The sequence below is a fragment of the Nicotiana tabacum genome, chromosome 7, assembly GCF_000715075.1.
Source record: "Nicotiana tabacum cultivar K326 chromosome 7, ASM71507v2, whole genome shotgun sequence".
Taxonomy (NCBI): Eukaryota; Viridiplantae; Streptophyta; class Magnoliopsida; order Solanales; family Solanaceae; genus Nicotiana; species Nicotiana tabacum.
Window position 1 is genome coordinate 94,301,987 of NC_134086.1, and position 72,089 is coordinate 94,374,075.

General features: G+C 38.6%; 2 protein-coding genes across 2 annotated transcripts; one reads left to right on the top strand and one right to left on the bottom strand.

The window, feature by feature from the left end:
• The first annotated feature begins 2,110 nt into the window (after positions 1-2,110).
• LOC142162180 (serine/threonine-protein phosphatase 7 long form homolog) lies at positions 2,111-2,521 on the top strand. Its single transcript, XM_075218503.1, has one exon. The coding sequence runs from the start codon at positions 2,111-2,113 to the stop codon at positions 2,519-2,521; it is 411 nt and encodes a 136-aa protein (XP_075074604.1).
• Positions 2,522-35,034: 32,513 nt separating this feature from the next.
• On the bottom strand, positions 35,035-40,070 carry LOC107766430 (uncharacterized). Its single transcript, XM_016585211.2, has 3 exons — positions 38,522-40,070; positions 36,562-36,823; positions 35,035-35,613 (listed from the first exon to the last, which is right to left on the bottom strand). The coding sequence occupies exons 1-3, from the start codon at positions 39,649-39,651 to the stop codon at positions 35,434-35,436; spliced, it is 1,572 nt and encodes a 523-aa protein (XP_016440697.1). The 5' UTR covers positions 39,652-40,070; the 3' UTR covers positions 35,035-35,433.
• Between the last annotated feature and the right edge of the window lie 32,019 nt (positions 40,071-72,089).

Consider the following 72,089-nt stretch of genomic DNA (forward strand, 5'->3'; position numbering starts at 1 on the left):
TATTTTTACTTATCAATTTTAGCAAATTAAGAGAAAGACAAATTTTTTTTCTTGTTTTACCCTTACCATTAATTATTTATTCCCCAGATAATCATTTGCCAGTACTTTATAAAATATTATAATTATTATGGATAAACTTGTAAAATATATACTTCATTTATTTTTTCTTAAAGAAAATGCAAAATTAAAAATGGACAACTAAAAGTGAACGGAAGAAGTATAAAGAGTTAACTTCCGCTTTAGTTATGACTTATGAGCAGAGGCGGAGCCACATTATCGGCTACGGGTTCGGCCGGACCCAGTAGCTTTGGTTCAACTCATGTATTCGTCTTATAATTTTTATTAAATATGTAAAAGTTATTAATTTAGAACCTAGTAATTTAAAGATTAGGATCCCGATCATAAGCTTGTAAACATGACTCCGCCTCTGCTTATGAGTAGGTGTAAGTAGCCTCAAAGGAATAAATCTATCACTATATACAAAACCAACATGGCGAATTTAAATTTAAAAGTCAGTGACATTTAAAAAATATTGACACAACCCTAAATAGCCATTGGGCCGGGCTTAGTCCGGGCTGACCCTCACTAGTAGTATGTTATACAACACATTTTGCGTCATGTGTCTCTCTGTCCGGAACCAAAATATGGTTCATTTTAACTCAAGTGACCGAAATGTGTGGAAAAAAAATTAGTTACCCAAATATGTAAAAAGACGCTATATTTGAATTAAAAAAAGCGGGAAAGCTATATATAAAAATATAGTCGTCCCCTTCCCTTCCCCCAAAACAGAACGCCCCCCCCCCAATTAAAAAAACGATCTGACACCCCTCCCCTCTATTTTTAAACACTAAAAGCTTGAGTGGAGCCCACCCATCCCACATAAAGTAAAGATTCTCGGTGCCACATGCTAGCTAAGGAGTTCTCTCGGACGTTGTTGGTTGTTTCAGCTCAAAATTACAAATTCTTCGTCTTTCCTATTAAACTGAGGTATTCCAATTTAGTTTTTGATAAAATTTGTATAAAAATGCATATTAGTTATTCTTTATGTGCTCTATGTTATTTTGTGCTTGTTTTGCGATTTAACTAATTTGTTGTTTTTTATTCGGACTATAGTATTATTGTGCTAAAATAATTTTCAAAATACAGAAATTGTTATTAGTTCTTAAAAAAACGTTAAGTAGTTACTTTTTACGGTGGTATATGTAATTTCTTGATTATTTTGTGATTAAATTGATTTGTTATTTTTATCTAGTTTAGATTACTAATTTACTAAAAGACTAGTAAACTAGATAATTTTTTACTTTAGTACCCTATAATGGTATCTTGTGGCCTAATGTAGTGTTCATATTTGTAATGTAGTGACCTTTTAGGAGTACTCGACCTTTTAGTGTAGTAAAACTTAGTGCCCTTTAGCGTAGTATCCTTGTAGTTATAGAAATGAATCATTTAAGTATCTCTTATTCCCAAAAATACGTCAAAAAGCTGATATTCAAACACAAATTATCTCCAATTATAGGCAACAAACGTAAGAGCATAAAAATTCAGGATAACATTGGTGCTACTGGGCCTCAAATATTGTGTCCGGGACCAAAATATAATTATTTAATAATTAAATCTTGTATAATTATGAAAATTAATTATTTAATTTTAGTATAGTAAAAAATAAGTAAATAACAAGCAAACATATTAAATAATAAAACTAAGATATACAATAATAAACTAACATATTAAATAATAAAACTAACATATAAAATAACAGACCTGTTGAGTGAAAAATCGAAAAAAAATTCTCATCATGAACATAAGAATTCAGGATACATTGATGCTACTGGGCCTCAAATATTATATCCAGAACCAAAATATGAATATTTAATAATTAAATCATGTGTAGTAAAAAATAAGTGAATAATTAAAGAACATATAAAATAATAAAACTAACATATTAAAGTAACGTATAAAAAATAAAAGTATAATATTGAAAATGTATCAACCTAATTAACAATAAAGTAAAAATATCGAATAAAATTTAATATTCAAAGTATTGCAATATATTTAAGCAGTGGAAAAGAAAAATAATATAATTAATTTTGTTCAATTTACAGTAGTCGTCATGGAGGTTCCGCCTTTGCATCCCGGACCTGCCTCCCTAGAGCTACTATTGCTACAGGCCGAGCATAAGTCTTCCTACATATGGGAGGGGGAGTTATTGGCCCAGACTTTACATTCTAGGAGGATAGACGATGTCTGGGACCTTTTTAATGAACATCAGCTCCATCCCCGTGTAATCAGACTCCTGCAGGATACATGCTTTTATAGGATCATTGAGATCGGTCGGCTGCAGCTGGATTGGTCGTTGCTCACTGCTTTGATAGAGCAGTGGCGACCAGAGACGCACACATTCCATTTGCCCATTGGTGAGGCCACTATCATGCTGCAGGGCGTGGAGGTCCTTTATGGGCTACTGGTTGATGGACTTGATGTTGCTTTGTCGCGAGGCATGAGAGATTATACGGGAGCTTAGTACCTGGAGACTTTACAGCGGCTCATTGGTTTCCGGCCAGAGGATGAGGGTGCATTGGTCGGGGCTAGTCGTATTTTGTTGACGCCCATCCGACAATATTTGGAGGCCATCCATGATGACATTGATCATGATACACCGGAGCTTCATATTAGGTGGTACACGATGTCGCTGTTGCTACTTATGTTTGGAGGCGTATTGTTCCCGAACACTTTGGGAAACCTAGTCAGCTTGAGATTTCTTCATCATCTTGAGCTGCTAGATGATTTACCTCAATACAGCTGGGTGCTGCTGTTCTTGGTTACTTGTGCCGGAAGATGTGCCGTGCATGCATGGGCACCTAGCGAGATGTTGCTGGGTTTATGCCGCTACTATAGGTTAAAACATAGACAAATACTCTCTTCATTATAACATATATCATAAAAATATACCTTAAATTTTACGTCCAAATTATATATTAGGTTTGGGCCTGGGAGCGGTTCCTACAGTTTCAGCCACCTCTACCACCCATCGCCTCAGGATGCACCACCTCCACCGTTTCTCCCTTTGGCTAGGAGGTGGGTTGAGAGGCGGGGATACAGACGCGAGTATGAGGCTCGACATAATCTCCGTATTGCAGAGATTTGTTAGATTTGCTGGAGGATGCGCAGGTAATTCTATACATAAGTTTACTTGGCCTGGATTTATATGTGTTACGTATACTCACGGTTCCTATTTTTAGGTGATAGTTCATTTGGACACCCTACAGCGACGCACTAATAGCTAGTTTTCCCGATTATTGCTCGATCGGGCGACTTATGTGGAGCTCTTCCATCCCATTGATATATCTCAATATTGTCGAGCATCATGCCACCAAGCGAGTCCTTCGCCATTTTGGTCGACCGCAGTATGTACCTCTACTGCCCGCTTAGGTTAGGACTCATTACCAGCGGGATGATCGTTCGAAGGTTGACCAGGCATATGAGGCATGGCTAGAGGCGCAGATCGAGAGTTGGGACCAGTGACATGACCTGATTCCACCACCCCCTCCAGCCCATCTTATGGATGATGAGCATGCATATATTGGCTGGTACCACAACATTACCCTACTTATTGTCGGGAATCCCGTTCATCGTGCTGGCAGTCGGTTCGTTCCATACGTTGGGAGGCATGAGGCGCTGGTATGTTATTTGATAACATTACCGTTTAATGAATACTTAGTAATAACGCTAATATTACCGTATTGCAATTAATATTTTACATGTTGTGTAGGTTATTGGACTACATATGTTCCACCAGTTGGGAGTAGATGCTGCAGCATACCAGCGAGGGAGCGGCCGCTTTGCACAACTATGGCCGGCAAGTTACAAATTTGGCTGCCCGGACATTGCAGCGAGCCCAGGATAGTGAGCGCTTAGCACACGAGACTGATTATATGGTCAGAGCAATACCATCGGGGGTCAGCAATGCAGCCTGAGTGTGGTCAATGTGACAGAGGTGTGCCACAAGGCGGGGGTGTGCCACGAGGTAGGGCTGTCCCACAAGGTAGGGGTGTCCCACGAGGTCGTGGTGGTCGGCGATGAGGTGGTCTCCAACAAGGGGGAGTTGAGGAACTTGTTGAGGATGTTGGAGTTGATCAGCCAGGTGACTACCCTAATCCTAGCAATATCCCGTCATTTAGCCTGGGGCTTACTCCAGGGACTTCATAGGTGACCCCGTTAGCTCCATTGTTGATCGCAGGCACGACCTTTACCTCACATGACCGGGATGCATATTTTCCTGACCATCTAGAGGCATCAACGGTTTCTAATGCTCGTCCGGTACAAGATGTGGATAGTGGGCGCTGACTTAGTTATGGCTCACCACCGAGGTATGCTGAGGATCTTCCACATGACTTGGTTAGTTTGTATTACTATTACTTAATTTTTGTATTTATCTCATTGATTAGTCATAAATATCTAAAGCATATTTTTTTAAGCCATCATCCTCGCCCGTTGCATAGGCCAGTAGGTGCTACACTCACATACCTGATACGGATGAATATATTCAGGAGCTCGCTGCGACCGTGGTAAGACATTTTAATTATTTTTATGCAATCAACCCTTACTTTACTATTATATATTTCATATACTAATATATGTCATTATTATGTAGGTTACTGTTGCACTGACGACCCCTTCTACCGATCCTGCCAGCCTTACTAACGATCATGTTGCAGATCATCCTCCTATAAAGAGGCATCGTGATGAGGATGATCCTGATAGTGTTTCCGGGCGGAATGGGATGCGCCTGAGGTTAGGGGCTTCTTTAAAGCATAAACGATGTAGGACACATTGATATTTTATTTTGATTTTATGTACATATGACAATCAATAAATTTTGATTGTTTACATTATATGTGCATTATGTTCTTATTTCTCTGGTTCTTCGTTGTTTTAATACTACAACACAAACATAGTGTCACAACCCGAATTTCCCGCCGTCGGGACCGTAATAGCACCTAACATCGCACTCGCTAGGAAAACCAACGTTAGAGTTCTATTCACCTTTTTCCTTTATATTTTATAATTAAAATTAACAAAGCTAAATCACACTGAAAAAATACATAAGTACATAATAAGCCGGTTATCCATATACTATTAACAATATCGAAGCTCTTACTGCCCAGAAACTAGTGTCACAATCCACGAACATACTAAGAACATCTACAAGTATTAATCTAAAAGAAAAGTACATCTGTCTCAAAAGAAGATAAAATAGGAATGTGAAACATAGGAGGGGACACTAGGGCCTATGGACGCCTGCAGGACTACCTTAGGTCTCCGAGATGAATGCCTATAACCAACCTCTCGATCAGCCATAACCAGCTCCAAAATCTACACAGAAAGTGCAGAGTGTAGTATCAGTACAACCTGCCCCATGTACTGGTAAGTGCCGAGCCTAACCTCGACGAGGTACTGACGAGGCTACAGCTGGGCATTTACAATATATAACGAGCATACAGTATATAATAAAGCAAAAGGAAGTACGGTATTTTATTGATGCCAATCCGGCAATATTTAGAGGCCATCCATGATGACATTGATCATGATACACCAGAGCTTCATATTAGGTGGTACACGAGGTCACTGCTACTGCTTATGTTTGGAGGCATATTGTTCCCGAACACTTCGGGAAACCTAGTCAGCTTGATATTTCTTCATCATAGCTGCTAGATGATTTACCTTAGTACAGCTGGGTGTTGCTGTTCTTGGTTACTTGTACCGGCAGATGTGCCGGGCATGCATGGGCACCCAACGAGATGTTGCAGAGTTTATGACGCTACTGCAGGTGAAAATATAGACAAATACTCTCTTCATTATAACATATATCATAAACATATACCTTAAATTTTACGTCCAAATTGTATATTAGGTTTGGGCCTGGAAGTGGTTCCTGCAGTTTCGGCCTCCTCTACCACCCATAGCTCAGGATGTACCACCTCCACCGTTTCTCCTTTTGGCTAGGAGGTGGGTTGAGAGGCGGGGATACAGACATGAGTATGAGGCTCGACATAATCTCCCGTATTGTAGAGATTTGTTAGATTTGCTGAAGGACGCACATGTAATTCTATACTTAAGTTTACTTGGCCTGGATTTATATGTGTTGCGTATACTCACGGTTCCTATTTTTACATGATAGTTCATTTGGACTCCCTACAGCAATGCACTTATAGCTAATTTGCCCGATTATTGCTCAACCGATGAGTTATGTGGAGATCTTTTGTCCCATTGGTATGTCTCCATATTGTCGAGCATCATGCCACCGAACGAGTTCTTTGCTAGTTTGGTCGACCACAACATGTACCTCCACTGCCTGCTTGGGTTAGGACTCATTACCAGCGGGATGATCGCTCGAAGGTTGACCAGGCATATGAGGCATGGCTAGATGCGCAGATCGAGAGTTGGGACCAACGGCATGAACTGATTACACCACCCCTTCCAGCCCATCTTATGGATGATGTGCATGCGTATATTGGTTGGTACCGCAGCATTACCCTACTTATCGTCGGGAATCTCGTTCATCGCACTGGCGGTCGGTTCGTTCCATACGCCGGGAGGCATGAGGCGCTGGTATGTTATTTGGTAACATTACTGTTTAATTAATATTTAGTAATAACGTTAACATTACCGTTTTGCAATCAATATTTTACATGTTGTGCAGGTTATTGGACTACATATGTTCGACTAGTTGGGATTGCAGATGCAGCAACATGCCGGCGAGGGAGTGGCCGCGTTGCACGACTATGGCCGACAGGTTACAAATTTGGTTGCCCGGACATTGCAGCGAGCCCGGGATAGTGAGCGCTGAGCATACATGACTGATTATATGGCCAGAGCAGTACCATCGAGAGCCAGTAGGGTAGCCTGAGCATAGTCGATGTGGTAGAGGTGTGCCACGAGGTCGTGGAGGTCGGCGATGAGGTGGGGGTCGGGGAGGAGGTAGTCCCTAGCAAGGGGGTGTTGAGGCACCTGTTGAGGATGTTGGAGTTGATCAGTCGGGTGACCACCCTGATCCTAGCAATATCCCACCATTTAGCCTGGGGCTTACTCCAGGGACTTCATAGGTGACTCCGTCAGCTCCATTGTTGATCGCGGGCACGACCTTTACCTCACATGACTGGGATGCGTATTTTCCTGACCTTCTAGAGGCATCTACAATTTCTAATGCTTGTCCGATACGAGATGTGTATAGTGTACGCTGACTTAGTTATGGCTCACCACTGAGGGATGCTGAGGATCTTCCACAGGACTTAGTTAGTTTGTATTACTATTACTTAATTTTTGTGTTTATATCATTGATTAGTCATAAATATCTAAAGCATTTTTTTTTGAAGCCATCATCCTCGCCCGTCGCAGAGGCTAATAAGTGCGACACTTACATACCTGAGATGGATGAGTATATTCAGGAGCCCGCTGCGGCCGTGATAAGACATTTTAAATTATTTTTATGCAATCAACCCTTACTTTACTATAATATATTTCATATACTAATATATATGTCATTATTCTGTAGGTTACTGCTGCACTGACGACCCTTTCTACCGAGCCTGCCAGCCTTACTGACGATCATGCTGTAGATCATCTTCCGATAAAGAGGCATCGTAATGAGGATGATCCTGATAGTGTTTCCGGGCGGGATGAGATGCGCGTGAGGCTAGGGGCTGCTTTAAAGCATAAAGGATGTGGGAAACATTGATTTTTTTTGATTTTATGTACATATGACAATCAATAAATAATGAAAACTATTTTTATTGTTTACATTATATATGCATTATGTTCTTATTTCTCTAGTTCTTCGTTGTTTTAATACTACAACACTAACATAGTGTCACAACCAACCTCTCGATCAGCCACAACTAGCTCCAAAATCTGCACAGAAAGTACAGAGTACAATATCAGTACAACCGACCCCATGTACTGGTAAGTGTCGAGCCTAACCTCGAAGAGGTACTAACGAGGCTACGACGGGGCATTTATAATATATAACCAACATACAGTTAATAATAAAGCAAAAGGAAGTACGGAACGAAATAGAACAGTAACTTGTGGTAAATAAATACGGAACTCAATTATCTTGCCAATACTCAGCTATTAACAATCTTTAAGATAGTTACAATGCTACAGAATAGAATCACATTAGAAGAAGAATACATAAACAACAAAATGATGCGGCACGCATCCCGATCCCACCATATAATCAGTAACAATGTGAACATCCACCCTTATTACTCCTATTGTGGTGTGCAACTCGATCCTACCAGTCCACCCTTATTGCTCCTCAATATATCACCCTTATTCCTCCTGTTACGGCGTGCAACCCGATCCCACATGTCCACCCTTATTACTCCTGTTGCGGCACGCAACCCGATCCCACCAGATAATCACCTTTCACCGTTATTCCTCCTCAATATACCACCCTTATTCCTCCTGTTGCGGCGTGCAACCTGATCCCACCATATTAGTACCAATCACACAATAAGAACAAGTACTTCACAATTTAGCTCAAAACCCTCCACAACATTTATGCCTCAAACCAAAGCAAACGGAAATCTTTACAATTATGAAACTTCATCAATTAATACTACACAGTGAGACCATCCAAAATGTACTATGAAATACCGATAAACCAACTTAAACCAATAATGTGATACAATGTACTACAGAACAATTAATACCTTCCATAAAGAAAACAACATCTAACAAGAAGCACCAATAAACATGTAGTAGTTAAGACAGGAAAATAATATATTAGGAATGGGGAAAGGAACATGTTAAACATATAATTTGGCAGCGCATAGGTACTCTTCACCTTACCGATATGCCACACACATGGATTTTCACATAGAAATTAAGTCAGGGATCCCTAATCCCTCAGGTCGAAGTTAGACACAACACTTACCTCAATCCAATGGCCAATTCAAAGCTCAATTACCGCTTTTCCTCTAGATTCCACCTCCAATCCACTCGTATCTAGTCATAACTAACTTAATAACATCAATTATCACTAAAGAAATCAATTCCAATGCATAATTATAGGTTTTCCAACATTTTCCCCAAAAGTCAAAAACCGACCCTGGACCCGCTGGGTCAAATCCAAAATTCGGACCAAAACCCGATTATCCATTCACCCTCGAGCCCGGATATACAATTGGTTTTGGAATCCGACCTCAATTTGAGGTCTAAATCCCTAAATTTCGAAATTCTTAAGTTCTATCCAAAAATCCCCAATTCCACCATGAAAAACCGTAGATTCTAGGATGAAATATTGTAAAAGATGTAAAAGATTGAAATAAATGAGTTAAGAATTATTTACCTATGATTTGGGGAAGAAATAGCCTTTGGAAAATCGCCTATTGAGGTTTAGGTTTTGAAAAATGGGAGAATGAATGAAAAATCCCGTCTAAGTCTAAACTTAGTACCTACAAATACCGCATTTGCGACCTAAGCTTCGCATTTGTGAAGCTCGCAAATGCGAACTCCTCGCATTTCTGCTGCCACCGCAAATGCAAAGTTCCAGTCGCAAATGGGAAACTGGACTTCCACAAATACGGCCTATTCTTCGCAAATGCGAACTACCCAGTACCCTCGCCTGCTTTGCAAATGCGAGGCTCGCATTTGCGAGCCATACCTCGCAATTGGAAGTCTGCATATCTGAAGCATACCAGCAATTTCTCTAAAGTCCAAATCACTTTGTAGCCTATCCAAAACTCACCCGATTCCTCGAGGCTCTAAACCAAACATGCAAACAAGTCTTAAAACATCATACGAACTTGCTCGTGCGATCACATCACCAAAATAACACCCAAAACTATGAATTTAACACCAAATTGCATGAATTTTTCAAGATAGTTTCAACACTTCTATTTTCTCAACCAAAGGTCCGAATCACGTCAAATCGGTTCTGTTTCTCATCAAATTTCACAGATAGTGTATAAATATCATATCAGACCTGTATCGGGCTCCAAAACCAAAATACGGACCCGATACCAATGAGATAAATATTAACCAAGTTCTTAAAACCTTTAAAATTCCAGTTTTACAGTTTTCATCAAAAATTCATTTCTCGGGTTAGGGATCTCAAAATTCGATTCCGGGCATACACCCAGGTCCCATATTTTACTACGGATCCACCGGGATCGTCAGAATACGGGTATTGGTCCTTTTACCTAAAACGTTGACCGACGTCAACAAAAATTAACTTTTTAGGCCAAAAATTATTATTTCATCAATTTTTCATATAAAAGCTTTCCGGAAGCATGCCCGGACTGCGCATGCAAATGTAGGAGAGATAAAATGAGGTTTTTAAGGTCTCAGAACACGAAATCGAGTTCTAAAATAGAAGATGGCCTTTTGGGTCATCACACATAGCAACTTAACATAATTTAAATTCAGTACAACAAATGAAAATACAAGACACGAAAAACATAAAGATAAAATACTACACTCAACACATACATGTCATTGATTAGTCACTACCGCCTAGTATTCTCTGCTCCAACCACTTAAATTTCTCTTTCAGTTTTTTTTTTCTTCTTCCGCCTCTTTTAGTTTCTCCTGCAATTTCGTAATTTTTTGTTTCATTTCAAACTCACGGTGTCGGTACTCACAGTTTATATTCCAAATATACTGCAAAGATTTTTTGTAGCATTCCTACTCAATGGGTTAATCATACCATTCCTTAAAATCGTAATAATTTCCGTCATTGCCTCCAAACCTGTTTACACACATCCAACATATGCACCCAACATGACCATTGGACCAACATGAGTTCATCATATAGCGTTTTCCACAATAGCATATTGGTTGGTCATTGCGTCCAGACATTTGTTAATGAAAAAAAACCTTGCTTTTATGAAAAGTGTTGCTATTTGTTTTGGTTAAGCGCAGATAATAACTAAAATGCGCTAGTTATTTATAGGCAAGGCAACACACATAACATGGTATGTAACCGTGCTATGCTCCGCGTGCTAATGATTCTTTACGGTACAATACATCTTTTCCAGGCGAGCAGCTTTTGTAGAATGACAACTTTATCAGGTTGACAAGATAATACACATAACGTGGTATGTAACCGCGCTATACTTCGCGTGCTAATAATTCTTTACGGTACAATATAGCTTTTCCATAAGATAGCTTTTCCAGAAGATAGCTTTGGCAGAACGACAGCTTTATCAGATCGAAAAAACAATACACATAACATGGTATATAACCGCGCTATGCTTCGCGTGCTAATCATTATTTCGGGTATAAGAAAGCTTCTTAAACTGAACCAAGTCATATGTATCTCAAAGACCTTTTGAATAAACATTACAACATCTATTACAAAAAGCCACTAACATTTAACAAGTGGTTCAAAAAGAGGCAAAAGGGTGAAGGTAGTTCAACAGATCCCCATGGTTCACGTCTTAACACTATCGATCCCCACCTTGAAAAAATATTCTACGTTGCTACATTGGCTTGAGTGATGACAAGTGGTATGGTGTTATATGTACCTTGGAAAATTAACTTATCAATATACACACTGATCTCAAAGTCGCAGGGCACATTATTGAGGGCGAAGCGCATTCTACAAAGACTGAAGGTATGCAAATTTGTGGAGAAAAACTACAATGGGTTCCTTTTACTCAAAATGATGTGATTACGAAGTACTGTGTCGTAGGCATGGGCTTGTTGTGCCACAAGCACTGTCTGTAGCCTTCCAAACAAACACACACAAAGATGAACCAGAAGCGATTAGGCATTTGATGAAGGAGATTCTAGAGATGGAAAATGCACTTGCTGTTCATCATGCAATGGATGATCTTAACTTCTTGAGAGGAACGGAGGATCAATACTGGGATATATTAGAAAATGGTAAATTTCATAGAGACAATGATTATCCTGTTTTCCCAACAGTTGTAGAGTGGGAGGGACTACCTAAGTTCCTACCACAGACGTTGGACGTAGGTGTCCCATATTGTTGTAGAAATCAGGCAAGTGATCTTCTTGATGATAGCGATGAAATGAGAGAAATGTGAGTCTACTGGAGCCTAAATTACGATGCCCTTAGTCCCGAAGGGTGCATACACAATGTTGATGAAGAAGTTAATGACATTGACAATGAAATAGTGCTAGACCGCAACGATAGTGGCGAATGACAATTTTTTTGGTTGTTTAAATGGATTTTTGTTAGATTGTTGTACTGAAGTATTAGTGTTAAATATCAAAAAGATATAACAACAATAGAAACATAATTTTCTTTCATACATTCTGCAAGATAAACAAGTACATATACTTATTATAGAACACATTATGAAAATAAAACACTACGTGTGTCATTGATAGTTGGGCATATTAGATGAACTTCCCCCAGGAGCTGGATTACCACAGCCACCCAAACCAGTTGAAGGACATTTATAATGGTCTTGTCCTATTTGCGAGCATATGCCATATTTACGCGCATAAACGATATCACCAACATCCATTTGGTTCTGTATACGCGTTCTTTTTTGCACTTGTAGCTTACACAAATAGTCCTTGTTACGCACCATTTTAAATGGTTTCGGCGACCAATAATGCTCAGCACCCACTGGTTGTAACTGCCCACTATATGTGTTTAAGTATGCAACAACAATGTATTGCTTATTACCATAGTTGGTTGGCCCTAAACCTGTATGTTGAAAGCACTTGATGGCATGTGAACACTGCATGTGGTAGATGGACCATTTCCTACAAGAACACAACCTGCTGGCGTCATTTATAGTGTGTATATTATTTCCTCAGTTTTGATGGATAGCGGTGCGAACTTCAAAAATATTTTGCTCATTGCGTTACTATAAAAATGAATGCCAATATGCTCGCCTCCTGTATTTCACAAATCTTTTCTTTGGTATTGACATAAATTTAATACCCTCTCCATTAATTCCAATGCACCTCTATGCCTTTCAACAAACCTCTCTGCCATCTATTTGAATGACATCCACACCATGGCAGTGACAAGCAATCCACGTACAGAATTCAATAACCCGTTGAAAGACTCCGACACATTTGTAGTCAGGGTTCCCCATCGTCTTCCACCATCCGCATGCAATGTCCACTTGTGAAGCTCACATCAACCAATGATAGGCTATTTTGTCTAACTGTCGGATCGATTCCATGCACTTCCTAAATTTGCACTACTAGTGATCAGTTGCAGCCATCCACATTAAATCATGTAAGTCCTTGTTGGGATATTTCTTCTGGAAATTGGCCTGCAGGTGCCTCACATAGTAACGGTGGTATGCATACGGTTCCTTCCATTCAGGAAAATGCTCTACAGAACTTAATATACCCCCATGCCAATCAGATATTAGATAAATACCTAAACATTGTTTGACAATGTGCTCCTTTAAGTAGTTCAAAAATAGCGTCCACGTCTCTTGGCTTTCATTGGCATAGATGGCAAAAGCTAGGAGAAATATTTGTCCATTGGCATCTACTACAATGGCGATCAACGGCTTAATATCATACTTTCCATAGACATGAGTATCGTCTATGGATATTATTAGGCGGCAATGCACAAAACCATCAATTGCTGGTTTAAATGCCCAGAACACGTATCTAAGTATATATTCTGGTATTCATGCACTCTACTCAAGCTTCCATTCAACAATAGTCCCGTGGTTATAGTGTTGCAATGCATCCATGTACCTAGGTAGAGATGCAAATGACTTATCCCAGTCACCATAAATAATTTCAAATGCACATTTGCGCCCGAGATATGCCTTTATTTTGGTAATAGTACACCCATATTCCTGGTGGATGGATGTAATATACTCTTTGATTTTGTAACTTATGGACACTTCAATGTGTGGAAATAGAAATCAAGTCAACATCCAAGTTGAAGTGATTCCTAGTGAATGTGTCCATTTCACAATTGTGGGTGCTAATGTGTTTACCCACTTTCCACATATTTGTTTTCTTCTATATCGCACGCAGTATCCAGTTACAACCCGTAAACCATCTACAACAAACAACCTTGTATATATCCAGAGATGACTCATATACAGTCATCTCACGACACTCTTTTATGCTGTACATTTTCACCGCCCTGCTTAGGTGCGCCTTATCAGGTAAAAGCATGCCCTTTGACAGCACCGCTAGTCTGGATTCATCCTACATTATTGTTCAAATTTTGTCAATATCCCTTGTAAGGGCATCTACATACGGCATACTTGGCAAATGATCAAGGTAGGGAATATGCCTTGAATGAAACGACACGTGGGACTCATACTCTCTTGGTCTAATGGGAGGTGGAGCATGCTCCCTCATCAAATCAGGTTCAACATTCTCTTCCTCCTCGTTTTCACCCTCATCACGGAAGGGTGTGTCATCTCCAGACTCATCGGCATTATTGTCATAATCACTATTATCTTCCTGACTCTGCGCATCTGCCAAATTTCGAGTAAATACATCGTCTACAGGCAATTGAGTGAGTACAGGACCATCAAGTTGCTCATTTTCAATACACAACCAAAGAAATAATGAGTTATTGAAATTGGTCCAAACAATACATATAACTTTATATATTCACTTACAAATCATAATGTGCTGATATCCCATGATGCACATTATCTTGTTGATCCTGACTCCAGGATGGACTACCATGATCCAACACACCAAAACTAGGCATATTCCAACTGGCCATTGGTTCATAACTTGAAAAATTCATATCTGGTCGGTACCCCTTGTGGTACATATGAGTGTTAATATAAATACAATACACAAAAATATACATCGTAACATAAAGAATAATTGAAGCTTATCACTCGGCTTGGCGATTATGTATACTAGGGGAGAAATTATTTCCTCGCTCCTCATTCACCCGTGGAGATAAGTTTAGATCCGATCAAACTCGTTCAGACGGAACCTGTTTGGCTAAAACAACTCCAAAATAACCACCCGATGATTAAGGGATTTCCCTACTTTACGCAACCTCATTATTGCGAACGTCTTCAACCTTGACGTACATTTCCAACAATTTTATCACAATAAATTCCCTGTATTCATCCGGAGTCCCCAAAAATCTCTCAGAGTTTCATCGTCTTCGATGTTAAACTCAGCATAACAAGCGACCCTTTGCGGTGTCATAGAATACAGATATCTCCAGGTTATTTTAAGATTCACCGAACATTTGCTCATACACATTTTATTACATAATAATGATACAATTATATCATACTCCATTTAAAGTGGCAACTAAACATGACACTGTTGAGATAAACTATAGCTTACTGAGTTATTCGCCACCACAACTGTGATGACCCAAAAGGTCATCACTTGTTTTAGAAATGAATTCTATGTTCTGAGGCCTTAAAAACCTCTTTCTATCCTACCTCGATTTGTGTACATAGTCCGAGCGCATAGCCGGAAAGTCATTATGTGAAAATCCGTGAAAATGAGGAATTTTGCCTTTTAAATGAGTTTAAGTTGACTTCGGTCAACATTTGGGTAAACAGATCCAGACCCATGATTTGACGGTCCCGTAGGGTACATAGGAAAATATAGGACTTAGACGTATGCCCGGAATCGAATTCCGAGGTCCCAAGCCCGAGAAATGAATTTTTGAAAGAAATTGTTTTGCGGAATTAATTTTGAGTTTTTGAAAGTGAAGTGTGTCTGAAACCATTGGTATCGGGACCATATTTTGGTTTTGGAGCCCAATACATGTCTTATAGATGATTGGGTCGAGCCTGTGAAAATTGGTAAGAAACGGATTTGAAATGATGTGAATCAGACCTTATTTGAGACATTGGGCAAATTTGAAGTTCTTAAGAAATTCCATGATTTTGATGCTAAATTCATAGTTGTTGATGTTATTTTGGTGATTTGAATGCACGAACGAGTCCGTATGATATTTTTAGGTTGGTGTGCATGTTTGTTTTGGATCCCCGAGGGCTCAGGTGAGTTTTGGATAGGCCACAGAGTGAAAATTTCACTTAGGAATTTGCTGGTATGTTGAAGGCCTGCAGGCTTCGCATTTGCTGGTATGTTGCTGGTATTTGCGAAGCCTGGCTCGCAAATGGGAGCATTGTATCGCAAATGCGAGAAGTGGCCTGAGCTGCCTTATTCGCAAATGCGAAGGAATGGTCGCAAATGCGACATCACAATTGCAAAGGCACAATCGCAAATGCGAAGAGGAATGGTTTTCCTCAGGGTTCGCAAATGCGAACCCATGTTCGCAAATGCGAAGTTAGCAGAAGTCTGAGTTCGCAATTGCGAACCCTGGTCGTAATTGCGACATCTGCAACTTGCAATTTTATAACTTAGACGAAAATCTTTCATTTTTCACACTTTTTTCAAAACCAAAACACTCTTGGGCGATTTTTCAAAGACAACTCTTCTTCCAAATCGATTGTTAGTCAATTTTAACTCATTTCCTTCAATCATTAACATCTTTTCACATGATTTCAACTCAAAATCAATGATTTTCATGGGGAAAATTGGGTGTTTTGGGTAGAACCTAGGTTTTTCAAAAATTGGGGATTTGGACCTCGATTTGAGGTCCAATTTCAAAACAAATTATATATTTGGGTTCGTGAGGGAATGGAATTGGGTTTTGGTTTGAACCTCGGGTTTTGACTATATGGGCCCGGGGCAATTTTTGATTTTTTGGGTAAAACTTTGGAAAACTCTTTTTCATGCATTAGAATTGATTCATTTAACGTTCACTGATGTAATTAAGTAACTTGTGACTAGATACAAGTGAATTGGTGGTGAAATCAAACAGTAAAGTGATAATAGAGGCTTGAATTGTGTTCGTGGAATCGAGGTAAGTGTTTGATCTAACTTTAGCTTGAGGGATTAGGAGTTGTGTCATATTTTCTACATGTTACTTGTTGAGTATGACATATAGGCATGGTGAAGAGTATCTATACGTTGGTGTCGAGCATGACCGTGAGCCTTAAAGTGAAATTGTTGTGTTCTTAATAAATACTACGAATGCCTAAGTTGTTGATTCATTGTGTTGAGTAAGGATTATGATTATGCTCGTGGAAATTACTTATGATTGAGTATTGGTGCTAGTTGAGGTAGTTAGATATTGGAACAAGTCTGGTTATAGCTGATTTTCCCTTGTCATGACGTATTTACTTGTACCGTTTATTCCCTTGCTGGGACTTTCCTTGTGATTGGTGTTAAACTGTATATGAAGATCGGGTTGCACGCCGCAACAATATTTTGTTTGGATCGGGTTGCACGCCGCAATAATATTATGTTTGGATCGGGTTGCACGCCGCAACAATATTATGTTTGGATCGGGTTGCACGCTGCAAGAATATTATGTTTGGATCGGTTTGCACGCCGCAATAATATTATGCTTGGATCGGGTTGCACGCCGCAACAGTGATAAATGATATGGATCGTGTTGCATGCCGCAACAGTGTTTTTATGATTTGGATCGGGTTGCACGCCGCAACAGTAGATAATGAAAGTGTTTATTGGTTGGTTACGATTTCCTTATTCTTTGCTATGAATTCTAAGTTGCCTTTATGTTTTTCTCTTGAATTACTATTGATAAATGATATTAACCCGCAACATGTCCCCCTCCCATATTTACTTGTTTATTCCTATTTTATTTTCCGCTGCCTATTATATAACTGCACAGGTTTATTTGGTAGTCTGGTCCTAGCCTCATCACTACTTCGCGGGGTTAAGCCAGGCACTTACCGGCACATGGGGTTGGTTGTGCTGATACTACACTCTGCACTATGTGTAGATCCCCGAGCGACAGCTTTTGGACCGTAGCATTGGGTGGCTGCCTTCAGTCCAGTTAGAGATCCCGAGGTAGTCCTGCAGGCGTTCGCAGGCCCGTCATTCTTATATGTATTCTATTTTCATTTGCTTCCGAGACAGATAGTAATTTCTTTTCAGACATTTGTATGTAGTATTCGTAGACAGTCTGTGATTTTGTGACACCGGATTCCGGGTAGAGATGTATGTTGGCATTGTCGTATTGTTTATGGTTAATTTATCAGATTAAGTCTTCCGCTTGTATTTATTTATCGTTAGTATTTCATTGTTAATCACATGATAGTTTAAATTGTTAAAAAGGGTTAGTAAATGATTTATTGATCCTATAATATGCGGCTTGGCTATCTTTCACGAGTGGATGCCATCACGACTCCCGAGGGTGGGAAATCCGGGCCGGGACAAGTTGGTATCAGAGCTTTAGGTTACATAGGTGTCACAATTCATGGACAAGCTTAGTAGAGTCTGAGGGATCGGTATAGAGACGTTTGTATTTATCCCCCAAAGGCTACATAGTTAGGAAAAACTTCACATTTATTCTTTCCTGTCGTGCGGTTTGGTTCCTCAATGCTAATTGAATTTTTACTCTGTTCTTTCGCAGATGGCGAGAACACGTGCTTCCTTATCCACCGATCAGCAACCCGAGCCCCCAACAGCAGCTCCCACGAGGGGCAGAGGGCAAGGCCGAGGCCGTGCTAGAGGCCGAGGTAGGGGCAGAGCTCAGCCCAGAGCAGCAGCACTAGCGGTGGAGCCTCATGTTGACTTTGATGATGAGGTTCCGGTCTAGACAGATCTGGTGGTCCCAGCTCAGGTCCTAGAGGGGTTTATTGCTACCCCAGTACTCCAGGATGCTCTGGTCCATTTAGTGGGACTTATGGAGAGTGTCACCTAGGTAGGCTTTCTTCCTGTAGTACCAGCCATATCTCAAGCTGGAGGAGGAGGCCAAACTCCTGATACTCGCACTCTGGAGCAAATGGCTCCCTTGTTTCAGACTCCAGCAGCTCAGCCAGTTGGAGCAGTTCAGCCGGGCGTGGTAGCTCAGACCGGTGATGGAGCAGCTATGTCTGCCGATGCTTTATGGAGATTGGACAGGTTCACCAAGCTCTTCCCTACTACTTTCAGCGGTGCATCTTCTAAGAATCCCCAGGATTTTCTAGATAGCTGTCATGAGGTTCTCAGGAACATGGGGATAGTGGAGACCAATGGGGTCGATTTTGCTACTTTTTGCTTATCTGGATCCGCCAAGATTTGGTGGAGAGATTATTGTTTGGCTAGACCAGCCGGATCGCCAGCTTTGACTTGGGAGCAGTTTACTCAGCTATTTCTAGAGAAGTTTCTCCCTATCACTTAGAGATGTGGTTCAGGGTAGTGGGGCCCAACCCCGATGTTATGCTCTACCAGCCAGGCCTGTGGCTGAGGCTTCCGATGCAGTTATTATAGGTACTATTCTTGTTTGTGGCAAAGATGCTTCAGTTTTATTTGATCCAGGGTCTACATACTCCTATGTGTCATCTTATTTTTCACTGTATCTGGTCATGCCTAGAGATTCCTTGAGTGTCCCTATATATGTGTCTACACCGGTGGGTGATTCTATTGCGGTAGATCGAGTCCATCGTTCGTGTATAGTTGTGATTAGGGGTCTTGAGACTCGTATAGATTTGTTACTTCTGGACATGGTTGATTTTGATGTCATACTGGGGATGTACTGGTTATCACCTTATCGTGCTATCTTGGATTGTCATGCCAATATTGTGACCTTAGCCTTGCTGGGTTTGCATCGTTTAGAGTGGAGAGGGACTCCTGATCATTCTACCCATAGTGTTATCTCTTATGTGAAGGCTCGGCGTATGGTCGAGAAGGGGTGTTTGGCCTATTTGGCATATGTTCGTGATTCTAGTGTCGAGGTTCCTTCTATTGATTCTATACCTGTTGTTCGTGAGTTCCATGAGGTATTTCCTTTAGACCTGCCGGGTATGCCACCCGACAGGGATATTGACTTTTGCATTGATTTGGCTCCGGGCACTCAGCCCATTTCTATCCTGCCGTATCGTATGGCCCCGCCTGAGTTGAAAGAGTTGAAGGAGCAGTTGCAAGACTTGCTTGAAAAAGGTTTCATTAGACCTAGTATTTCGCCTTGGGGTGCGCCGGTGTTGTTTGTTAAGAAGAAGGACGGATCGATGCAAATGTGTATTGATTATCGATAGTTGAACAAGGTTACAATCAAGAATAAGTATCCATTGCCGATGATTGATGATTTGTTTGACCAGCTTCAGGGTGCCAAGGTATTTTTGAAGATTGACTTGATCTAGCTACCATTAGTTGAGGATTAGGGCATCTGATGTCCCTAAGACCGCTTTCCGCACTTGGTACGGGCATTATGAGTTCTTGGTGATGTCATTCAGGTTGACAAATGCCCCAACATCTTTTATGAATTTGATGAACCAAGTGTTCAAGCTTTACTTGGATTCGTTTGTGATAGTCTTCATTGATGATATTTTGATTTATTCCCGCAGCCGGGAGGAGCACGAGCAACATCTTAGAGTGGTTCTTCAGACTCTGAGGGATAGTCAGTTGTATGCCAAGTTTTCGAAGTGTGAGTTCTGGTTGGGTTCAGTTGCATTCCTGTGTCATATTGTATCCTTAGAGGGTATTCAGGTTGATCCGAAGAAGATTGAGGCAGTCGAGAACTGTCCTAGACCAGCATCAGCTACAGAGATCCGAAGTTTCTTGGTTTTGGCAGGGTAATACCGTCGGTTTATGGAGGGGTTCTCATCTATTGCAGCCCCGATGACCTGGTTAACCTAGAAGGGTGCCCAGTTCAGGTGGTCGGATGAGTGCGAGGTGAGCTTTCAGAAGCTCAAGACAGCTTTGACTACGACACCGATGTTGGTTTTTCCCACAGGTTCAGGGCCATATACAGTTTATTGTGATGTATCTCTTATTGGACTTGGTGCGGTGTTGATGCAGGATGGCAAGGTCATTGCCTATGCTTCGCGACAATTGAAGATTCATGAGAAGAACTATCCGGTTCATGATTTGGAGTTGGCAGCCATTGTTCACGCGTTGAAGATTTGGAGACATTATCTGTATGGTGTGGCTTGTGAGGTGTTCACGGATCACAAGAGTCTGCAATACTTATTCAAGTAGAAGGAGTTGAATTTGAGGTAGAGAAGGTAGTTGGAGCTATTGAAAGACTACGATATCACCATCTTATACCATCCGGGAAAGGCCAATGTGGTGGCCGATGCTTTGAGTAGGAAGTCAGCCAGTATGGGCAGTCTTTCTTATATCCCGGTTGGTGAGAGGCCGCTTGCTTTGGATGTTCAGGCTTTGGACAATTATTTCGTGAGGTTGGATATTTTTGAGCCCAGCCGCGTGTTAGCTTGTACGGTCTCTCGTTCTTCTCTATCAGAGCGTATATGTGATCGGCAGTATGATGATCCCCATTTGTGTGTCCTCAGAGACACGGTGCAACGCGGAGGTGCCAAGCATGTTACCTTAGGTGACGATGGAGTTCTGAGATTGTAGGGTCGAGTTTGTGTGCCTAATGTGGATGGACTCCAAGTGTTGATTTTAGAGGAGGCCCATAGCTCCCAGTACTCTATTCATCCGGGCGCTGCTAAGATGTATTAGGATTTGCGGCAGCATTACTGGTGGAGGAGAATGAAAAAGGACATTGTTGCATATGTGGCTCGGTGTTTGAACTGTCAGCAGGTTAAGTACGAGCATCAGAGGCCTGGTGGTTTGTTTCAGAGGATTGAGCTTCCCGAGTGGAAGTGGGAGCGGATCACTATGGACTTCGTTGTTGGTCTCCTACGGACTCAGAGAAAGTTCGACGCAGTGTGAGTTATTGTTGATAGGCTGACCAAGTCAGCCCATTTCATTCATGTGGCAGTCTCCTATTTTTCCGAGATGTTAGCTGAGACCTATATGCGGGAGATTGTTCGTCTTCATGGTGTGCCCGTGTCTATCATTTCGGACTGAGGTACGCAGTTTACCTCATGTTTCTAGAGGGCTTCAGCGAGAGTTGGGCACATAGGTTGAGTTGAGCACAGCATTTCATTCTCAGACGGATGGGCAGTCCGAGCGGACTATTCAGATTTTGGAGGATATGCTCTGAGCTTATGTCATTAACTTTAGAGGGTCATGGGATCAGTTTTTGCCTTTTGCAGAGTTTGCCTACAACAACAGCTACCGGTCGAATATCTAGATGGCTCCTTATGAGGCTTTGTATGGTAGGCGGTGTTGATCGCTTGTTGGATGGTTTGAACCAGAGGAGGCTCGGTTGTTGGGTACAGATCTAGTTTAGGATGCCTTGGACAAGGTCAGGATTATTCAGGATAGGCTTCGTACAGCTCAGTCAAGGCAAAAGAGTTATGCCGACCGCAAGGTTTGTGATTTGGCATTCATGGTTGGTGAGCGGGTATTGCTTCGAGTGTTGCCTATGAAGGGTGTGATGAGATTTGGGAAGAAGGGAAAGCTTAGCCCTAGGTTTATTGGCCCGTTTGAGATTCTTGATCGAGTGGGAGAGGTGGCTTACAGACTTGCGTTGCCGCTGAGCTTATCAGCCATACATCCAGTGTTTCATGTGTCCATGCTTCGGAAGTATCACGACAATCCATCCCACGTGTTAGATTTTAGCACTGTCCAGTTGGACAAGGACTTGTCTTACGAGGAGGAGCCGGTAGCTATTCTACACCGGCAGGTTCGTCAGTTGAGATCGAAGAGTTTTCCTTCTGCCCGTGTTTAGTGGAGAGGTCATCCTGCTGAGGCATTGACCTGGGAGTCCGAGTTCGATATGCAGAGCCGTTATCCCCATCTTTTTCCCGATCAGGTACTTCCTTCTTATGTCCGTTCGAGGACGAACGATTGTTTTAGAGGTGGGGAATGTGATGACCCTTGGGTCATCACTTGTTTTAGAAATGAATTTTGTGTTTCGAGGCCTTAAAAACCTCTTTCTGTCCTACCTCAATTTACGTGCGCAGTCCGGGCGTGTAGCCGGAAAGCCATTATATGAAAATCTGTGAAAATGAGGAATTTTTCCTATGGGACTTGGGCGTATGCCCGGAATCGAATTTTGAGGTCCCAACCCCAAGAAATGAATTTTTGAAAGAAATTATTTTCCGGAATTAATTATGAGTTTTTGAAAGTGAAGTGTGTTTGAAACCATTGGTATCGGGCCCGCATTTTGGTTCCGAAGCTCGGTACATGTCTTATAGATGATTTGAGTCGAGCCTGTGAAAATTGATAAGAAACGGATTTGAAATAATGTGAATCGGACCTTATTTGAGAAATTGGGCAAATTTGAAGTTCTTAAGAAATTCCATGATTTTGATGCTAAATTCATAGTTGTTGATGTCATTTTGGTGATTTGAATGCACGAGCGAGTTCGTATGATGTTTTTAGGTTGGTGTGCATGTTTGGTTTGAAGCCCTGAGGGCTCGGGTGAGTTTTGGATAGGCCAGGGAGTGAAAATTTCATTTAGGAATTTGCTGGTATGTTGCAGGCCCGCAGGCTTCGCATTGGCTCGCAAATGCGAGAAGTGGCATAGGCTGCCTTATTCGCAAATGCGAATGAATGGTTGCAAATGTGACATCGCAATTGCGAAGGCACAATCGCAAATGCGAAGAGGCTTGGTTTTCCTCAGGGTTCGCAAATGCGAACCCATGTTCGCAAATGCGAACCCATGTTCGCAAATGCGACATCTGCAACCTGCAATTTTATATCTTCGCCGAAAATCTTTCATTTTTCACACTTTTTTCAAAACCAAAACACACTTGGGCAATTTTTCAAAGAACTCTTCTTCCAAATCAATTGTAAGTCAATTTTTACTCGTTTTCTTCAATCATTAACATCTTTTCACATGATTTCAACTCAAAATTAATGATTTTCATGGGAGAAATTGGGTGTTTTGAGTAGAACCTAGGTTTTTAAAGAATTGGGGATTTGGACCTCGATTTGAGGTCCGATTTCAAAATAAATTATATATTTGGGTTCGTGAGGGAATGGGTAATCGGGTTTTGGTTCGAACCTCGGGTTTTGATTATGTGGGCCCAGGGGCGATTTTTGACTTTTTGGGTAAAACTTTGGAAAACTCGTTTTCATGCATTAGAATTGATTCATTTAGCATTTATTGATATAATTAAGTAACTTGTGGCTAGATACGAGCGAATTGGTGGTGGAATCAAGAGGTAAAGTGATAGTAGAGTCTTGAATTGTTTTCGTGGCATCGAGGTAAGTGTTTGGTCTAACCTTAACTTGAGGGATTAGGAGTTGTGTCATATTTGCTACATGTTACTTGTTGAGTACGCGATATAGGCATGGTGACGAATATCTATATGTTGGTATCGAGCATGATCGTGAGTCTTAAAGTGAAATTGCTATGTTCTTAATAAATACTACGAATGCCTAAGTTGTTGATTCACTGTGTTGAGTAAGGATTATGATTATTCCCGTGGAAATTACTTATGATTGAGTATTGGTGCTAGTTGAGGTATTTAGATGTTGGAACAAGTTTGGTTATAGCTGATTTTCCCTTGTCGCGACATATTTACTTATACCGTTGATTCCCTTGCCGGGATAGTGTTGTTTCTTTATTGATCCCTTGCCGGGACTTCCGTTGTGATTGGTGTTGAACTGTATATGTGGATCGGGTTGTGCGCCACAATAATATTATATTTGGATTGGGTTACGCGCCACAACAATATTATATTTGGATCGGGTTGGACGCCGCAATAATATTATGTTTGGATCGGGTTGCACGCCGCAACAATATTGTGTTTGGATCGGGTTGGACACCGCAACAATATTATGTTTGGATCGGGTTGTACGTTGCAACAATGATAAATGATATGGATCGGGTTGCACGCCACAACAGTGTTTTTATGATTTGGATCGGGTTGCGCGCCGCAACAGTAGATAATGGAAATGTTTATTGGTTGGTTACGATTTCCTTATTCTTTGCTGTGAATTCTAAGTTGCCTTTACGTTTTTCTCTTGAATTACTATTGATAAATGATATTCCCCCGTAGTATGTTTCCCCCTCCCATCTTTACTTGTTTATTCCTGTTTTATTTTTCGCTGCCTATTATATAACTGCACAGATTTATTTGGTAGTCTGGTCCTAGCCTTGTCACTACTTTGCCGGGGTTAGGCCAGACACTTACCAGCACATGGGGTCGGTTGTGCTGATACTACACTCTGCACTATGTGCAGATCCCAGAGCTGTAGCTTTTGGACCATAGCATTGGGTGGCTGCCTTCAGTCCAGTTAGAGATCCTGAGGTAGTTCTGCAGGCGTCCGCAAGCCCGGCGTTCTCTTATATCTTTATATGTATTCTGTTTTCATTTGCTTCCGAGACAGATAATACTTTCTTTTTAGACATTTGTATGTAGTATTCGTAGACATTCTGTGATATTGTGACACCAAATTCCGGGTAGAGATGTATGTTGGCATTGTCGTACTATTTATGGTTAATTTATCAGATTAAGTATTCCGCTTGTATTTATTTATCATTAATATTTTACTGTTAATCACATGATAGTTTAAATTGTTAAAAACGGTTAGTAAATGATTTAGTGATCCTATAATACGCGGCTTGCATAGCTTTCACGAGTAGGCGCCATCACAACTCCCAAGGGTGGGAAATCCGGGTCGTGACAACAACCTCACCTCCCCCTCCCCAATATAATAAAACCCTAATTTTTCGCTCTTCAGACATTATGACAAAAGGCAAAATACTTAACAAAAAATTTCAGAACACTTGAAGATGTTTATGAATGGATTTTTACAAAATCGTCCACCTCTTTAAATAAGGCAAAAACCAGCCCGGAGGTTCAATTATTAGAGGTATAGCATTTTAAAAAAAAAAACGCTATACCAGTTGAATTATTGTTATGTCAGTTAACTACAAAAGAATTATTTGTGGGCCCACTTAATATATATAACATTTTAGTAAAAAACGCTATACATATAGCGTCTTTTAAAAGACGCTATACTTAACTGGCCAAACGACCGTTAAAGTATAACGTCTTTTAATTAATTTTTTTAACACATTTCGGTCACTTGAGTCAAAATGAACAATATTTTGGTTCCAGACTCTCTCTCTCTCCCCCCCCCCTTTTATTTCTTTTGGGTTTTCTTTTTCAAGAGACTACGATGTACTTACTTTGTAAAATTAGACGAATCAATGTAATATCCTATACTTAAGTTGCATTGTTGAAAACTGTTATGGCTTTAATTAGGGTTTTTTTTCTTTCTTATGCACTATATGAAATCTTATTACCAAAATTGTCTCAGTTTTGAAAATTACCCGCCCTAAATAAGAATTGCTTATAATTTATATACAATCCATTATTAGTGCCTTAAATTAGAGGATTAAATTATACCCTTTTCCTTTTTTTTTCTCTTCTCTTCTCTTTTCATATTTTCTACCGCCTCTCTCCATATACTATCCATTATTAGTGCCTTAAATTAAGGGATTTAGTGATATCATTTTCCTATTTTCTCTCCTCTCCTCTTTCTATAAGCGTAAAAGGTTAACAAAAAAATGTTACCATATATACAAATACAAGAGAGATTGAAAACTTCTAGGTTTTGAATATCAGATTCATTTTTGGCCAATTCACTTTATTCGCCCAACAAATCACTTTAATTCCTTCAGCATAGAGATGGCAACAATGGCCAAGAGAAAGAAAGCTTAATACACCGTCATCTCCAATAGTGACCTTATTGGCATCGCCGTACTAAACTATATCCTTAAGGACAAATAGATGGGGGTCGTCATACTGACACTCTCTGATACGATCATAAAGAGAAGACCGAGAAACCACATAAGCCAAAACTCGGCTCGGCTCAGAAACATCTAATCTAACAAACTAGTTGGCCAAGACCTGAACATCCAAGGCTAATGGCCTCTCTGCTACAAACAGATATGATAAACTACCCAAGCTCTTCGCTTTGTGACTCAAGGCATCAGCCACCACATTGACTTTTTTGGGATGATATAGAAGGGTGTTATGAGGTTCAGGAAGAAGGGAAAGTTGAGCCTTAGGTATATCGGGCCCTTTAAGATTCTTGAGAGGATTGGAGAGGTGGCTTACCAACTTGCACTTCCACCCAGTCTAGCTGTAGTTCATCCAGTATTCCATATTTCTATGATCCAGAAGTATCACGTCGATCCGTCTTATGTGTTAGATTTCAGCTCAGTCCAGTTGGACAAGGATTTGTCTTATGTTGAGGAGTCGGTGGTCATTTTGGACAAGCAGGATCAAAAGTTGAGGTCGAAGAGCATTGCTTTAGTGAAGGTTCAGTGGAGAGGTCAGCCAGTCGAGGAGGCGACCTGGGAGACCGAGCATGATATGTGTAGCCGTTATCCTCATCTTTTTACCACTTCAGGTATGTCTCTATAGTCGTTCGAGGACGAATATTTGTTTTAATAGGGGGATGATGTAATGACTCGGCCGGTCATTTTGAGTATTTTAGCCCCGATCCCCTAAATTTTGCTTCCTCTATGCTATATTGTAGTTATGTAACTTTATAGAGTGGTTGGTTTTGGTATCGGGTAAGTTTCAGAGTGAATTTGGACACATTGTCCCTAAGTTAGAAGGTTAAGTCGTAGGAGTTGACGTAGTTTGACCTGAGTGAAGATGACTCCTGGATGGAGTTTTGAAGGTTCCAATAGCTCCATATGGTGATTTTGGTCTTAGGAGCATGCTCGGATGTTGATTTAGAGGTCTGTAGGCCGTTTTGGCATAAATTGACGAAAGTTGGAAAGTTGGAGGATTTTGAAAAAATTGACCGAGTGTTGACTTTGGTGTTATCGGATTTGGATTCTAATTTCGAAAGTTGAAATAGTTCCGTAATTTCATTTATGACTTGTGTGCAAAATTTGGTATCAATCGGAGTTGTTTTAACTCGGTGTTGGTTTCGGAATTTAGAAGTTCATAGTTCATAGGCTTGATTTGGGTTGCGATTCGTAGAATTTACGTTGTTTGCAGTGATTTTAGGCCTCGAGTACGTCCGTTATGTGGTTTGGAACTTATTGGTATTCGGACGGGGTCCTGAAGGCCCCGGGTGTAATTCGAATCAAATCCAGAACAATTCGGACTTGCTGATTTTTGCTGAAAGTGCCCAGCTTCTAGTGTCATCGCACATGCAGAGAGTTTGACCGCGGGTGCGTACTCGCAAAAGCGAGCACTTACCCGCAGATGCGGAAGTAAGGTCGCAGGTGCGATTTAACTAGGTAGAAAAGGGAAAAATTCGAGGGTTTGATTCATAATTCATTTTTGTGACTTAGAGAGCTCGGTTTAAGGTGAACTTTCGAGGGATTTTCAAAGAGAACTTTGGGGTAAGGATTTCTAACTCGTTTTTGATTAATTCACATAATCTATTGATAATATCATCAATAAAGAGAAGACCGAGAAACCACATAAGCCAAAACTCGGCTCGGCTCAGAAACATCTAATCTAACAAACTAGTTGGCCAAGACCTGAACATCCAAGGCTAATGGCCTCTCTGCTACAAGCAGATATGATAAACTACCCAAGCTCTTCGCTTTGTGACTCAAGGCATCAGCCACCACATTGACTTTTTTGGGATGATATAGGTGTTATGAGGTTCAAGAAGAAGGGAAAGTTGAGCCCTAGGTATATCGGGCCCTTTAAGATTCTTGAGAGGATTGGAGAGGTGGCTTACCAACTTGCACTTCCACCCAGTCTAGCTGTAGTTCATCCAGTATTCCATATTTCTATGATCCAGAAGTATCACGTCGATCCGTCTTATGTGTTAGATTTCAGCTCAGTCCAGTTGGACAAGGATTTGTCTTATGTTGAGGAGTCGGCGGTCATTTTGGACAAGCAGGATCAAAAGTTGAGGTCGAAGAGCATTGCTTCAGTGAAGGTTCAGTGGAGGGGTCAGCCAGTCGAGGAGGCAACCTGGGAGACCGAGCATGATATGTGTAGCCGTTATCATCATCTTTTTACCACTTCAGGTATGTCTCTATAGTCGTTCGAGGATGAATATTTGTTTTATTGGGGGATGATGTCACGACTCGGCCGGTCATTTTGAGTATTTTAGCCCCGATCCCCTAAATTTTACTTCCTCTATGCTATATTGTAGTTATGTAACTTTATAGAGTGGTTGGTTTTGGTATCGGGTAAGTTTCAGAGTGAATTTGGACACATTGTCCCTAAGTTAGAAGGTTAAGTCGTAGGAGTTGACCGTAGTTTGACCTGAGTGAAGATGACTCCTGGATGGAGTTTTGAAGGTTCCAATAGCTCCATATGGTGATTTTGGTCTTAGGAGCATGCTCGGATGTTGATTTAGAGGTCTGTAGGTCGTTTTGGCATAAATTGACGAAAGTTGAAAAGTTGGAGGATTTTGAAAAAATTGACCGGGTGTTGACTTTGGTGTTATCGGAGTTGGATTCTGATTTCGAAAGTTGAAATAGTTCCGTAATTTCATTTATGACTATCAATCGGAGTTGTTTTAACTCGGCGTTGGTTTCGGAATTTAGAAGTTCATAGTTCATAGGCTTGAATTTGGGTTGCGATTCGTAGAATTTACGTTGTTTGCAGTGATTTTAGGCCTCGAGTACGTCCGTTATGTGGTTTGGAACTTATTGGTATATTCGGACGGGGTCCCGAAGGCCCCGGGTGTAATTTGAATCGAATCCAGAACAATTCGGACTTACTGATTTTTGCTGAAAGTGCCCAGCTTCTAGTGTCATCGCACATGCGGAGAGTTTGACCGCGGGTGCGTACTCGCAAAAGCGAGCACTTACCCGCAGATGCGGCAGAAAGGTCGCAGGTGCGATTTAACTAGGTAGAAAAGGGAAAAATTCGAGGGTTTGATTCATAATTCATTTTTGTGACTTAGAGAGCTCGGTTTAAGGTGAACTTGCGAGGGATTTTCAAAGAGAACTTTGGGGTAAGGATTTCTAACTCGTTTTTGATTAATTCACATAATCTATTGATAATCATCAATAAAGAGAAGACCGAGAAACCACATAAGCCAAAACTCGGCTCAGAAACATCTAATCTAACAAACTAGTTGGCCAAGACCTGAACATCCAAGGCTAATGGCCTCTCTGCTACAAGCAGATATGATAAACTACCCAAGCTCTTCGCTTTGTGACTCAAGGCATCAGCCACCACATTAACTTTTTTGGGATGATATAGAAGGGTGTTATGAGGTTCAGGAAGAAGGGAAAGTTGAGCCTTAGGTATATCGGGCCCTTTAAGATTCTTGAGAGGATTGGAGAGGTGGCTTACCAACTTGCATTTCCACCCAGTCTAGCTGTAGTTCATCCAGTATTCCATATTTCTATGATCCAGAAGTATCACGTCGATCCGTCTTATGTGTTAGATTTCAGCTCAGTCCAGTTGGACAAGGATTTGTCTTATGTTGAGGAGTCGGTGGTCATTTTGGACAAGCAGGATCAAAAGTTGAGGTCGAAGAGCATTGCTTCAGGGAAGGTTCAGTGGAGGGGTCAGCCAGTCGAGGAGGCGACCTGGGAGACCGAGCATGATATGTGTAGCCGTTATCCTCATCTTTTTACCACTTCAGGTATGTCTCTATAGTCGTTCGAGGACGAATATTTGTTTTAATAGGGGATGATGTAACGACTCGGCCGGTCATTTTGAGTATTTTAGCCCCGATCCCCTAAATTTTGCTTCCTCTATGCTATATTGTAGTTATGTAACTTTATAGAGTGGTTGGTTTTGGTATCGGGTAAGTTTCAGAGTGAATTTGGACACATTGTCCCTAAGTTAGAAGGTTAAGTCGTAGGAGTTGACCGTAGTTTGACCTGAGTGAAGATGACTCCTGGATGGAGTTTTGAAGGTTCCAATAGCTCCATATGGTGATTTTGGTCTTAGGAGCATGCTCGGATGTTGATTTAGAGGTCTGTAGGTCGTTTTGGCGTAAATTGACGAAAGTTGGAAAGTTGGAGGATTTTGAAAAAATTTGGCTGGGAGTTGACTTTGGTGTTATCGGAGTTGGATTCTGATTTCGAAAGTTGAAATAGTTCCGTAATTTCATTTATGACTTGTGTGCAAAATTTGGTATCAATCGGAGTTGTTTTAACTCGGCGTTGGTTTCGGAATTTAGAAGTTCATAGTTCATAGGCTTGAATTTGGGTTGCGATTCGTAGAATTTACGTTGTTTGCAGGATTTTAGGCCTCGAGTACGTCCGTTATGTGGTTTGGAACTTATTGGTATATTCGGACGGGGTCCCGAAGGCCCCGGGTGTAATTCGAATCGAGTCCAGAACAATTCGGACTTGCTGATTTTTGCTGAAAGTGCCCAGCTTCTAGTGTCATCGCACATGCGGAGAGTTTGACCGCGGGTGCGTACTCGCAAAAGCGAGCACTTACCCGCAGATGCGGCAGTAAGGTCGCAGGTGCGATTTAACTAGGTAGAAAAGGGAAAAATTCGAGGGTTTGATTCATAATTCATTTTTGTGACTTAGAGAGCTCGGTTTAAGGTGAACTTTCGAGGGATTTTCAGAGAGAACTTTGGGGTATGGATTTCTAACTCGTTTTTGATTAATTCACATAATCTATTGATAATATCATCATTTAATTAGTGCTTTGGAGTTGGAAATTGGGAAAAATTATTGGTAGAAACTCCTTAGGCTAAATTTTTGAGTTTTGAAAGGCGAATTTAGGTCGCATTTGAATAATTCTTGTATAGCTAAACTCGATATCGAATGGTGTTCGGTTTTTGTAGTTTTGGTCGAATTCCGATAGGCGGGCCCGGGTTGACTTTTTGGGGCGATTTTTCAATTCTTTGTGAAGATCGTAATTTCTTTGTTAGAATTAGTTTCCTATAGTTATATTTATACTATGAAATTGTTTTGGCTAGATTCGAGCCGTTCGGAGTTGGAAAATTGAGGGAAATGCCTTCTAGTTGATTGATTTAGCGTGGTTTAAGGTAAGCAACTTGTCTAACCTTGTGTGGGAAAATTTTTCCTTAGGATTTAGTATTGTTGTGATAATTGTGATATGTGAAGGCCGTGTATGCAAGGTGACGAGTGTGTACACGGGCTAAATATTGAAATTCCGATTTTTAGCTATGTAGTTTTCTTTCATGTTTTAATTGAGTTACTTTAACATGTTATAGCTACCATATTTAGTTTAATTACACATGTATACTTGTCGTATCTCTTATTTGCAACTTGTCCTACGTGTTTAGTTGAATTACTTGCTTTCTTTTATTCCATAATCATTATTTAACTGTGAATTCTTTACTTGAAATTACTATTCTTGGAATATCTTGTTGTTGAGTTTGGTATTGAGTTGCAAAGGCAGTGGTTTCTATTGAGGCAAAGTGTAAGTTGTGAAATATCATTTTATTGAGTTACTTTCCGGTTGTTATTGTTGAGACTTTGTGTACATTGTGGTTGAGTAGTGGGCTCCTTATTGTGAAATTACATTATTGTTGGCCTTTTCTGGTAAGTTGTGATATTGGACACTTGATGTGCGAATTGTGATACGTTGTGATATTGATACGCATGCGGTGGTATAAGGTCTGGGTGTTGAAATGCATGCGGTGAGATAAGGTCAGCTTGATACGCGTGGCTAGTAAGGGAACTACTAGACACCATGCGTTGTGATAAGGTGGGCTAAAACATGGGGTGCTAATTCGGGAAAAATAATTCTCAAAACTAAATGTAAAAGGCTCCCGAGGAGATATAACGAAAGACTGTAAGTTAATTTTATGATCTGGGACTGTGAGGCGGTACCTTGGTAGTAGCCCTTGTTGATCTTTCTCAATTTGCTGTATTTGTCTTGGTTGTCCGTTTCCTTAGCATGTAAATCTTTATTTCCTTTCGTGTTGTATTAACTGTCTTGATTCTGTGTTGTTAACTTTTCGTAAATTTCTTATTGTTTCATTTCCAATGTCATTGTCATTATATCGTTATACCTTTCGTCTAGTTTTTTATTATCTTCAGTAGGGCCTTGACCTGACCTTGTTACTACTCTACCGAGGTTAGGCTTGGTACTTACTGGGTACCGTTATGGAGTACTCATATTATACTTCTCAACATCTTTTTATGTAGATCCAGGTATTTCCTATCAGTCTCGACATTAGTGAGCTGAGGCTGCCTTGGAGAGTTCAAGGTACACATGCCCGCGTCCGCAGGCCTCGGATTCCCTTTCTATCATGTTCTTCCTTATTTCATTACACTATTATAGACACTGATATATAGGATTGTTCAGCACTGTTACTTAGAGCTTGTGACTTACATTTCACCAGGTTTTGGGAGTTGTACATATCGAGTTGCATATTTTATTTATGTAATTGCTGAAGTTTTGAGATTCTAAGTTGTATTTCAGTTACTCTGCATATTATTAGGCTTACTTAGTCTTAGAGGCTAGGTATCGTCACGACATCCTACGAAGGAAACTTGGGGGCGTGACATTATTTTTAAGTATTAGGACTTTTAACTAGTACTATTAAGTAGGAGTATTGTGCTCGTAAATTTAATCCTTTGGGAAAAAAATAAATTTCGTACAAATTTGATACATCTGCAAATTAAAAAATAAATTTCGTACAAATTTGACACATTTACAATAATACATAAACTAAAAATAAATTTTATACAACTAATTATATAGTATACAACATATTTACAACTTATCTACAACTTTCATACATTATTTTTACCCAATAAATACATCTACAACATCATACAACTTAAATACAATGTCTTTTATATGTATTTTGTATGTATATTGTATGTCATTGTATGTCTTCTTTTCTTAATTCGGCCAAAATCAAGTCTAATCTTCACCAATACCCTCAAAACTGAGACATAAACTTCAAAGAATATTCTCAATTGTTTGCAACAACACCAATCCAAAGAAATTATAGTTTTTAAAAATCCAAATTCGAATTTAAAGCTTCGAAGTATTTTAATGGCTGTCAATGGTGGAGAATCAAACACCTCCAAAATTTATTGATTGACAATTTTAATTCGAACATCAATTGTGCAACATGAAAGAAAATGCTAAATTAAAACTCTATACAACAAGAAATCATAAAAAAACAGAAAACATCATGGGAAACACCCCGTATACAAAATATATATATATATATATATATATATATATATATATATATATATATATATATATATATATACGAGAGAGAGAGAGAGAGAGAGAGAGAGAGAGAGAGGCAGGTATAAAGGGATGAGGAAATAACTAATATTCCTTATTCAATTCCTAATTTAAAGAGATACTAATTTAAAACTTATTTGTATATAATTGGTAAAATGTATATGACCATGTAATTAAGTAGGCGTTTGGACATGAATTCCATATATATTTTTTTTAATTTGGAATTTCACTAAAATTTGAATTGAAGATGAAGTTGTGTTTGGTTATAATTTTTGCAACATATTTAGATGTCTTCTTTTAAACATATTTTGCAACTAAAAACTAACAATCTTCTCATTTTCAATTGAGTCAATTGAAAAATTGGTCAAAATGTATTTTCAAGTGAGATTGGAAAAATGGTAAGATTTTGATAACCAAACATTTTTTTCAAAAAAAAGGAAAATTTTCTTATGTCCAAACGGGCTCTAAATTAAAACTTGATTAGGGATGGTAATATGTAGTATAGGAAGGTAAATTTTTTAATTAGTATGTCTTTTGTTTTGATATCAATAAGCATTCTTATGTTTGTATACTTGAGTCGCATTTCTTGCTTTTGAGGGTCAAAATCTCTTATCTAATTTAAACCTTTTACATATATTTCTCAGATTTGCTAATAACTCTTCTACATGATCTACTTTTCATGTAATTTATTAATATTTAAATTGCATTTTTCTAGAAATAATTAAATCTTATTTCAAATATAATATTACCATAGAGTTTCCATGAGCAAGTTATAGTGGACAATGTACTTGAAATAAAAAATTAGGAGAAAAAATGCAAAACATACAGAAATTTCAAGAAAAAAGCTGTTGGTCAATTATTCCTCCCAAGTTGCAACTTCTTCATAAGACCTCTTCAAATGTACAAAAGATTTCCCAACCTCATAAGTCAACCTCTTTTACATGGTCTTATCCCTGACTTTCCAAAACCACTCTTGCTGAAAACTCCAAGACTTCCAAATAACTGGCTGATCTTGAAATAATTATCGACTTCCATAGTACCAAACACACCACACACACACAAAAAACAAAAAAAAAGCGATGAATTATTTTTCTTACGTAGATTTTTCTTTTTATAATATTTCCACTAATTCTCAAGAGTCGTTAATACACATAAAAGGCCGGCTGGCTGGGTTGAAATTCTCTCTGGGCACCAGCACTCGAAATGTTACAAAACTAGCTAATCTTTACAAAACAGAAGAAACAGGTTGGCTCTCTTAGCAAGGTTTCAACCACAGAAATACAGGGAGCTTGAAAAGTGGCTTAACTTTTAGACACTCACAACGCGAAAATCCTGGCAAAGAGAACAGCCCTGCTCCAATTCAGGGAATGAAAACGTAACACGAGGTAGCACGCATGGACACAAGGTGGTTAAGGTAAGATTATTCCATTGCAGTCCTCCGTAAAAGGATGCAAAATTTCTATGAGGTTAAACTGAAAAAACACTCCATCATTTGGAGGTCTTACGCCACGGGGATTGGAAGGTCATCACTGTTACTCCGACGATGCATTTGCTTTTGCATGGCTTTTACTGCTGCCACTCTAGCTGCATTGGCTGCCCTGTTGGCAGCTGCAACTGCTCTGCCCACTCTTTCATCAACCTTGGCCACATCATATGCCCGCTCTGCTGCTCGACGAGCCTCCTGATAGAATTATGTAAGAGCAATTAGCACACGATTCAAATTCATATGCCATTTATATTTATTTTTTTCACTATTCTAAAGAGTGGAATCAAATTAGTTAATGCACATGTCGGAGTAGCTATTTCCACTGAGAGTCCGATTCCAAGATTATATAGAGCAGCCTAGTGCATGAAGCATCCCGCATTTACCGAGGGTTCGGGGAAGGGCCGCACCCCAAGGAGGTGTTAGGCAGCCTACCTGATGCAAGCATATCCGTGAACTATAAGTCACATGAAGACAACTTTATCATTGTTCCACTATTCCAAGGCTCCCCTTCTAAATTTTAAGATTATAATGCACCCAAAATTGAGTGCCAATGAAGTCAATGTATATTCCTTTAGGAGTCTACCAAGTACACTATTAAAACCTATTAAGTGAATGAAAACCTGAAAATCACAATTCAGAAAAGGAAAAAATCTACAGAGAAAGCTTTCATGACTATGCTTTTTGTGCTTCCTGGGACTCTTTCTAGCCATGTTAATAAGAATGCAGGCTCCTTCTAAAACTTTTTTTGACTGGTCACATGCATTTTCTGAAATTTTAAAACAATTTCCTTAATATTCAAGAGAAGTAAGTTGCAATTATGACATAACTTTTGCATATCCAAAAGGCGAATACTGTTCTAGCACAAAAGTCAATTTACTTACAATGGAAGAGTCAGAAACGAAGGAAAAAGAGAACAAGTGCATCCTACTGATCCTAACCTAAGACGACTTAAAGATGTGCCAACTAAACTTAAAAAAGCCTCCAAATCACAGCAATAGATATCCGAGGATTCAGAGAGCATATACTTAGACAGTCAATAAACCATGAGCTTTTGAAGGGATTGGAAGGCTAATCTGTGAATCCTTATTTCCCATGCACTAGGGGGGGGAGCAGACCTCAGATCAAGTTTGATTTAATCTTTACCTGTACACCATTTAGCACTTTGGAGTGGTAAACAGCAACAGGGGATACAGGATAGGAGGCATTCTGCGTGCTTGGAATGTCAAGAACCCCATTTTGCCAATGACCACATTGGGTTTCTCCATTTCTAAAAGTATACATCCCAAGCCCTTGTCTCTTTCCCTCATGCCACGCTCCTTCGTAGCGATGCCCATTTGCAAAACAATATACTCCAAAACCATGCATCTTATCTGCAAAATATTCTCCAGCATATGTATCTCCATTCCTTCACATTGGAAAGAATAAACCAAGTTAATCATTTTTTTTTGACGAGAATAGAATTCTTTCTTACTTTACTAAATCATCTCATCACAGTACATGCAAGGGTGCCCACTGCCCAGTGCAGACACTAACATTCAAACTGAAAATCAATACAAATAAATGAAGGGATATAGATAACAAGTGTAGAAACCTAGTGGAAAAAAGAAGGAAAACCCACAGTAAAACTATGTTATATGTGTGCGTGTGTATATTTTAAAGCCCACAGCACGACTATGTGCAACATAGCTCTATGTCCTGGAAAACAGCACTATATTTCTCCAGCAAAATGCTACTTCAAAGCACCTTACCATCTGAGAGACAGAAATAAAAGAGGCCAAAAATTTATAGCATTTACAATCATGAAAATCAGAAAGAAACTTCAAAGCAGTCAAGACATCAAGTAAACTTCACTCCTCCTTTATCTTGAATCCAAATAAATGATTTTGGACCTGGTAACACTCTTTCTCAGTCTGTTACGTGCTATCTCACTATATGTCACTAAAACCATGCAGGCAATACTCTGGGATCATCACATCAACAATTTTTTCTCTTACATTTTAGAGATAAGCTAAAACTTAACATAGCACAAACACTGTTGATATCAGCTGTATCTCTTCAGTTAAAATAAACTTAACATCATAATTAATGGAACTTTATCAATGTGACTCTAGGCAGTCCATAATTAGGCTCATAATTAGTCAGAAGTTGCAATAGGTAGTGAAAATATTAATATCTCATCTAGACATAGAGTCAAGGCATGAATGCTACCCTGTTTTGCACTGCCAATTTAGCAAAGTTATGCATAATGCAGGCACAAAATTACAAAAGGTAGTTTATCTTTTGCAATTATTTTGCATATCTTCTGTTCAACATGCAAAAGATTACTTCATAGTCTTCACCTGGCTAGAAGATTGTCTTTCTGTAGTCATGGACTAGAGGAAAACTGGAAATATTGACAAGACTCTAGTCTGAAAGAATATTTTCTTGAGCACATGGTTCCATACATTAATAGTCAATTATAGAAATTAATTTGAAAATGATAGAAGAATAAACTACTACATAGAAGCAACTGGAATGACATAATATGCATTTCAAAACAGGAAAGGAGAATAGTGCTTGCTTAACTAAACAAAAAGGAAGGCCTTTTTCGAAAACGCCTAACTGTATAGAGATGACAAAATACAAAGGGGGACAAGGACAGCATATCTCCCAATTGGACAGAAATCAACTAGTTGCTCACAAAATAAAATCCACAAGTCTACAACCTAATGTAATCAACTAGAGGAAACTATATTTAGTTTTGTCTACTCTCCAGTAGATTGAGGACTACCACCTTACTTCTAGTCTTCCCCATTTTTTTTAGACTCCAGTAGATTGAGGACAGTTGTACACTATACTGTACATCTGGAGTTAAAAGTTTACGATGCACAACATCGAGACATATAGCAACAAGCTCAGCAACTCTTTCACTTCTCTCCCGCCTATTCGTCTTTAAGAAATAACATAATCTATGTTTAATACATATGGTATACCACATATAGACAACTAAAGCTTCTAAAGCTCAACTAGGTAATTAACGAGAAAGATTAAATTTTCTGGTTACATATCCCTTCAAAAGTCAACAAATTTAGAAACGAACAAAAACATCTCCATGAAAAATTACCTGAAGTGGTAGTGGCCAAGGCCATGCTTGACTCCCCACTTGAATTCACCTACATACCGGCTACCATCCTCACATGTATGAACTCCACAACCATGACTTTGACCGTTGGACCACTCCCCAGCATACACGTCGCCTGTGTAAAACCTATATACTCCAAAACCATGCCTAAGGCCCTGCCTATACTGACCCCTATATCGACTTCCCCTCGCCCACGTCTCCACCCCATAGCCGTCATACTTCCCATCAACCCAATCACCTTCATACCTCCCACTCATGTAATAGTAATAAACTCCACTGCCACTACATTTCCCCTTATGGAACTCACCCTCATACACATCTCCATTACTGTAAGCCTGCACCCAACAACCTGAATTTACCCTTTTATCGATCTTAGGCCGCGACCCAATTGACCAAAACACTGGTAATTGCTGCCTAGATACTTGGTTAGTTGAAGTAAGCTTAATTGGCAAGGACCTAGCCAAGAACAACCTGATTGAAGGAAGCCTAGGCAGTGCTAAATTGAGTGAAAACAGTAAAGCAGCAGAGAAAGCAAAAGCAGATAGAAAATCCAAAAAGAAAGAGTTAGTTGGATGAGAAACCAAGAAATAGAAGAAAGGAAGGGAGAGGAGGAGTATTAACCGGAGATGGAGGCGAAGGACACGGCGGAGGTGGCGGAGCCGGTGGTAAACATGGAAATGGTTCAAAATTCTTGATGGGTATTGACCCTTGGGAGCAGAAGAAAAAGGGTATTTGTGAAGAGAATCAGATAAAGTTGGAGACTTTAGAATAGAAGAGCTTGAGGAAGAAGAAGGGTTGTGGTGGTTGTTTGTGGAAACACCCAAAAGGGGTCTCTTGTGAGGGGTGGTCTTGGTGGTGGTAGAGGTGGGGCTAGGGACAATTGGGTCATTTCCATTGTCAATCAAGATTTGAAGGGGAGGAGGCACAGAAGGAGAGGAAGAAGAAGAAAAAATCAAAGCTTGAGGAGGAGTAGGAGGGGGGTAAATATGGGGGTGGGGAGGTTTGTGATGAAGAGAAGAAGAAGGAGAAAGAAGGGGTGGTGTGGGATTGAAATCGGAAGAGATGCAACTGCTTTCTTTTCCGATCTGAACTTCAGATTTCTTCTGATGCATTACATACACATACAGAAATACATATCACACTACCAAAAAAACCACAAACCAAGAACCTGGAAAATTGATAAAAATCCAATCTTTTTCTCTTTTCTCCTCAGGAAAGCCACAAAGATTCAATTTCTCTTTGTCAGTGATGATTCTTTAGTTGGAATTGAAATAGGAAAATGAATTTTCCCTTCTGGGGTAGGTTGTTTAGCAGTTCTACCTCTATCTATCTAATTATATCTACAAAAGATGGACAAAATTATTGTTATTATTCCTATATATGGAAGTATGCGGGTGAGAAGTGAAAAACAGTTTTGTGTGTATGTGTGTGTTTTGGAGAAGAGAGCGGAGAGAGCAATGCGATGAGGAGTTTTTTGAGTTTTTTATGCTGAGGGTGGGGGATGGGTAGGGGGTGAACTGAAGGGTAGGGCAGTTTGAAATCAGAGGCAACCAACTTTCCCTTATAATAACAACAGCGTACAAGAACCGAAGCGCACGGAACTTCCAATACTTCAGTGTTGCTCTTTTTTTTTTTTTTTTTTTTTTTTTTAATGTAGATTGTGCCAAAAGTTTCATTAAGGTAAAATGCTTACTAATGAAAAACATATTCATATTAAGTATTCGAATTCGTGATCTCTAAGTAAAATATATAAAAATACACAGTTCTAGATTTATCCTTAAATTTTGGATGGAATTTAATCTTTTGGACGAATTTAATTCTAAACCTATGGATTTTGAATCTTGAATGCACCTTGTCATATAACTTACACTATGTTAATTATACTACGTTAACTTATACTCCAGTGTTGCTCTTCTTTTTTTCTTTTTTCTCCGTAATCTAGATTGTGCCAAAAGTTTCATTTAGGTAAATGGCTTCCTAATTAAAGGCGAATTCATACCAAGAATTCTAATCCATAACATTTGACTAAAGAGGTAAAAATACTTACCATTTCATCATATTTTTATAAACTTATCGATTCTAAATCTGAATGCACCTTGTAATATAGTTTATACTATGTTAATATGATTATGTGACCTTGGAAGACATGTTTTATGTATATGTGTCTAGCCAATTTAACTTACATATCACACAAATCGCTTCTTCTTACATATTCGAGTAGAGCAACTTTCGAATTATTTTTTCTACTCTCTGGTAATTATGTGGGGAAAATGTAAGAACAGAAAAAGATTCATTTGTCATAGCGATAATATTATTTCCTTTTTATGTAATTCTAGAATCCATACTTATCATTTTTTGAATTACCTTATGTAGTAGTAAGTGGATAGGCTAGAAAGCTAAGTATTATGATGGATACAAGTAATGTAGAAAAAGAGACACAGAAAAACACTTTACTAGATTCAATCATCACATTCCTTGGGGCCTATGTTTTTTTAGAATATTCGCAAGACATTCAGCACAATAATAATTTAATTAATATGATTTTTCTATGTCTTTTTTATGTCATTGTAAGAAATTTCGGCAGAAGTAGCTAACTAAAGCATGTGAATATGTCTTTTGGTTTCTTCTTATCATTTAAAAGTAAAAGGTGTTCTCATTTTTGTTCCTCTAAATTTGATGATACATTAATACCTATGTATATACAATACAATCTCGCGAGCAAGTTTTTACATCCATACATGTGTATCTAATTAAAATAATTTAATTAACTCATTGTGGTATTAATTAGTACTAAAAATACAAAGTGAGGTAATCTTAGAAAAAGGTTAAAAGGCAAACAACATAATCCAAAAAAAAACTCTTTGAAAAAGGAAAAAAATATGTAGATATAGAATTAAAATCCACCTCAAAAGGGGAAACAAGAAAATAAATCAATGTCGTGAATAATGTTGATGGTTACAAATCAAAGTGGTCCAAGACTCAATAGCATGGTTCAAATACAATCATATACACAATTTGGTAGGAACGGCAAATTCCGAAATATAATGAAGCATAATAGAAAAAAACTTACTTGACTGAATAAATTACATTTGTCTTCTATCTACATGTTTATCATTTGATCGCAATTTACTATACACTTGAACATGACAAATTCATGATTCAGTGTAGACACAAAATGTGAATAATTTTTTATATTTATTTTCGATTCATAAGATAATTTGTGTGCTATTGTTTACGTCTTTTTGGGTATATGTCTGAGCTTCTTGATGTTTTTCCTTTTGCATTTTCTTGTCTTTTGGAAGAGGGTTTGGGTTGAATTAAAATTTTAAGCCTTAATGGTTACGTCACGAATATTTCAATATCTTAATTGATGAGTGCTATTATTACTTGGGGATAAAGTTCTGCGATCCTATTTAAACGTTGAGCAAATATTTTTTCTTCTTCTTAGATTTTGACCCGAAGACAAGAAAATGAGTAGGTGGTGTATTGACTTATCCCAGCCTTTTAAAATATTTATTATTCGAATGGTTCATTAAAGAAAGTTTTGGAGTATCATCTCAATAATTGGTCTGGCACAAATAATTTCTTCTACTGCACTGATTTTTTTTTTTTTTGGGGTGGGGGGGTGGGGGTGGGGGTGGGGGGGTTAAAATATGAGGGGTTTTCGGTATAAGAGAAGGGAATGCAAGAAAATTTATGTATTTGCGTCAAATGGAACGGCTGAATGCAAGATGTGTTTTATGAATTTTTATCATTTACCTAAGTTGAATATGTAGTTTATCTTCAATTTCTATCTCCGTAAGTTAAATGATTTGGAAAGAAGAAATTGGTACTATTCGATGCCTAACATTTAACAGAAGAACTTAACTTATATATATATATATATGTGTGTCGCACCTCCTTTTTCCGCCCCCGCGAGGGGCGTAGGGAGTTTTCTCCAATTAAAGGACAGTCGAAACAAGATTTGTTTGTTTGTTTCAGAGTCGCCACCTGAGAATTTTAAGGCGTCCCAAGTCACCGGTTTTAATCCCTGAATCGAGGAGAATATGACTCTGTTTGTTATTCTGCGAACCAGAAATCCTGAGTAAGGAATTCTGTTAATTCGGGAGAAGGTGTTAGACATTCCCGAATTCCGTGGTTCTAGCACGGTCGCTTAACCATTTTTATATTTGGCTTAATTATCTTGATTTACTAAATACCTTTTTTCTTGTTGCCCGATTTTATTACCGCTTTTGTTTAGATTGTTTACAATTATATAAATGAATCACGCGTACGTATATTCGTATTATATACCTTTTATAATTGTAGAGAATCGTGCCACGCATACGTGTACACAAAAAGGTTGATAATATTTTTATATTTTTATTATAAAAAAATTTATTTGATATTCGAAATTGTGCTTAAAATAAAATTAAGAACATTCGCCTTTCTTAAATAGTGGACCGCACATCTCGGGTTTTATGAAATTAATTTAATATCCTCCGACGAATCTTTTTTATTAAAATTTTGGCTCAAAGTTGCGCGAACGCATAATCCGAACAGCCTTAAAAAAATGTAATTTAGGCCACGCGAACGTATCCTTAATTTCACAAAATATTCTTGATAAAATTCTCTACAAATTGTTTATTGCATCCACTTATTTTTATATGAAAGCCATAGAGAAACACTGATTTAGACGTCTCTAAATTTTCTTGAAAAGAATTCAAAAGTTATTATGTGTTGACCGCAAGTCTTATTTTACGCGTATGAATTATATACCTCAAAACTATTCAAATTTTAAAGAATTAATGATATGAAAAAGAAACAAACAACATGTAACTAAAAAAACTACCATTTTTATCGTGGATACAACATTAATATATCCAAAAATCGAATCGCATATAAAACTGGAAAAGAATTAATTTGATAAACAAATTAATAGCTTCTGAAGAATTTTCATTGTTATATTTAATGCGAACTCTATTTCTACATATCTTTGACATAAAATGTTGCAATTCGTGCTTATAAATCCCATATCCTTCTCATATACTTGTTTTTAGTCCAAAGTTATAATTGTTTGGTTAATTTGTTTACAATGGTAGATAAGAATCAAGTTGATAAGAAAGAGAACTATTATACAAATTGATTCAATAAAATTGCATCACATGCAATATAGTTGTACGTCTGAACCATTCCTAATATTCTAACCTCGTAACGAATTATATCAACTCACCTTTCACTTATGGTTATACATGTAACTGTTATCATGCCATGTACGAACAACATACAACTTACATCAATCTAGTTTTAAATAAAATCGGACTTTTGTGACAAAATATGCTAGTAATGTAGTTTCTTGATAGTTCCATACTATTCCATACTTAGCCAACAATATCATAAGATTTAATTAATGGCTAGCTTTCTGCCATGTTCCCTATCTTATAATTTGAATATAGCTATACTTAATGAAATTCTGAAATAAATAACATTATTACAAAGCTTATGCGAATTTCAAAGGGATGATTAACTAACAGTTCTCACATCAAATGTAAGCTACTATATTAATCAACTGAAACAAAACTGAAATTTAAACTAATAGATTTAAACGAGTAAAAGACATAATTATAATTCCGAACTTCATTTATTTGGCAATGTTGAAGCTTTCCACAACATGAGTCTAAAATATATACCTGATATTGGAAGCAAAAGAAAATGAAGATGAAAATCAGCAGCAGTAATAACAGTACAGCACAGCAGCAACAGCCCAGCAACAGTAACAACCCAGGAAAAGAGTTTGCAAACCAGTAGAGCAGTAATCCCAAAAACAAAAGCTTCAAGCTTTGAATGAAACAACAACAATTAATACTGATTTCAAACAAAGAAAGCAGAAGATTTTTTTTTAGATTTTATTTTTATTTTGAAAGCTTAAATATTTTTCGGAATTTTTCTTTCTCTTAAATGTTCAGCCATTTTTTCTCTCTATTTCTGTATTCTCTCTTTTCTGTTCTCTTCTTTTCAGATTCGTTTCTCTTATCTGTGTTCTCATTCTTCTTTGTCGATTTCAAGACTTCTACTTATATAACTCATCCCATAAATCTTTCAATCAATTAAAATCAATACTTTTTCTCTACCAAACTCATTATCTTCCCACTCATCCCCATTACATTAAATAAACATATCACACCACCCCATTATATTTTGTCCCCCATGCCTAACATAAATAAATACAAGATTCCCCCACTAAATTTTGTCTTGTCCCCCCTTTATATTAAACAACTATATCACAAACCACCCCATTTCATTTTGTCCCCCATGCTTCACATAAAAAATTACAAAATGTACAATTCCTAAACTACCCCTCCGACCTTATTCCAAATTACTATTTTACCCCCGAACGTACTACAAATTACCAAACTACCCCATCAGCTATAACAAACAATTAATCAAACTTAATCCAAAATATAGACAATATGATTAATTTCTAACAATGTTCAAACAACAAATTTCATGAACATGATTTCTTCAACATTTCAACAATAAATCACATGAACATGATTTCAACAACACTTCAACAACAAATCACATGAACACAAATTGCACAACAAATAACAACTAAAATTTGATTGAACAATATTTTTAGCAACACACAAACCTATTTTCGGATTCAACAACAACAATCAAACAAGTATATTTAGATTTCTAAATTCAATAATATTGAACTTAAAATCAACTCTAACAACATTACAACAAACAATTCCTATATTAAACTTAAACAAGATTATGAGACAAATTCAAGAAATAATCATAAATGATAAACAAGAAATCAAACTATACAAATTTCGGATTCAAGAACAATCAAACAAAGTATGAACATGAATTAAATCTATTTTAAACAACAAACTTGACGGATTAAATGACTCAAACAACATTAATAATTTCTGGAAAATACATAACAACATGAAACAAATTGAAGAAATAATCAATTAAATTTCAATTTGAATCTAACAAACATTAAACTAACAAATTTTTTACCTAAACAATAAAACAAACATGAAATAAATATGAAAAATAAATTAATCAATTTACCATTTGAAATCTGAAAATTAATTCAACAAAACATATGAACATGAACAAAACAAAAAATCGAATATCTAACCATAGACATGAACAAAACAAACATTCACCGATTTTAGATTCGAAAAATATCCAAACGAAATACGGACAAAATAAAACTCAAAAACTACTAACCGGATCGAAACGAAATATGTACGGACTGTTTCGACGAGCCTCGACCAAAGCTCAACCAAACGACGACGAACACGAACCTAAGAAGTTGACGCCGAAGCAACAGCAACAGCTGACGCGGCAGAAGTAATGAAACGGAAGCAGCTGGGGGTTCGTTTGCGAAGGAAAATGAAGGAAGAAGAAGCAGCGATGAAGACTGGCCATGGTTGTTCGAGCTGAAGAAGACAAAGTGAGGCAGCAGCAGCTGCGACGACGTCGGGGCAGTAGCGTCGGAGGGTGACGAGGTTGGAGAGGAAAACGCAGCTGGGTGTGTGTGTTTGTGTTGTGGTCGGATTTGTTGTTTAACAATGGTGAAGAAGGGGTAAAGGGGGCAGCAGCTATGGTGATAGGTTGACGCGGGGGAGGCAGCCATAGTCGAGCAAGCTTTGAGCTTGACGAGCTTCAATGGCGGATAGAGCTGGGGTCGTTTAGTTGAGCCGGGGTCGTGAGGGTGACGTTCGTGTGTGTGTGTAGCCATGGCTGCTTAAGGTTGAAGGCAAAGGGAGGCCATGGGAGGTGGGGTTTGGAGGTTGGAGAAGATGAAGCAAATAGGAGGGGTGGCGGATGGGTTAACATTTTTTAGGGTTTTCTTCATTTTTTCTTTTTGTTTTGTGTTGTTTGTAAGATAATAGGGATGTTGGGTTATGGACTGGGTCGACTCAGTTCGAAATGGATTGGGTCGTTTGGGAATATTGGGCCATTTTTGGGCCTGTGGCTTGAAATCGAAGAAGAGACCCAATTCCGACTTTCTTTATTTTTTGCTCTCTTTTCTTCTTTTATTTTTCTAAAACTAAATTATAAAAATACTTAAACTATTATTAAGAACTAAATTAAGTTATAAAAACGCAAATTAACTCCCAATAACAATTAACGCACAATTAAGTATTAATTAAGCATAAAATTGTATATTTAGACATTAAATGCTAAAAATGCAAACGATGCCTATTTTTGTAATTTTTATTTTTTTTGTAAAACAAACTTAGTTACTAACAATTGTATAATTAAATCCTACATGCGAAATGCGACATATTTTTGTATTTTTAATAATTTAACAAATAAACATGCACAGACAAACATACAAATAGTTACACAAAATATCACAAAAATTGCACACCAAGAAAAATTATTTTATTTTTTTGAAATTTTTTTTGGGAGTAATTCTCATATAGGGCAAAAATCACGTGCTTACAATGTGCAAATAATTTTTGCAGTATCATTTCACCGTTGCATGTTGTTCTAAATAATTTGTCTTATTTTTCAAGATTACAAATTTTACTTTTTATGGAGTATTATTTGTAAATATTTTTTGGGTGATCTAATTTTGTAAAATGTAATTTCACATTATTATCTTTGATGCAATGCTAAAAAAGCCTTTAGGGGTCGCTTGATAGGAGGTATTAGAAAAACAATGCATAACTTTTTGCATTACTAATTCCTTGTTTGATACTACTATTAGTTATACATCCTATTTGGGATAGCAAACCATGGTATTAGCAATGTAAGGGTTTTTAATACTTGCATAAACATGGTTAAAGACATAATTATCTCTCAAATCACTCAAAACCTAATTCCAAATACTTTTCACCATATTTTGTATATTTTCTATTGTGATATTTTAGTTAGTTTTTCCCCTTAGCATTCTCCTATAATCAAAATAATATCATATTTATTGATACTAATTTGATTTTGAATTCGTTCAAAGTATAAACTGAAGTTTTCTTTATTTGTTACAAATCTATCTATTTTCTTAATAATTGATATATTGTATTATATGCAATAGCAATTAGTTATTAAAATTTTCTATCATAGTAATTAAAATTTTCTTCTCTTTTAACTTTAATATTTCAATTAATTTTCTTTTGTAATTTTGCTCCTCTGAAAGGATTGCAATAAAAAGGATTGCAATAAAAATAGTTTACAAAGTTAAAGAATGTTGAGGGTATTTTTGTAAATAATTAAATTTTTTAGAAATTATGCAATGTTTTAATACACCAAATCAAATAGTGGATAAGAAATAATCTCAGCATAACTAATCCCAGCATTACTAATACACCATATTCAACATTACTCTTACAGGTCACTTGGTAGAGTAGATTAGAGAAAAATAATGCATACATTAGCATTTTGTATTAGTAATACCTTATTTGGTACTCTTTTTCAACCTATGTATAACTAATACAAACGTTAATTATACATCTTATTTGGTATTATCCTATGTATAGTTAATGTATAGTAAATCATGATATTAGTAATACTGTCATGATGCCAATTTTCCTCCATAGGATGTGATGACACCTAGTCGTAGGAACTAGGTAACCCTAACACTTACTAAATTAGTGGCAAAATTTAATCAACAACTATAATTACAAAGCAGGAGTTTCTATACAAAACCAACAATCCCAAAATCGGTAGTACAAGTCATAAGCTCTACTGAGTTTGCTAGAAAATTCCTAAATACAGCTATTCCGGAAGAGAAATAAAACAATAAAAGATGAAATTTCAGAAGGTGACTCTGAGGCCTACGAACGGGACGACAGGTTTACCTTGAGTCTCCACAATAAACCCGAACAACTAGCTAGTGAACAACCAACTCCGAAGTACCTGGATCTGCACAAAAATATGCTGAAGTGTAGCATGAGTACACCACAACGGTACCCAGTAAGTATCAAGACTAACCTCGGTGAGTAATGACGAGGGACATTCAAGACACCTACTGGACTAAACAACCTGAACAATTATGAAAGTGAACTAACAGAGAAACAATGTTAATATAAAGCTAAGCATGGTAAGGAATACAAAACAATACTTGCAATGGTACACTAGTAACAACAATTTTTAACAGGAAGCAAACATGTAATAATGCTGAGAATAAGCTGAACACAGTCTAAGTCTGGTGAAACCAAATAAAGAAAAAACCAGTAACAACTCAATAAGAACAACTACTTTCACACCAGATTTATTCAAAAAATTTCACGAGTTACCAAACCTCATAATCACAGATCACGAGTCCCAATTTATGAACCCTAATCACTTAGCATCTTGTGCCCACATTATAATTCATAACCGCACGAACGACTCACGTGCCAAGAGAGTAACAATATCTAATATCCGTACGGACCACTCACGTGCCAACAATAACAATGACTCATGACCGCACGGACAACTCAACGTGCCAATAGAACAACTCTCACACCGAAGGCAAGTAGACGAGAGTACATGTAAATGGTCAATAACATCAGGATTCATCTTCTTAAACCGATATGGGTGATTAAATTACGTGTATGCTTGTGCAAGTGTCCTACCACAATTCAAGTCAACAAGTAAGAGTAGAGACAATGAATGACACATAAAAAACCGATCATCACAAAATGTACAGTGTAATGAAGATAGTAATGAAACTGAAACAACGAACAATACACCAAGATTAGCTATGCAGAATTAAGTAAATAGTGCAACACAGAGAAATATAATTAATAGTATGCTAAGGAAACAACGATCAAAGACAAGCACAAATGAATGAGAAAATGTCAACAAGAGTCACTACCGAGGTACCGCCTCGTAGTCTCAAATCACAAAAAGAATCACAATCTTTCCTTATGCGGGAGCCTTCACATTTAGTTTTGAAAATTATTTTTCCCGAAATAGAATGGCGCATTTTAGCCCACCTTATCACATCGTATGGCTTCTAGTAGTTCCCCTACTAGCCACGCGTATCAAGCCCACCTTATCTCATTGTATGCATTTCAACACCCAGACCTTATACCATCGCATGCGTATCAATATCACAACATATCACAATCGCATCTCAAGTGCCCAAAATCACAATATGCCAGAGAAACCAAACAATAACATAATTTCACAATAAGGAGTCCACGACTCAATCACAATGTACAACAACAATAACAACAATAACAACAATAACACGAGAATACGACAAGTAAATCATTACAAGAACTTCAGAACATAAAGAAACGGAAGAACGAACTCACAAAGAAAGACACAACAGGGAATAATGGTCTCAACAAGAATAGCTCAACAAAGGAGAGATAATGTGTAATAATAATTCCACAAAAGTACAATTCGGTGACAGAGAGATAGCATGAATCAATGACCTCAAATAAAAATACGTCAACAATGAAAGGAATAACAAACTTCAATTTAAGCTAAGCAATTATGAAAAAGATAATAGTAATTTCAGTTAAGGTTAAGCAAATTACGGAAGAGATATTACTAACTTTAATTAAGGTTAAGCAAGTACAGAAGAAATAATAATAATTTCAATTAAGCAAATTAAAGAAGAGATAATAGAAATTTCAATTAAGGTTAAGCAAATTACGGAAGAGATACTAATAACTTCAATTAAGGTTGAGCAAGTACGGAAGAGATACTAATAACTTCAATTAAGGTTAAGCAAATTTTGGAAAGGATAGCATGACAATAAAAGAGGCAACAACTTCAGATAAGACACATAAGAGTTTAATCGATAATAAGGTAGAACATGAAGCAATTAATTTTAAATAAGACATGTAAGACTGAATTTAGTAAATAGGGAATTTACATGACAAAACAACTTCATATCTAATAAACATAAGAACCTAAGAGCCCTAAACAGTAAAATTTTCATAAATAAGCCCGAGCACGTACTCGTCACCTCGCGTACACGGCCTTTATATGACACAATTAGCACAAATGGCTCAAATCCTAAGGGGCTAGTTCCCTCCCACAAAGTTAGGCAATATACTTACCTTAAAGAAGCTAGACCGATACTCTAAAATGACCTTCTCGAGTGAAACAACCTCCAGACGGCTCAAATATAGCCAAAATAACTTCAAATCATAAGTAAAACTCATAGGAAATAATTTCGGATAATAAAGTCTCGTTTTTAATTAAAACTAAAAAGTCAACCCCCGAAACCGCACCTCAAAACCCAATAAAATTTACAAAATCCAAACACCCATTCCGATACGAGTTCAACCCTACCAAAATTATCAATTTCCAACATCAATTCGTCCTTAAAATCATCATTTTACATTTTTGAAAGATTTTACAAAATTTCACATTTTTTTCATTTCAATCCACTAATTTAATGATATAAATAAGTATAAAATCATGAAATGTAATCATTTCCGGATAGAGAACACTTACCAATACCTAACTCGTGAAGAATCCCTCTAGAATCGCTCAAAATAGAGGCTTCAAACTAAAAAATGAACAAAAATACCAAACCCTCGAATATATGTGAGTCTGCCCAGGTTTTCCGCATTTGCGAACAGAAACGCCTCATCTGCGGCCTTGCATTTGCGAGAAAATGTTCACATCTATGAACCCAACTAGCCAGCCCAACGACCGCACCTGCGCAAGAATGAGTCGCACCTGTGACTCCGCAGAAGGGCACAAACAGCCGCAGACGCGAACAGCTTCGCATATGCGATCACTAGGCCGCAAAAGGGACCATCGCATCTGCGACAAAAACTCCGCACAAGCGAAGCTTCCTCCCAGGACTCAACATTGCAGAAGAGACAGAAACCTCGTAGAAGCGGCTCTGCATCTGCGATCAACCCTCCGCAGATGTGGATACACGAGAACACTGCCTAATAGCCTTAACCAAATATTTCCAAAACGATCTGAACCTCGCCCGAAACTCATCCGAGCCACTCGGTACCCCGTCCGAATATACCAACAAGTCTTATAACATAACACGAACCTACTCAAAGCCTCAAACCACATCAAACAATGTTGAAACTACGAATTGAACTTATGAACTTTCAAATCTTTCAACTTCCAAAACTCGTGTCGAAACATATCATATCAATCGAAAATGACGTCAAATTTTGCTTGCAAGTCCCAAATGACATAACTGAGCTAATCCAACTCTCGGAATCGCAATCCGAGCCCGATATCAACCAAGTCAACTCGGTTAAACCTCTCAACCTTCCAAAACTTCAACTTTTTAATTTTTGTCAAAATGCTTCAATTTACTCTACGGACCTCCAAATCCAAATCCGAACGTACGCCTAAGTCAAAAACTCACCATACAAAGCTATTGGAATTATCAAAATGTCGTTTTGGGGTCGTCTACACAAAAGCTAAAACTCCGGTCAACTCTTACCGCTTATGCTTCTAAAACAATAATCTTTCTTCCAAATTGATCCTGAATCATTGAAACCGAACTCGACCACACACATAAGTTATAACATGTAATACGAAGCTGCTCGAGACCTTAAGCCGCCTAACGGGATGTTAACTCTCAAAATGACCAGTCAGGTCGTTATATTCTCCCCCTCTTAAACAAGCGTTCGTCCTCGAATGTGCCAAAAATCATTCTGAAGTCCTCAAATCATTGAATGAACTAACCATACATATACTTGCGGGTGATCCAACCTCACCTCAATCGACATAAGCCCGACAACACCTTCTCAATTGAAGATTATTTCTCCTATCCACACTGATAAACCCTAGAATCAAATTTCTCACCATCCAATCATTTCCAAAAGAACCATTTCCCACATCAACACACGATATCAGCCCCAACCAGCCGTAACAACTCATCCCTACACCCACACGATACAACCACACAATATAATACATCACACATATGCCCATAACAATAACTCTGGCAACAATAGCTTCCAATAATCAACTACAACATCGGCAATTAACATCATCTCAGTTTAAGCCTCATTTCAAACCTTCACAATACCGGCAACGATGTAAGAAACATGAAGACCTCGTAAACATTCACTTTATTCATCCAGTCACATTTAACGTCACCTGGGCACATACCTCGTAAACTAAAACCCAATAAGCACAACGCGAATATAACTAATTATACAAAGAGAACCACATAAAAAAACTATCAAACAAGCCCGACAAGCACCACTCCCTATTAGTACCATACTAGGAATCAATTTCATAAGGGAGAATTAAAACACATAAATTCAGTGGCGGATCTAGAGTGTTGATACTAGGTTCCTTGGAACCCTATAACTTGTGCATAGACACTATATTTCTATTAAGAAATCCACTAAATATTTATAAATATTTAAATGTAAATCCAGTTATTATTGTATATTAATTTAAAATTATGATAGAAAACCATAAACTTCAAATTTTGGATCCGCCTCTGCATAAATTAATCACAAGGATCTCATCCTGATAAACTCCACCGCGGCCCGTTGCCCGGTTCAAACATATCTGATAGTTTGTATGAGTCCACCAAACTCTTGTGATGCTCTCACCACAAGCCACTTTGTCACTCTCTACTCGCAAAGACTTTTACTCACTCTAACTTGTAATAACATTTATTACAAGCCACTTTGCAATAACCCTATTACAAAGACTTCAACTAACTTGTGATACTCTCACCACAAGCCACTTTATAACTCTCCTAGTTACAAAGGCTTTAAATTTATGACTAATCCTAGTCACAACATAAACCCAGAAGTTTACAGATTTTTGGTTTTCCTAAGACAAAGCTTCTAAGAAAGCAAGATAGGAGATACAATGATGAACAAATAATAATATTACAACTCAACTATGGATATACATAAACTCATTTAAGAAACTGATCCATAGTGGAGTTGTCTTCTTATTCTTGATGCACCAGTGACTTCAATGCCGGATGAACACTGTTATGCTTGAGAGAATATCACTGAATGCACAAGTGAAATGTTATGCCTTGCACCAGGTTGTTATATCACAAAAGACATCACAATGGACAGTGATGTCAATTCTTGGTACACGCTTCTTCCCAATGAGAAGTGACTGCTGTACTGTTTGCTGCACAGTTACTTTTGTGCAGTTACGTTCTAGCTGTATAGTTGACTTGTACTTCTGTCAGAGAACACTAAAGGACCAGGTCCCAGTTGTGTTCCTCTTTTGTAACGGTTGCGAGATGGTCATTTTCTGCCGTTATGTTCTAGCTGTACAGTTGACTTGTACTTATGTTAGAGAACCCTAAGGGACCAGGTCCCTATTGTGTTCTTCCCTGTGGTTGTTCATTCATTTGCTGATTTTCAGACTGGACATTATGTAGTTGAAATGTATACCATGTGGGTCAGGTTCTCTATCTGGTTCTTCACAATAAGTTTGTTAGATCATCAAAACATAAGAAACATAAGGCAAAGACATTGAGAACCCATTAATTTCCCCCTTTTTGATGATGACAAACTTAGGCATGGATAGTATTTGTTTAGAGTAGAAATAACCAGATAAGGTAATAGAAACTACACAAAGTTCCCCCTTAATCTCAAATCTCTTTATCTTTTTGATTCCCCCTTAATCTATTTTCCCCTTAATCTCAGATCTCTTTTTCTTTTTGATTCCCCCTTAATCTTAGAGCTCTCCTGAAATATTATATTCTTCCCCCTTTTGGCATCATTAAAAAGAGCACAAGCAGGTAATTAGCATAAAGAAGTCTAACACAGCTAGCTCATGCCACATATGTGCATGCAACATGACAGAAAAGAAAGGCCAGAGGAACACAATATTTTACAGGCAAAAATAGGAGCTGTTTTATTAATGTTTACAATAGACTGAGCAAGACAGGAGTAGTAGTGGTGAAATCCAGCATGCCTATGACAAAAACAAGGCAAACAAAAGAGAAATAACAACCACAAATTGTTAGAGCCAGAAATTAGCTGGTTCACTGAGAGGATCCTAGGGGACACTAAGAGAGGGAGACTTGGAAGAGGAGGCAACAATGGTTTTCAGAACCAGGTCCAGTCGAGCATTTGAAGATAGTTGTTGTTCAAGTAATTGTGACCGAAGTTTATCATTTTCCTTTGTCAGTCGGGCAACTTGTTCATTAATAGAATCAAGTCCTTTAACTGCTTGACTGAGCTGAGTTTCCATTATGACATTTTGAGCCCTCAACTTTCTCATCTCTTCAGAAGCTACATTTTGAGCGTTGATCAGCTGAGAAATGGTCGAGATGCTTCCACTAATTCTTTCTACAGATTCACATTCTTCTAAAGTGGTCTTAGAGAAGGTTTGCTTGCGTGTGCCCACTCTGGGATTCCCCAAGGGGACCTTGTAGAATCTGAACACCTGAGTGAGGAGAAAGCCATATGGTAGCCCATGATTTCTACCTTTAAAGTTTGCTACCTTTCGCATATGATCTATCATGATTGCTGGCAGATTGATTGGGACAAACTCATCAAGCGCTTCCGTTAAGACCATATCTGATTTTGTAGCAATAGACTACCTCTCAGAACGAGGTAAGAGCACCTTATTGACCAGTTCAAAGAGAAGTCGATACTCAGGAAGCAATATCTTCTTATACACATGTTCCCCCTGCTGAATAGCTTGCTCTTTCATGATGACTCTCCTGAAGTTTACACCACAAACACCTTTGACTAAGGACATCCCTTCACATGGAATTCTGAGAACCTTTTCCAATGCTGAAGTATCGAGTATAATGTCTACTCCATTTACTAGTGCACAAATGTGATCCCCCTCAACAGTGAAGAGAGATGCGTAAAAAGTTTGTACCACATCTTCGTACACCAGAGGCATGCTCCCTTCAAACAAGTGTTTCCATTATTGAAATTCCACTATCTCCAGAATTTGTCTCATACTGGCCATCTCTGAAATTGCTGGGTCAAATGTACAACCCCACAAGACTTTTTGAGTTCTTAATCTCTACTTCCAAAGACCACTATCACTGGGCATGGTCCTCAGAGCACCAGGTTCTTTAACAGTTTCCCATTTTTGTTTGCTAGACCCTTCAATAGACTTTCCTTTCCAGTTTACTAACCCCACAGTATCATCTTCAGACATAGCTTGCTCAACTTGACTCTTTTTAGACTTGCCGCTGCCCTTCACAGATACACTATTTTGTTTCTCAATGGTTTCATCGAATGCTTTATCCATAGACTTTTGAGCTTTCATAGATTGTTGCACTAAGGAACCAGGTTCCTTTGGAGCATTTTTGTCAATCCCACTTTCTGGAACACTCTTGTCAGTAACAAATTTCCTTTGATTCATCCACCTCCTTTTCCTTGTCTTGACACTCCTGCTACTTTTCTGTAATGTAGACTCAAAACTCTCTTGCTGCTGTGACCTGATAGTGGGTTACTTGGAGGATCTACAGGAGTGGGCTTGCATGGAAGAGAATCAGGTTCTTTAGAAGATCTTTTTGAGAATGTCTCATGAGCCAAAGACTCGAGGAGTACTGTGGTTCTTACATCTCCTAGGAATGGAGTTTTTCCCCCTTGATACTCAGATAAGAGATACACTCCTTCATTCATCAGACTCTCAGTAGCGATAGCTATGATGTTATGCGCTGCTTCCTTTTCTGGTGAATCTAAGAGAGTCACTAAGTCCAGAATGGAGGAGTTCAAATATTGGTCAGGATCATCCTTAAGGACTTCTGACACTTGAGAGGTAAAACCTCCTGAGTGTTCTTTGATGAGATCAGAGGAATGGCGAGACATAGGGTTTTCAAAATATGGAGGGAAAACAAGGTTTATTAGAAAAGGGAAAACTGTAGGAAAGGAGAAGGAACCGGGTTGGGATACAGTAGTATTGGAGGGGGTGAAATAGTGAATCTCTGGAAATGATTTGAAGGATGATAGAGAAGTGGGAGTGGTGTAAATGGTGGGAGTGTCGCGCCCCCTTTTTCCTCGCGGAATCGGGTTTATGATATTTTTGGTTGGGACAACTCTTTCCTTTTGGAAAAGGGGTTGTATTTTAGAAGAGTCGTCACCTAACGATTTAAGGTGCGTTAGGGCACCTATAGAGTTCATTTATAACTACGTTTGGTAACCAGAGACATGGTAAGAACTTGAAATTATCCTAAGGGGAAGGTGTTAGGCACTCCTCAGGATCCACTAGTGTGGTTCCCGGCCAAATAGTTTTTGTGAATTTGTACAATTAGCAAACAAACAAGTATGGCTAAAAATTGTAGGGGATTTAAGTTTAAATACACAGGTGTTTGAAAAAAGCAAGATTTTTAAAAGAATTACAATCTAAGCATATTTGGGGATGTTAGTGGGTATCCTAGGTTTGTTTATAATATGGATCACATCAATACAATACCCGGTATGACATTCCTCAAAGAGGGGATACACGTGGTATTAACGCATCGATCATCATATCTATATCTACCCTTTCCCGCCCTGTGAAGGTAATTAAAGTAAGGGTTGGTCTTGACCTCTATTGCATGCTATTACTCGCCCACTCCTATCAGTCCCGGAGGAATTTAAGACTCCTATCCTATAAAAAGGGGGTTCTAGGTAGACCCTCAAGTTTAAAGGTAAAATACTAAGGTGACATATAATAAACAAGTAGGACTTCAATTAAGGGGAGCATGAAAGACAAATGGAAGGCTCAGATATACCTCCACATACAGTACACATAAACAACATGACTCATACACAATTAAGGTCTAAATTTAAATCTTAAGCATGGTATCTAAGTGATAACAACAAAGTTAGATTTATGACATAACTCAAATAGGAAGTCCTAATCAAGCTTGCCTACTGATTTTAACATGCTAACAGCTAAACATTAATCACAAAGACGATTCTGGTTTTTATTTTAAAGTTGATTACCTAAGACTTGCCTAAGCGTAAAATGATGTGCAACAGTTACCAGAATTATTAAAAAAAAATTTGGAAGTTATTTTACCTAAAGCATGCTATTCTAAATGTTGCAAAGACACGCATGGATTGTGACCAGTTTCACTTAAATAAGATAATCAAACATGAGACTGTTTTATGTCATTTTTCATGCATCAGTAGTTTAACTAGGTGTGACTGAGCGAGTGTGAACAAGATCTTAAAACAGGGTATCTACCGTACACATATAAAAATGCAGAATGATTGCAGAATTCCTAAAGCATGATATCTAAATGCCCAAAGAGTTACAGCTTGACTTCAAGATATGCAGGAGCAACAATTTTATATTGATGTTGTTATTTAGCCTAAAGCAGGATTTCTAAGTGGTAAAGTGATGCCAACTGAGATGCTGAAACAGTAAACCTAAGAACATGGTATCTAATGCATGACATGCTTTGAATGGGTTGATCTTACACATGGATTCTAATACACAGATAAGAAATGTAAACCTAAGACATGGTTTCTACCCATTGATGTTGATAGCATATATAACTACCCTCCCCTTTTCACTAGCCAGCCCCAATACTTGTTTACAATAGAGTATTACAGACCAATACTGAAATGAATTACATAAGTAGAAAAGTTACACTATAGAGAGCCTGAAAATAGGCCCAGATTTCCAGCACCTGATTAGGACTTCCTTTCTGAGTTATATAATAAATCTAACTCCAACACCTCAAATGCCAAGATTGTTTCACAGCCCTTCTCATATCTGGGTGTGTCAGAGTTCCCTAAGGACCTCAAGGGATTCCGGGCAGTGCTCACACCCAGATTTCATAGCCAAGATAGAGTAAGTGCAGTGTGGAAAGGCCAGCTTTTGTGTATCAAAGTTCAGAGGGCGCTCAAGGGTCCCAAGGCAATGCTCACACAAAAGGGGAAGTACTTAGTTGTCTAAGAGTAGAGTGAGAGTGGTCGACATAGTTTTGAAGAGTTTAAGTAAGAAAATAGTTTTGAAAAAAAGGTAAGCAAGAAACAGTTTTGAAAAAAGAGAGACTTAATTGGAATAGCTTTATGACAAATTTTAACTGATGAAGACATTTTGAAGGAGCATACATACTAATCTCAGAACCAAAACAAAGTCAGCATCACACCAAGGACCAGGAATAGTCCAGCAAACACAAGCAAAGGAATGGGATTGGAGGGACAAATATGGAGCATGTGAGGGCAAACATGTTGCAGGCAGGAACATATACGAACACATAATCAGAAACTCCTACAGGTTCAGAGGATCAAGGGGGACAATAGGGTATTGGATTAGATTAACATATCAACACCAAACAACTAAGACCATGATCGTACCAATCATGGGGATTCACATAAGAAATATGCATTAAGTATATAGAAACATGTTGGTTATTGACAAATAAAGCATAACTTAACATGTAGAGGGAACTCAAGATCCTAATTACATGTTGAACACAAAAATAGTAAATAAAAGCATACCATAAGTACAAGGAATTGTAACAGTAATAGAAACATGTTGGTTTAAGGACTGGAATCTGAATTAAAACATACCAGTAAAGTGAAGAAAGCAAAAAAACACAAAGCATAAATAGGAGAGGTACAGTAGTTAGCCTTGACTTGTAGCCGGCTAGCTTAGAATAGTAGCAAGTAGCACGGAAGAGAGAATATAGAGTTTTTAGTTGTGTGAGAGAGAGTTTTGAACTACTGTGTTCGTGTGTAATGAAAAGAGAAGTGAGTATCTATAATAGTTTGAAAGCTAGGTAAAAATAAGGCAAAAATCAATTGTTCAGCAATTATAGAACTACAGAATCAATTAAGAATCGAAAATCAGCCAAGTCTCCCTTAATAAAGGGAGTAATTTACCAACAGTAGAAAGCATGTGACAAATAAGGAAATAATCAAACAACAAAGGTACAAAATATGTAAATTAGGGATAGATACATAAGGGTTTAATTAAGGAAATAACAGTAGAAACCAATTAGTAATATAGTCAACCACATAATAAGGTAGAAAATAATTTAAGGGATAGGAAAAAATAGGAAAATAGCCGGAAATCTGTATAAGAGTATCTACACAGTAAATCAAGGATTCAAGAATCGAAAATAGTACTAATATTAAGGGAAATAGTATAGACTTCCATGAATAAACTAATAAACGGAGTATAAACAGGAAGAACCAAATCGAAAACCCTAACAAGATACTACTAGTATAAAAACCATAAAATACTCTAATTAATCAAAGCATATTCATGAGAATCAAACATACGGACAAATCGAATGAAGAAACAGTAAAGACAAACTCAGAATCCAAAACTAAAGCCAAAAATTAGGGTTTTCAACATAATAACTCAGATAAAGGAGAAGGTCAAACAAACGTTTAAACACAAAGACTCACAAATTAATACAAAAATCAGAAGAAAGAAGCATTTTTGAAAAGGTGTTTAAGAACCCTAGTTCGAAGATGAAGAGTTACTTTAGAAAAATCGGAAAAACCTTTGAGGAAAACAACAAAAGCTCATAATATACACAGATCTAAGACAGATCTAAAAGAAATCGGAAAGTCTTAAGAGTTAGGGTTTCAAAAGAAGATGAGAAAACCTTAAAATGTTACTGGTTTTAGCCGGACAAGTCATAGATCTTACTCAAATGGCCGGAGGTGGCCGCAAAATGGCATGAAAGACCATGGGTAGGAGTTGAACCGCTCCAGGTTCACCTGAGGACCTCAGGGTAGTGTCAAACCGGCGTGGGGTGAAGCAGAGGCCAGGAGATGATGAGAAGCCATGGTTTTCAGCGAGGGAGGTGGCCGGAGAAGGTGGACAGGGTCCATCGGAGAGGAGGGGAGAAGAGAAGGTTCTAGAGAGAACCAGAGATAGAGAGACCGGTTGAGAGAGAATGAGAGGGGGATGAGAGATGGGGATAGTCATTAAGGGGTTAAATTAGGAAGGGGCCGATCTGGACCGTTGATTCAAATAATCAATGGCTCAGATGGAATGGGGATTGGGCCGGGTAGGATAGGGTATTGGGCTTGGGGTCTGGTGGGTTATTTAATTTGGACCAGGTTTAATTGGGCTATAATTTAAATAAGAATGGCTAATTGTTAAATACCCATCAAAATTAGATAAATAATTAATAAAAATAGCTAATAATTAGATAAAATTAAATTAAAGCTAAATAGGTGAAATTTAGGTAATTAACTAATATTTAAAATATAAAATGACTGATTATTAAATTAAAATAACATAAAGTGTACAATTAGGCTATAATTGCAAAATTATTGTAATTATAGCCAAACAATGCCAAATTGGCTAATTTGTGAAATAATTAAATCCTAATAGAATTAAAAATGATATATTGAGCTAAGAAATACTTTGAAATTACTTGTAATGTAATTTATGAATAATTATTGGATATAAAGTACTGAATAAATTAGAAAATAAAAAAATAAAAAAAATAAATCAATAATATGGAAAAATACCAATTATTATAAAAAGTGATTTTGAAGGTATATATGCAAATTTAAAAATAGTTTGAGAAAAAATTGGGTATCAACAGGGAGAAGAAGGCAATCGTTCAATTTCCATTATAGGAGCATTTGGTAGGCAAGTAGAGTGAGAGAGAGAGATATGATGAGAAAATCACAGATATACAGAAGAGATGAAGGTTCATGACTTACTGTGAGGGAGAAAAAAAGTTTTATTGGAAGAAGGGCTAATGATGAGAGGAGAGAGAAACAAGTTCTGAATAGTTCTGAAAACGGCGGTAGGTTTGTGGGAAAACGTTGCCGTGCAAAGGGGATGAAGGGATTTGAAAGACAAGACATGACATGCAGACTTTGAAAAGTCGGATGATGTGTCGGTTGAGTTAATTTTGTTAACATTTTTTGAGAAGGCATGCAGAACAAGCACATTACTATTAACCTGGGGTACATGAACCTGATGCCAGAACAATTTTTTTTTGAAAAAGGTTTTAGCAGCTCCTCTTTCGCAGTTCATAACTGTGCCTTTAGATTCTATGATCATCATGCGTGTTTACCTGCAACAGTATCGATATGAGTTAGGCTTGGCCAGAAAACACTTTAGCTAATTTTACCTGAAGGTGTTTTTCATAGCCATCTGATGGAGAATCAGGTTCTTTATTAGATTTCAATAACTCCAGCTTCACCTTGTTTCTTCCAAAATGTTCCCTCGTCAAAGCTTTGGTGAGGATATCTGGAATTTGGTCTACTTATGCCGCATGACTTTCCATAGATCAACCCTTTCTCCACATTGATCCTCAGAAGACAATGCTTCACCCCAATGTGATTGGTCCTCTTGTCTTGAACTGGATAGAGAAGGTATATCATTAGAAGATACCCCAAAATCTTCCAGTTGCTGCTTAACTCATAGGGTTTTAGCATATCAGGATGCTGCCGCTACACATTCTGCTTCAGTTGTTGACGAAACTATTGAGTTTTGCTTCCTTGTTCCCCAGGAGATGAATTATGAACATGGCAAGTGAATCGTTCCAAAAGTGCTCTTCATTTTCACAAGACAACCTGCACATTTAATATCATCATACCCAACAGGATTAACAACTGTCACCTGAGGGGTAATACAGGACCAGGTCCTGAGTTCCCTTAAGGTATCTCAAACTTCTTTGGGCAGCCTTCAAGTAGGATTCCTAAGGACTTGACTTTGGATTCTATTTTGGAGTGGAGATGTAGAAGAAGCTAAGAAAAATATTTTTTTTGAGTTTTTAATACTTATCTATCTCTAGAATAAAAGGGAGTGATTAAATTGTCACATAGATGGGAGCTTTTGTGTTTCCAGTTTGGGACTGAGGTTTGATTGGTAGGGGAAATTGGGAGGTTAATTTGATTTCCCCTCACTCTTTGTTTTGTTGCTTGTGGAGTGCCATGAGCTGCATCTCCACTCTTTCTTCAGCTTCAGTGGTAGTAAGTGAAGTACCAGGTTTCTTGTGAGAAGTGGAAGATGATGTTGTATTGTCTTTCACCAATCTCCTTCATCTTACTCATTATATCAGCCTCCCTATTTGAAACCTCAGATATTTCCCAGGGACCAGAGTTGGTTCATCATGTTGATCATTACCGTTTCTTCCTTGGTTAGAGGAAGGTGTCTTGTTGAATACCTCATGAGCACTTCCTTCCACTTAGTGTGCCCTTTGTTGTAGACTTTATGGCCTTTGCTTTGTAGAGAGTATCCCAGAAGGATTCCTTCATTCGCCTTTTGCATTGAACTTCCCAAGCCGGTCCTTCCCGTTGTCGAGAACATAGCATTTTCAGTCAAGAAGGTTCTCATATGAGTTGTCTTTGGTTTTCTTCCATTTGGCAGCTCATAGTGGGTTTTGATTCAGGAGAGACCTGATTATACACCTGCTCACCAAGTAGAAAGCGGTATTTACTGCTTTTGCCCAAAAAGCTTGGCGATTCCATTGTCGATGATCATTGTCCATGCCATGTTTTCCAGTTCCGTTCTTTCTTTCAGCAATACCATTTTGCTGTGGAGTCCTTGGTGTTGAGAAGTTGTGTGTGATTCCATTTTTGTTACAAGCTCATCAAATTTTGGCGTTGTCACATTCTGTCCCGTGGTCAGATCTGATATATACTATCGTCAATTTTACCTTCACTTGGATCTTCTTGACAGAGGCCCTTAAACATTTTGAAAGTCTCATCCTTTGTTCTAAGAACCAGTGCCCAGGTGAATCTTGTATTTGATAGACCATGAACCATGTCCTTCTCAAGCATCTCATATCACCAACTTGTAAGGATTCAAAATCAGCAACGTAGATGTTCTTATTTCCTTTTGGCCACTAAGACCACCTTGCCAGTCACCAGATTGGTAGATGTGCACTCTTTTGACAAGAACTCTACTTTGTTCCCTTCAACGCAGATTTGAGAGACACTCAGGAGACTGTACTTCAGGCCATCCACATAGTACACGTTCTCAATTGAGTGACAGAGATTTTCTAACTTTTCCAGTACTAAGAATGTACCCTTTCCTTTATTAATGGATATATTCCTTTCCTGCAGGGCTTTTAGTGAGAAGAAATCTATGGTGCTTCCAGTCACGTGCTTTGAGCATCCACTGTCCTTGGTTCATTGTAGTCCGCTTCCTCTCACTGTTCCCTGCACATGCAAATTATGGGTTATATTTAGGAACCCAAACTAATTTTGGTCCCTTATTATGATAAAAGGGATGGATAAGGGCTTTTCTAGTCCATGCAGGCAATATTCGTTTCTTGCGATCGGTACCTGGTCCCTTGTTAGTAGTCACTTTATTAGTAAACATTTTGTTTTTTTGAATAGATCGAACCCTATCCTGGCAATTTTCTTTGAAGTTCCCATTGTTCCACAGTGGGTACACAACCAGTTATCAGGAACAATGACGTACTTGCTGTGAGGGTTGTAGGAAGTTTTCTCCCTTTAGAACCCAATTCACTGCATGTTTCCACTGTTATTCAAATACATGCAGTCACAACATCTGAGGACCAAGTCCATTTCAGAGATTTCTCAAGATCAATTTTGACTTTCTCTAATTTAGCTTGAAGTTGCCAATTTTTCTCAAGTTCACCACATAGGCTAGTTTTTACATAATTTAATTCATGTTCAAGCTTGATGTGTGTCTCACTAGCTACTTCCATCCCTTTCCCAAGACTCCCAGTCCTATGTTCTCTATTGAGTCCCTCAATGGTTTTCTCTAGGTCAGTGATTATCACTAAGAAATCATCCCTCTCTTGCTCAGTAGCAAATTTTTTTTCTTCTAGGGTGTGTTTCTCCATGCTGAGACCTTCTATTGTTTCCTTCAAGTCAACCACCACAACCATTACGTCATTTCTCTCATTTTCTACACTAGTTATCTTTTCATTTAGAGCTTCCTTTTCTTTTTCAAGATTAGCTATGGTCTCATTTAGGTCCACTACACGGACCACCATATCATCTCTAGATTGTTCGGCTTCTCCTAGTTCTAAGGTCAGGATCTCCTTATTATAATCAAGGTTATAATAAGCATCAATTAAAACATTGGCTAATGACGTTAACTTCTTAGAAGAGTAGGATTTTAGATTTCTCTGAACATCCCTGAAATTTACCTCATCGTCTTCATCTTCTTCATCCTCATCAAACTGAGCTATCAGTGCGAACAGTGAGTCATACTTAGTTGCTTTAGTTTCCACTACCATCATGGAACTATTTTCTGCATTTGGTTTCCTTTCTGATTCACTGGAGGAGTCTTCCCAAGCAGCAAAAGCCTGCTTCACAATGTTGTCAGCAACACTTTTTTGATTGAATCATTTGTTTGGAACCAGGTTCCTTTTTGCTGCTTTGTTAGGATTTTGTTTGTATTGCTCCTATTTTATGAGTGGGAAGTCTTTGATGAAATGCCCTGGCTTTCCGCACATGTGACAAAGATCATTGTTCCTTGCTTTACTTGAACTGTCCCTATTTGGTATACCACCATTTCTTCGAACCATCTTTTGAAATCTTTTAGTAAAGTAGGCCATGTCACTATCTTCATCACTTGAGTCACTGCATTTAGCTTTAAGCACCAGAATCTTTTCCTTCTTCGGCTCTCTCCTTTCACTGTCATTCTTTCTTTTTATTTCGTATGTCTTCAGATTACCAATCAACTCATCCATGGTTAAAGTTTGTAGATCTTTAGCTTCAGTAATAGCATTTACCTTACTTTCCCATGAACCGGGTAGAACATTGAAGATTTTCCTTACAAGCTTGTTTCTGGGAATAAGATCTCCAAGTGAGTGAAGCTCATTTGTGATGGAGGTGAATCTGGTGTGCATATCTTTTATAGACTCATCATCCTTCATCCTAAAGAGCCCATACTCTATGGTGAGCATGACAATCTTGGACTGTTTAACCTGAGTAGTTCCTTCATGTGCAGTTTGCAACGCTTCCCATATTTCTTTGGCAGTATCACAAGCTGAGACTCTATTGTACTCCTCGGGTCCTATGCCACACACCAAGATTTTCTTGGCACGATAGTTCTTTTCTACGGATTTTCTATTAATATCGCTGTACTCTTTTCTATCTTTCGACACCATTGGTCCAGTTTCTTCAAGCTTCTTCATAGGAACATATGGACCATCACAGATGATGTCCAACAATTCTGAGTCTTCGGCCATTATGAAATCATGCATGCGAGTCTTCTACCAGCCGTAGTATTGACCATTGAATCTAGGAGGTCTGTAAGTTGATTGTCATTCCTCAAAGTTGGGTGGAGTAGCCATTGAGATTCTTTCTAGGTGTTAGCCTTTTAGAAAGAACCTGCTCTGATACCAATTGATAGTTTGTATGAGTCCACCAAACTATAGAGTACCTAGTCCTCTATGAGATAATATTGAGAATGCTAATAAAACTGAAAGTAAAGAAGACAAGGGGATAAAAAACCACAACCTACACTTATAGGCTTTTAACTTCACTAACTTGCAATCTCACTATTACAAGCCATTTTGCAATAACCCTATTACAAATACGTCAACTAACTTGTGATGCTCTTACCACAAGCCACTTTATAACTCTTCTAGTTACAAAAAATTTAAACTTATGACTAATCCTAGGCACAACATAAACTCGAAAGTTTACGAATTTTTGGTTTTCCTAAGACAAAGCTTCTAAGAAAGCAAGATAGGAGATAAAATGAAGAACAAATAACAATATTAAACTCAACTATGGATATACATAAACTCATTTAAGAAACTGATCCTTAATGGAGTTGTCTACTTGTTCTTGACGCACCAGTGACTTCAATGCCGGATGAACACTGTTATGTTTGAGAGAATATCACTGGATGCACAAGTGAAATATTGTGCCTTGCATTAGGTTGTTATATCACAAAAGACATCACAATGGATAGTGATGTCAATTCTTGGTACATGCTTCTTCCTAATGAGAAGTGACTTCTACATTGTCTGCTGCACAGTCACTTTTGTGCGGTTGCATTCCAGCTGTATAGTTGACTTGTACTTTTGTTAGAGAATACTAAGGGACCAGGTCCCAGTTGTGTTCCTCTTTTGTAACGGTTGCGAGATGGTCACTTTCTGCTATTACGTTCTAGCTGTACTGTTGACTTGTACTTCTGTCAGAGAACCCTAAGGGACCAGGTCCCTGTTGTGTTCTTCCCTGTGGTTGTTCATTCATTTGCTGTAGATCATACTGAACATTGTGTTCCTCCCTGTGGTTGTTCATTCATTTGCTGATTTTCAGACTGGACATTATTCAGTTGAAATGTATACCATGTAGGTCAGGTTCTCTATCTGGTTCTTCACAATAAGTTTGTTAGATCATCAAAACATAAGAAGCATAAGGCAAAGACATTGAAAACCCATCAATATCAATTCATAAAAAAATATGGGGATCCCATCCTCAACTCTGAATCACAAGTACTATACACATCATACCAACCGGAGTCTTTCAGCAATACAATTTTGATAAACAAAATCACAACACTTATTGAACCCCAGCATCTAAATCCCAAAATTGTAATCAAACCATCAAAATCACATGAAAACCTAACCGACTTGAGGAGTGGATCAGGGAGTTGGATAGGGAAAACTTCGAGCTGCATGATTAAGTGCTGCTCTAGAGGCCGAGAAAACCCAATTGCTCGCACGACCTTCTTCGTCTAATGCTTCTAATTTCCCCAACATTTTGTTGAATTGCGACCAAGGTCCAGTAGGTGTTTGTTCGAGCTTGGTCGAACTTAATCTTTCGTTAAATTATGGCTGAGGGCTGGTAGGTTTTTGTTCGAGTTTGGTCGAACTTTACCTTTCGTTAAGTCATGACCGAGGTCGGTAGGTGTTTGTTCAAACATGGTCAAACTTAACATTCTATTAAATCATGACCAAGGACCAGTAAGTGTTTAGTCGAGCTTGGTCAAACTTAACCTTTCGTTAAATCACGGCTGAGGGCCGGTAGGTGATTGTTCGAGCTTGGTCGAACTTAACCTTTTGTTAAATTGTGTCTTAGGGCCGGTAGGTGTTTGTTCAAGCTTGGTCGAACTTAACCTTTCATTAGAGCAGTTTTGATAAGTGAGAATTTCTATTACGTTGACATCATTGCTTTGATTACATAATTGGAGAGTTACAAGTTTTTGAGCGTTGGCTGGCGTTCCAGTCCCGGTATATCTAGTCCCTTCATTATTAGACTTAGATAACTTTGAGGAGTCGGGCAATGAAAAAGAAATCAGTCCGTTCTTCGTATACTTCAACTCGAAGTGTCCCTCTCGTCGCCTCGTTAAAAACATCCTCGAGAAAACCCTAATGGGGCAAAACACATGTGAGGGAAAAAAGAGTACGATTTGGGGGCATTTCTTATTTTCTAGAACTTAACGTATTTGATGTGGTTGATACTCCAATTATCTGGTAGTTGTTTCCCTTACATTATCTCTAGTTGGAATGAAACCTTGTTTGCTTTGGATGTAATTTTGTATGGTCCATCACAGTTGGTTCCCAATTTGTCTTCTCGTATATCTCTGTTTGCTTGGGTTTTGGCTTTGAGTATGTAGCCCCCGATCTTGAGTGGTTGGACCTTTTCCTTTTTGTTATAGTAGCCTTCTGCTTATTATTTTTGGGCGAAAATTCTTATGTATGCCATATCTCTTCGTTCATCAACCTCGTCGAGCTCTGTCTCCTACTCTCATCGTCATCGGTGTCGCTCTCATGGGAGTACCTCAGGCTGGTCTCTCCGACCTTGACTGGTATAACTACTTCTGTTCCGAGACCAGGGAGTAAGGCGTCTCTCCTGTGCTTGCCCTTGGGGTGGTTTTGTGCGCCCATAAGACTTCTGGGAGTATCTCCGGCCACAGTCCTTTGGCTTCTTCAAATTTCTTCTTCATGATGTTTAATATGGACTTTTTGGAGGTTTGTGCTTGCTGGTTGCCTTCTGGGTGATAAGGAGTTGAAAGTATCCTCTTAATGTTCCATTTCTGAAAGAATTCAGTGGTTTTCTTTCCCGTGAATTGGGGCCCGTTGTCGCAGCTTATCTCCTTGGGTAGGCTGAATCAGTAGATGATGTTTTTCCATATGAAGGCCATTACCTCTTGCTCGTGCACTTGGGCAAATGCTCCCGCTTCCACCCATTTAGAGAAATAGTCAGTTAAAACTAAAATAAATCATATATTACCTCGCCCCGGTGGGAGTGGGCCCACGATATCCATTCCTCATTTGATAAATAGACATGGAAAGGTGACTGAATAAAGATGTTCGCTCGCTTGGTGAATTATTGGGGCGTATTTCTAACATTGCTTGCATTTCTTCATGAATTTTGAGGCATCTTTCTTCATGATGGGCTAGTAGTATCTGACCCGTATAAGATACCTGACGAGTGCTTGATTACCGGAATAAGTATCGCAGTGACCTTCATGGACTTCCTCAAGAACGTGTTGGATTTGGTTTGGACCTAAACACTTCGCCAAAGGCCCGCCATATGTTCTTTTGTACAAGTAGTTATTAAGGAGATTGTATCTGGCTGCTTGCATCCTTAGTTTTTTAGCTTCCTTTTTGTCGTTTAGGAGGGTGCCATCCTACAAGTAGGTAATAATATAATTGCGCTAGTCCCAAGTTAGATTTATAGATTTTACCTCGATTTGGTCTGGCAACGAGTTGAGGAGATGGACTACGCTCTATCCCCGATCGTGATGCTTCTGGTAGTCGTAGCCAACTTAGCGAGTCCATTTGCTTTGATGTTCAGATCTCGTGAGATCTAGTCAAGCTAGCATTCATCAAAATTGGGCAACACTTATAGGTCCCAGCTTGATATTTTTGCAACCTTTGTTCTTTGGTTTGGAAAGTTACCGTAACTTTTGATCACAAGCTGAGAGTCACAGCGAAGTTTTAGCCGTTTATCTCCATAATTGAGTGCTAGCCTTAACCCTTCAATTATAGCCTCATACTCGGCCTTGTTGTTAGTCATATCTAGGCATAATATAGATTGGCGAATTGCTTCACCAGGAGGGACCTCGAACACGAGTCCTAGTCCATATCCGGAGGCATTGGATGCATCATCGGTGTATAGGACCAAGAGGTCTTGGGTTTGAAGAGAAGCCTGGGCGGATTCCTTCTCGGCCTTGGGCATTACTTTTGCATTGAAATCTGCATCCAAGTCGGCGAACACTTGAAACATTATTGTTGTTCGAGGATGGTATGTGATACCGTGCTCACTTAGCTCGATGGCCCATATGGCCAGCCTCCCTGACAACTCGTGTTTATGTAAAATCCTTATTAAAGGAAAGATAGTGATGACTGAGATTAGGTGGCACTGAAAATAGGGTCTAGGCTTTCGTGAAACTATGACCAATGCCGAGGCTAATTTCTTGAGGTGTGGGTACCTCGTCTCGACATCGACAAGTGTTTACTGATGTAATAATTAGGAGATTATGTATCTTTGCTTTCTTAAACCAGGACCGTGCTTACTTCCACTTTAGAGATGGCGAGGTAGACAAAGAGGTGTTCCCTGACTTCAGGCTTCGAGAGTAGAGGCGGTGAAGACAGATAGACCTTCAATTCTCGTAATGTTTGCACGTATTCGGACATCCATTCGAGGTTGTTATCCTTCTTGAGTACGCCAAAAAATCTACGATATCTATTGAATGATCGTAAGATAAATATTGATAGGGCGGCAATTCGACCAATCAATATTTGGACTTGCTTCTTAATAGTCAGCTGCTTAGGTATCCCCTCGATAGCCTTGATTTGATCAGGGTTGACCTCAATTCCTTATTGTGATACTAAGAAACCCAAAAACTGTCCCGAGGCTATGCCAAATGCGCATTTCTCGGGGTTTAGTTTCATCCCGTATCGCCTCAGTAAGTCCAAGGCTTCCTTCAAGTGGTCGATGTGGTCTTCTTCCTTTATAGATTTAACCAGCATGTCGCCGATATATACCTCCATGGTGTTGCCGAGTTGATCTATGAACATTTTTGTGACCGACCTCTGATAGGTGGCCCCTACGTTCTTCAGCCCGAACGACATGAGCATGTAATAATATGTTGATATGTGGGTGATGAACGTGGTTTTCTCTTCGTCTTCTTCTTCTTCCATGAGTATCTGGGTGTAGCCCGAGTTTACGTCTAGGAAACTTAGCAACTTGTGCCCGGCCATTGCGTTAATGAGTTGGTCAATGTGTGGCAATGGGAATGAATCTTTCGGGAATGCTTTGTTTAGGTCTGTGAAGTCCACACACATCCTCCACTTCTCATTTTTCTTTTTGACCATCACCACGTTAGCCATCCATTTGGTCTACTTTGACTCCCTGATGGAGCCATTTGCTAATAGTTTCTCCACTTCCTCGTGGACGACATCGTTGATGGTGGGGTCGAACTTTTGTCGGGCCTGTCTTACTAGGGATAGAAGGTATCAACATTCAATTTGCGTGTGGCAATCTCTTTGGGGATGCCTGGCATATCTACATGGCTGAAGGCAAATAAATCTGCGTTAGTAATTAAGAATTGACTAAATTTACCTGGTTCTCGAATTTTGCAGCCGATGTAGGCCTTTTTGGTGGGATCGTAGAGGTCTAATTGAACGGGGTCGAGGTCCTCTATGGTTGATTTTGCAGCTTCGACCATTTCGGGGTCCATAATGACGTCCCTAACTCTTATTGTGATGACCTCAACCCTGCTAATTGCTATGCTTCTTTTTCCTTATATTTCTTTTGTTGAGTTGTCGTGCTATGGTGATTCGATAGCACTCCTAGGACGTGCGATGTTCCCCTCGTATGTTGAATATCCCCCAAGGTATTGGGAACTTGATCATTTGGTATAATCTGGAGGGGATGGCTCTCATAGGATGATCTGTGGTCATCCCACTATGGTGTTGAATACGATGGCCTGATCCATGATGTGGAACTTTATCTCTATTTGGGCGAGGACTCGGGGATGAATGATGCACACTCCATTCCCATTATCTACCATGATACGTTTAACATCAGTATCTAAAATTCTCAACGTAATGACTAGAGCATCTTTCTGAGGGAAAGTCAAACCGTCAACATCTAACTCGTCGAAGATGATACTTTCTTCGAGTCCGTCATACCGTTAATGGGTGATCGATTTTTTGAGCTTGTGGGTGGTAGTGGACTTGACGCCATTGATGGAGGCATCATTGCTGCTACTAATAATCATATCAATGGTACGCACTAGTGAGGGCGGCTTCGGCGAGCCTTGATGTTCTCAACCCCTAGAAAAGTGTTCCTTCCCTTGTCGCTCAATAGCTATTTGAGGTGCCCTTGCTACAACATGTTCGATACTTTTTGCCTTAGGACGATGCAATCTTCTGTCTTATGCCCACATTCCTGGTAGAATTCACAAAGTGCGTCAGATTTCCTGGCTCAGATCGGATCTCTTATTTGGTGGCCACTTTACCTTTGTTCCGAGCTTCTCAAGGGCGTAAACTACCTCTATAGGTGAAATACAAAATTTTTGAGCAGATAACAAAGAGGGCATACCTTTCTCGTTCCTATGCGTCCCTATCCTTTGCTTGAAAGGGCCATTATTATAGCAAAAGGAAGGGGGGTGCCTTAACATAAGGCTGATGTTGTTCCCTGTTTAGCCGTGTGATTGGGTGATCCCTCCTCATTGTATCTCTTTGTTCTTTCCTGGGCTCGGTTTGTACCGAGATGAGTCACCAAGTTGGTTCATTGAGGTCATCATCATCTGCTCGGACCTCGACACAATAGGAATTATGGATTTCGTCCCA

What these genes read in the sequence shown, in the direction of transcription:
- LOC107766430 (XM_016585211.2), bottom strand. Translation starts at nt 39,651, where the DNA reads ATGCATCAGAAGAAATCTGAAGTTCAGATCGGAAAAGAAAGCAGTTGC. An exon ending in CTTGGCCACTACCACTTCAG is followed by an intron (nt 36,824 to 38,521) that starts GTAATTTTTCAT and finishes TCCAATGTGAAG; the next exon opens with GAATGGAGATACATATGCTG. An exon ending in AAGTGCTAAATGGTGTACAG is followed by an intron (nt 35,614 to 36,561) that starts GTAAAGATTAAA and finishes TAATTCTATCAG; the next exon opens with GAGGCTCGTCGAGCAGCAGA.
- LOC142162180 (XM_075218503.1), top strand. Translation starts at nt 2,111, where the DNA reads ATGGAGGTTCCGCCTTTGCATCCCGGACCTGCCTCCCTAGAGCTACTA.